The following is a 53,087-nucleotide window of genomic DNA, read 5'->3' as shown; positions in this document are numbered from 1 at the left end:
GCTGCTCCTCGGAGTACCCCGGACCGACCGGAGAGCTGGGCTGTGAGTGATCGGGTGGAGTTCAGCACAGGGAACCCAAAGCCGGGGCGCTGAGAGTGAGGAACAACCCCAGGCACATGCTGCGGAGCAGCTCTGTGGAGCGGGGCAGAGCGAGCGGTGTCCCCCGCCGGCAGGGACGGCTGGTGGTGCCTTGGGAGGAGCACTGCCACCAGCCCCAGGGCGGTGGTTCTTGCCCTCCACGTCTGGGTGTGCCGTGTCCAGCGCTGGACTCGCCACGACAGGAGAGACGGGGACTTACTGAAGTGTGAGGCCACCTGGACGACGAAGGGGCTGGATCGTCAGTCGGATGAGGAAGGGCTGAAAGAGCTGGGACTCCGCAGAGGAGGAAGTTCGGGTGGGTCTTAACCACGTTATAAGTACCTGGTGGGACAGGATGAAGATGAAGGAGCTAGACTGTCCTCAGTGTTGCCCAAGGACAGGGCAAGAGCTAATGGAAACAAATTAAAAAAACTTGAAATTCCACCGGATACCAAAAAAAGTTATCAAACCGCCTGTTGGTTTTTTATATGGTGTAATGGCGAAGCATGGGCAGGTTGTCCAGAGAGGTTGTGGCGTCTCCATCGTTGGACACGTTCGTTACTTGACTGAAGAGAGCCCTGAGCATCAGCTGTGGCGGAGCTGAGGGGGGACACTGGACGAGACAGTCCCCAGTGGTCGCTTCCAGCTGAAGTCACTCTGTGTATGTATAATCATACTGTTGTGAATCAGCGTTACAGAACCTATCTGCTGAGAATTATTACTTGAAATAGGAATGGTGTCAGAGGTGGTATCTAATAGGCAGGACTTTAAAGGAAAGACGGGAAATCCTTAGGTTGGTAAAGACAATATTCCATTATTTTCTCTGTAGGTAGGTCTCATAATTTCTGCTGTAAAAACCTCAAGAAATTTCCTTTTTTAAAAGAATCCTCTTTAAGGTATCTAACAGTGATGCTTAAATACTTAATAAATTTGCCTGCACTATTTGTCATTTCCTTCCAAGATATGTTTTTATTGGAATTATTATGTACAAATTAGTGTGTAAAAACCAATGGTGCTAAATTAACTTGAATCTTAGAGTCATATTTCAGGAGCTGAGTGTTGAGGTCTTTAGGACACTGTGTACCAGTGAGTGTAAGTCAGTGGTCTGATTCTTGTGATGACCAGCCCCTAATTTTTGTCTTCACATTTTGTTGTTTTCAGCTGCTTTTCAGGCCAACTTCATACCGAATCAATTCTTTTTGCAATGGGTTTCCTTTTTTGTTAAGCTGAAATAGTAATAATTGTTCACCCTCAAGTGCTAATTGTTTTCTTTTAATACCTACACAGTTTCGTTAGAGTTAGAATATATAGAATTGTAGACCATAAAGCAACACAGTCTGGGAGGGACTTTGAAAGATCATCTGGCTTGGCCTTTTGTGGGAAAGGGAGTGCAGCTGAGATTATCTAGCACCCTGTCCAGTCACATCTTGAAAACTTCTGGGGAAGTTTTCCTCCCTCCCTGGGGAGGTTGTTCCAGAGAATGATTATTCTCACTGGAGGAAAAAAAAACAATCACTGCTGGAGTACTGTGACACGGCTAAGACAGCATCTGTAGGTGTTGGCTCAGAATTAATTTGTGTGTTTAAAGTGAAAAGTCATAGTGAAAAATTTTTAAAAGTTTCATTCTGCAAATTCAGTTCTGTGGGATGACTTGCTTTGGGGAGGAGAAAGATTTTGTCACTGCTCTATTGTGACATCTCAGGGATTAAATGCAGGACTACAGTCCGTTCATACGGTAACTAAAGACTTGAGTTGTCAGAGGTAAAAGTGTTGCTTACAAAAAAAAGAAACATAATTATTTAGGAATTTCTGGATAGAGTTTGAAGAAGAAATCCTGGAAGTGCTTACTGTCCAGGTGACTTATGCCAGGCAAACTCCTCAGTCTTTCCTCACAGAGCACCTTCTCCAGCCCTTTGACCATCTCGTGGCCGTCCTTCGAATTCTGTCCAGGTTGTCTGCATCTTGCTGCAGTTAGGAGGACCAGGACTGGACCCCGTACCTCAGGTGCAGCCTGATAACTGGGCAGGGTGGGAGACAGGTCTTTATCTGCCAGCAGTGCCCCGTGGCTGCAGCCTGGGGTCGGAAGGCCAGCGGCACGCTGCTGGCGCGTGTTCCGCTCTAGTTCCCCAGCACCCCCGGGTCCCTCTCGGCATGGCTGCTCCCAGCCCTTGGTTGCTTGACTCAGGTGCAGGACCCGGCTCGTCTCTGTTAAAATTCACGCTGTTCTCACTAGCCCTTCTCCCACCCTGCCCAGGTCTCTCTGCACCGTGGGTCTCCCTCGCTCACTCACCGGTTTGGTGTCGTCAGGCTTGGTGAGGTGCCTCAGTCCCATCGTCCGGATAACTGGTGGAGATGCGGAGCAGTGTGGGGCTCAGCGTCGGTCCCCGTGCCCGGTGCTGTTTTCTGGCCCTGACCCATGGGCCAAACTCCTGCCCGTGGTGCAGACTGCCCGCCCCAGCTGTGTCCTGCCGGTGTGTGGGGCTGGTGTTAGTGCTCAGACTGTAGCTTTATGGAATTGCATTTAAAGACGTTGAGTATGTAACTACATGGGAGTCACCAAAGCGTTACAGTTTTCTGCTCAGGATTGCTGTCACTGGCTCAGCAGGAGCGGATGTGTGATTATCTTTAATGTTTTTTTGTAATGATTGGCTACTGACAGATATTCAAAGATTTCTCTGTAGGCTTCCACTTAGAGAGCCACACCACTTTCTTTTCTGGAATAGTTTCCAAAACCTATCTAGGTTTAACCAGCCTCTGTTAATCAGCTCAGGAATCATATGGTAATTCTGTGTAGATTTGTGTAGGAAATTCTTTAAAGTTTTGGTGTCTTTTTATTTTGAAGTCCACATCTTGCTTCTCTTAAGTTATGTGTAAGTATGTAAATGTTTACCTGTATGTAGGATATGCACAAGAGGATATTCTTGTCTGTGGTTTACTCACTGGGTTTTGTGTGGCTGTTCTATAGATAAATTGCATCAGTTTTTCTATATATAAAATCTAAGAGTAAACAAATTGATTAATTCTTTTTTTACATTGCCTTTTCTTAGTAGAGTAACATTGGACAAAATAAGCTTGGATACTGGCTTAATTTGAAAGACTGAGGAATTGCTGGGATTATTTCGTTCAAAACTAAACCTGTCCACCTGATGTTTTTTCTTGCATAGATTTTTGAACACTCTTAAGAGTCCGTGGAGAGACTTTATTTGGTTCTTTCCACTCACTGGCAATAAAAAGGATGCTATAGAAATGTCTTTATTCCTCCAAGAGCGGAATGTTACCAAGCCTCTGTAGTAATCACCTCGTTCTATATTCAGGTCTAGAACCAGTGAGGTTTTTCTTAGTCGTACACATGTGTCTTGCATCACACTGCTGGGTTTTTGGGGTGTGGGTTGTACTCTTTAGCCTGCGTTTCCCCGCTGGCGTCCTAGTGCGTGTGGGAAGTGTCGGATGCCTTTCAGTTCAGGTATTGTACCTGCCTTGGATTTCTAGTGTGTAGCTGTCAGGGTTTTCTTGTTATAGAAGCAGTTACCTACCCACGAGCTCGATGCACCTCCCTGCAGAGGCTCCCCGGCTTGCAGGAGGAGGTAAGAGTGGAGCACAAAACAAAAACCTCTGGTTAGAGCGAGGTGGGAGGAGGAGGAAAGGGAAGGAGTCTCTGGTATGTTGAGTGAAGTTAATGGCAGACAAGATGAAGAGCATCTTAGAAATTCTTTAATTTCTGCCAAAGAGTATCTGCTGATTTATGTAGCGGTATTAACGTCTGTTTCTGCAGTAGTTGGTCTTTGTTCAAACAGAAGAAGGTGCCTTTTTAACCTGAGGGCACAAGTAAGGAAGCATGTAAAAATTGGACATTTCTTCCTAAAAACTTCAGTGAGTTCCAGAACTCACTTTCTAAACTTAATCTCTCAGTCAGAAAATGCAGGACGTTTCAGGAGCTGTTTTCTCAGCCCATTTGGCTGTGTGTCACCTGCTGATGGGTGGCTTGTGCAAGAACGAGATGGGCAGTCTGTCTGCAGTAGGTACACATCAGGTGGGATTGGAAGAAATCTTGTGGCTGTGTTGGATATTACACTGTTGTCGCCCCTCTGTCTTTTAAAGCCTGTAGCCTTGTTTGTTAACACCATTTCAAACTTTTAGAACCTTTCCTTCCCTACTAAGGTTATTTAGGTGTATTCCTTCTTGACTGTAAGCTTGTAAGGCGTGCTGAGTTTTTTCGTTGATTTTTTCTGGCCCCGAGTTGATGTAAACTCTGCTGAAAGAGTTTTCACAGGTTCTTTGGAGGTTTTCTGAGTGCCCTTAGGCTGGACTTGACGATCTCCGAGGTCTTTTCCAGCCTCAAAAATTCTATGATTCCATGACTTTACATGTTCCTTGTCTGGTTCCTACTCTCAAGCTGCAGCATGGTTCAGTTTTCCACGTGCTGTTTCCCGTGTGTTTTGGAACAGTCAAATGAGAAAAGCAGAATTACTCCTCATTGGACTTACATTCGTGGTGCTGGCCTTCTGGAAAAATGCGTGGGGATGGATCTGAAAGGCACAAAACGCCCTCCCTCCCGTTCCTAGAAGAGTGTGTGACACTCAGTTCCACGCACTGGACATACTTGGCTCCAGGTTAGTTTCAGCTCTTGTTTCGTTATCTTAAAAATGCATCCAGTGTAGTAGTTAACTACTTGCAGAGATCTTTCTGGCGGAAAATTCCTTGTCGTGTGAAGAACTGAAAAGACTCAGTCACAAATTGGTAACTACTGGATAGTGACTGAGAAGGGCATGAATTTAGTAAGGTCCAAGTGAAACTTACTTTAATTTAATCTCTACAGGTAATGTGCTTAAAGGAAATAATGCAGCCTTCCGAATCCGATGGGTGGGGGATGAAGTGTTAAAAAGCAGAATCTGGATAAAAATGGTAAAACTAAGAACGCATTTTAGACTGGGAGAAACTAAGACTGAAATCAGATGTGAACAGTGGAGCGTTAAGTCTTCAGATAGAGAGCTTGAGGGGACTAAGTTCACAGTATAAGAAGAAAATAATAATAATACAGTGTATTTTGTTGTGTTTGGGGTTTTTTTGTCTTTTTATCCTCAGTCTTCATGAAACTGTACTGGGGGTTTCTTTGTGCCATTTGAAGTTGAGGATTTTTGCACTTCATGGTAATCATCTTTGCCGTCTTGTGCTTCTAACGGGAGCAGAGCTCATGCCGTCTCAGGAGGTAGTTAGGAGAATCTGCCACGTGTGACAGGCCCTTGGGCAGTGACGAAGCGATAGCAGGGGAGCGCTGGCCATGACTCCTCGAGGTTCCCCACGGCCAGGGCTGTTGCTGGAACAGCAAGGTATGGCTGAGGAGAGCTTTGAGTGAAGTGGATGCGGCGTTTGATGACAGTTTTTCCTGTGCACCGTAGCTTTTTCTGGATGGAAGGAGGGAGGTCTGCAGCTGTTACCAACATCTACGTTTGTACTAAGTTGCTGAAGAACGCTTTTACTCCCCTTGAGCACTTTCTCCTGCACCCCCTCCTCCTTAACCCGCTGCGATCCTGGGTCAAAACTGAAGCGTACCATAGCAGCAGAATCCTCGAGCGGAACAGCAAAGCTGCCTAATACGTGCTTTTCCCACACGTAGAAAAGGAGATATGTAAATGAAAGGACCTGGCTGAACAATGTGACATGTTTCCACGCACGATAGCAGCCACCTATTTCCAGATGGAAAATTCACCATCTGCTGCCTCTTTGTGAGTAGCTTGTGCCTTGCATGGACCTTGTCATGTGTCCTTGTCAGGGCCCAAAGCTCCCGTTCCTGTACTCTGAGCTTACTGCAGGGATGTTTCCTGCTCAGAGCAGGCAGAGCTGGGCCTGGTGGGGCTGGTGTGACACCATCTTCCGTGGAGGAGAGGAAGATCGAGGAGCTCCTGTTTGCAGTCCAGAGGGGACAGCTTGAAGGGCAGTGCTGCTCCTTTCCACAAGGTTCGTGACTTGGTTTACGGATGTCAGCTGTTGGTGATGTCGTCGTGTCTGTGTTCTGTTTGCTGTGATGAAGGCTGTGATACCTAGGGTTGGAGTTTTGAACGCACTGCTTTTGATTTGAGCTGGTGGATGGGAATATTTCCTTGAGCAGCTCCTGACTGGTGGAACCTGCAAGCCTGTTATTCTTGTAGCAGGTAAAAAAAGGTTGCAATTTAGGTAACAGTTTGTTACAGGTTTGTAAGAGCAGGTAAACGGGTGGTCACAGAAACAATCACTTAAAATTGTGTAGTTGGTAAGACGTCTTACAGTTGAATCCCTCTTGTAGCACAGAATGGCCCAGGCTGGAAGGGACCTCAGAGATCATTTTAATCCAGGCTCCCTGTCACCAGGGACGCCACCTCTCAACTAGATCAGGCAACACACGGGGCGTTCTGTTGCAAGGCTGCTTGCATTCTCTCTTTTAATATATCTCATAATAGCTGCTGTAGTGCCAGGGCACCAGCTGTGATTCAGAGTGTCATTCGGTTTTGTGTGCTCGGAACGCTGTGAGGATAGTGGATTGTCAGCGTTTACACATTGGCAGGGCTCATGCTGGGAATACAGAAGCGTTCAGACGCAGGGCACGCAGGTGGAGGTGGCTGCCTGAATGGATGGCGCCTTGTCTGTGGCAGGAAGCGACAGTTGGAGCGCACGTGTGTGGTCAGTCGCAGCCGTGGGGCAGCTCTGTCCTCACGAACAGCTGGGCAGGTGTTCTCTTTCATACCCTCCCATCCAAACCCTTGTTTTTCTCATGAGACTTGCGGTGCGCTGGAGCTGGGACTCCGTCGTACCTCTGTGCAGAAGCTGTAGTTGGTGTAAATCCAGAGATCTGGTTCAATGTTGCTTCTGGCTACGAGTACGTTAAACTTGAAGATGTTACAGCGGCAAAGGCTGAAGCTGGTGATGCTGACCTGCAGAATCTGAAATGGTGCAGAGCCTCTGAAGAGGGAAGGGTAGATTCTTGTGATGGATTTGTTCAGAAATGCTGAACTCGAGCCTCAGTGAGATACTTGATTGAGGGTCCAGGCCAGAGGGTCTGGGACTTTATTCTGAATTTTGTGATACCTTGGTCCTGTTCTTCAGAGCGTTCTGCACCCTTTATTCTCCAATGGGATTGCCATGTGTGGGGCAGGTTCTGTAGTTCAGTCACTTCTGTTGCACTTTTTTGGGTAGCCCTGAACGTTGGATGGATCTTCCTTTATAACTGATAGCACATCCCAAGCGATCGTAACATTTTTCACTAGTATAAATTTGTGCTCAGTACGTCAGCCAGTATTCACACAAAAATTGATCTATGGATGCTTTTCAAAGCAAAAAAACCCAGTCTCATAACCTTAAGAAAAAAACGAAAAGGTGATGCCACTCCTTAATTGAGCGCTTAGTACCCTTACAGGAGATTGAGTAGCGCAATTTTGGAAAATAGTCTTCACTATTTGTTATCAGACTGCTTGAAGGTAATTACACAAAGTTGCGGAGTGCACCCTCGTGAAATACTGACAACGGGTGACAGCTGAATGAAATTCAAGATGCGTACTTCTAAAAATGAAGTAGTTCAACAGTCTTGTGGTTCATATTGCTTGAATGAAGTGGTTCTGCCAGGAGGTGAAAGCCAACTCTCTGAAAAAGTGCTGTTATTTCTTGAAAATAATTTTGCATATTGTATTGCGATCTTAAAAGCTTGCACTTAAGTGTGTATTCTATTTTTAAAGATGTGTGCCATCTGGAGAGGCTTCCTGAGTATACCACTTGAGCTGTTTTCTGCTCAATGTTTATTGTTTTACTGCTATTTGTGTCTTCTTACCAGCTGGTAATTAAAATCTGTGCTAATAGTTATTTCTGTCGCTAATGGTATAGAGTAATTTGTATGTTGCACGAATGCATAATGAGCTGTAAAATACAGCATATATTATATCGGCTGTTAACACTTCAAATATCTCCTCAGTGACACGGAATTTAATTGCACCTAGAAGTAAGTATTTTTATTTCAGAAAACAAACCTTTTCTGAAATGAAGGGGCAAATAATGTTTAACCTTGCCTCTACTTTACCAGGTAATAAGTGTCTTCTGATAGGCATGATGTAAAACTGTTGAACAACAGAGAGTATATGTAGACTGTTAGGCCTGGGAGAAAGTAATCCCCAGTTTGTGATACCAAGAAATCACAGCGCCTTATGAAAGTTGCAGGTTTTGTTTGTCAGTAGTTCTGGCTTTTTGATTTGCTTGTGTATTTATTTTATTTTTTTTAGTACTTTACGTTAACACTTTCACCTTCCCCTGTTTGAAAGCGTGCCTGTCGCCCGTATTGTAACACTCAGTAGAGTTAAGATTGTTTTTCAAGCGGGTGATAAATAGGAACAAATAAAAGCTTACTGAACCTATTGTTAGTTTAAAATATCCTTCATGGAATGCTGATTTCAAAGTACTTCTGGATTGTCAAGGTGTCCTGGTTCTCTGGGGAGTTCGGTGCTTGGTGGCAGTGTCAGTCTGTTTCTGATTTAACTTGTGATCGGGGTGAGGAGGAAAAGCAAAGGAGAGCTCCGCTGGCAGGCACACGGGTTGGCCAAGGTGAGCAGCAGCGTGTGTGTGCAGGTACACAGTCCTTTAGGTTTTCTTTCTTACAGGAGTTCTCAAAACTGGTCAGATTCTATCAACAGTCCAGCTATTAAGTATCTTTTTTTCCGGAACTGTAATCTCTGCAGTTCTTTGTACTCATGTATATATTAATTCAGAAAGGTCATTTTCAGATCGCTTCCAAAACACATTTCCATAACTCTTGCAAGACGTATATGAACTCTTAGAACGAAAAGGCGACTGGTCTGAAGTGGTAAAAGGTTTAAAATGTCTGAAACAGGGGCTGTGTGGGAGCTGGTGTTTCCCTGATTGTGGAAATTAAAGGTTGAACTAACTACAGTCAGTTGATGGATGTAGAGCTAATAAATTATTGCAGTGTGTCGCCCCAGAACATGTCGTAGCTTTGTGAGCATGATGAGAACAATGCTGCGCTTTATGTTTGGATGGTGCTTTCCACAGCTTTTTGTTTTCTTTTTCTTTAAGCCTAATACTTGATCATTCTGAGTAGAACAAGTGTTCTCACAAAAGCTGTGTGAGTAAACTGAGGTAAGGCAAATGAAGGTGACGGTCTAACCTTTGCTTGAGGCTGCAACGTTCCTCGGTCACGATCTGCCGTCTGTGGTTTGTCACGCCTCTGCGCTTGCTTTGCGTGGTGGGTACACACTGCGCTGAGATTTGGCTGTTTAGGGGCTGGACAGTGATCTGGTTGTGCTGTCACTCCAGTTCAGTGCAGACTTTTCGTACATCGGTGTCTGTGTCAGCTGAGAAACAGGTTACAGTTCTCAGTTTGTGGTTTTTTGGAAAATCCAGCCTGAACTGAAGCCCGAAAAGGCTTAAAATAGATCAGTCTTCCAAGTCAGATCAGTCACCTGGGTCTGTTTGTTTAATATAAGCAAGTCGGGGAGGAGAGAAAAGCTGATGAAGTGTAGAGGCCCTCTGCCCCTTGGGGTGACTTGCTGGAAGAAGCAGGTTGCCTGAAAAGCTGTGCTGTTCTAAAAATAATTGTTTTCTGGAAATAAGTAAACTGGGAGGTTGAACAGGTAGAGATGAGATAACTTTGAAACAGGGGTTTGGGGTTACGTCATTTTGACTGAGAGCTTTTGTTTGTTTCATAGGTCTCTTCTGTGTGGATAAAAAAAGACCATAAATTCTAAGGACACCTATTGTTACTCTTTTTCAGGTGGTATCATGGAAAACTCGATAGAACGATCGCAGAAGAACGTCTTCGACAAGCAGGAAAACCTGGGAGTTACCTTATTCGAGAGAGTGATCGGAGACCAGGTTCATTTGTGCTTTCATTCCTTAGTAAAACAAATGTCAATCATTTTAGGTGAGGATTAAATGTTTTATTTTTAAATACTGTAATCTGTTTGCTTTTGGGTTTGGAACAAAGTAGAAAATGAACGGTTGACAATCATGGTATTATAATTTAGTATTTTTGATACTTTATTCTTGCACGGTACAGCTTTTTATTTGTGTTAATTTAAAACCTGCTACTTAAAAATTGCTTTATGGGCTAAAGAACAGAAATGTGAGGAAACCAGCAACGTGTCGGTGGAGGAGCCTGTCTAAAAGAGTTTTCCGTAGACTGAAAGCAACGTGAGGTTTCATTGATCAGTCAGGCAGATTGTTGCGAGTCTGCTCTGTGGCAGTGACTGTAGCTCACAGGACCTACTTGGAGTGGTAGCACATCTGGTTATTTCCTTAATTTTGAGGGAGCCTCCCCCCAAAAAACCAAGAATAGACAAAAGAGGTGATGTATTAATAATCTGAGGGTTTGCTGGAAACAGCTCTCAGTGTGTGTTAGAAGTACTTGTTCTCAGTACAAGTAGCTCTTTAGTAGAAGTTGTGACTGGGATTATTTTACCATCGGCAAACTGCACGTCAGTACGTTCATGTATTCTGCAGCGTAAATGAGATGTATTCTGAGAAGAACATGGAGGTTACTCAGCAAGCAGAGTGCTGCAGGGCGATGTTCATCTGTACGGAAGAGAAAAGCAAATGTTCCCTGAGCAGTAAAAAAATCTGTGTCAGGTGTCTTGACAGCAACAAACAAAAGTAAAGCAAAGCCTTCAGCCTCCGGAGTGGGAATCACCTGGAGTATCGACCCGTGAGCCACTGTGCGCGTGGTTTGCCGTGTGATGGAGTGTGGCTCAGGGGTTTTGGTCTGCCACTGGTGCTGGGGTTAATTCTCTTGCGTGCAGACAGCACAGCACACAAAGGGTATCTCGGGCTCGCCCCTTGCCGTCAGAGCCGTCAGTTTTGGTTTCTCAGCTGCACTGGTGGTGGTTTGGGAACTGGTCGCTGTGCAGCAGTAGCAGGGAAATAAACTGTGCTACGGCTTGCTCTCTAGTGCTGTGGGAGTGCTGGGTTATTCCCCATTGACTTCTTTGAGAGCCAGTGTCAGGCACGTGACAGTCTGTTCGTGCTGGCCATGAAAGCTTTTCCCGCGTCGTGGGTAGAAAACAGTCCAGTGACTCCTGCTTCCCCCGGGAAAGGGCCCGGACCGTATTTTCAGGCCTTAAAGACTCTTTCCTTCTGAGATCCCTCGAACACTCGGAGGTAAATATACAAAGGGAGTCAACTTGTGAATTAAAAGCGTTCCTCAGAGGCTGGAGGTGTTTCCAGTTTCATTCTTTGGCTGCCGAGTGTGCGTTTTGCTTGTTACCAGACAGGCGAGCACTGCCAGCCCAGGGAATGCCGGCCTTGGCGTCACCTCGAGCAGGTAGGGGAAGGGATCTCCTGTGTCCCTCACAGCAAAGTGCTCTTTGCGCCAAGGCTTGGTCTTCGCCGATTGCTGCCCTGCCAGGAATGGGTGGAATTTCCATTGCTAACAAATGTCCCTCGTATTTCATTCCCTAAAAGTGCTATTTTTGACATTAGACGCTTCTTAGGTTGCTGTGCAACTGAAATGCCAACATATTAGAGGAAGGTTTCTTAAACTCTTCAGTTGATGCCTCTTGAAAGTTGTGTACAGGCATATGTGTTCGTGCGCACGTGATGGGTTTGCAGCGTATGAATCTGGCAGCATTTTTCACTGAACTGTTACCTTTTTTTTTTGTGAGAGTGATCCAAAATATCTTGGAAGAAAATATTTATCTTTTAATCTTGTCCTTCAGAATTTTTTTTGACTGCAGAAGTCTTTCTGTGTGTGCTGGCTCAGTGTTCTGAAGAAAGGATTCATTTAAGCCTGATGAAATAATAATCTGAAATACTACATTTCATTTAGAACCTAATCTCTGTATCATTTACCAAGGAATCTTAAAGAAAATATGACAAAGTGTCTGTAGCCTGTGTCCTTAAAGTTGTGTTGTGTAGATTTCACCTCTGAAGATTCATCTCTGTGAGCATGTTGTGTCACTGTTGGGGAGAAATAATTTACTTCAAAGCAGAAGATTTTGGGCAGGCGTGTGTTAAAATACTGATCTGTTAAAGAAGGAGAGTGAAAATGGAAGAAGCCCAAGTGAGCAGTGCACTCCTTTGGGCTGAAGGATAAGCTTCTTGGCAACCGAGTCTTTGGGGTTGTTAATCTCCTTTTGGCTTTTGTTCGCAAGCTTTGTGAAGGCATCAAAAATGAAGTAGGAACACCAGGAAGATTCAAACGTGTTTATTCTTGCTGCTGTAATTTGTTTTGAAATTTCTGAAAGATAATTTGTATCTCTTCTGAAAACTGGAGGGACAATTAACACAAGCTTTTAGATTTTTTAATTACTTTTTTTTAGCAGCAAAATTTGCTTAGCTGGGTAATAATTTGTTTCTCAATTTCTTAAATTTTTGTAAGAATGCGAGTGAGCTGCTACTGAAGATTCCTGCCTGATCTCTGCTGCTGAAGAAAGTCCAGTCTTCTTGCAGCCACCGATTCACTTCATGTGATAATTTCTGTGGCTTGTCTGGTCAAAAACATTTAAGTTTTTTCACAGCTCCCTGCTGTCGGAAAAACACAGCCCTCAAAGGGTAAAGGTGTGGGAGTTTTTAAGAATTGTGTTACACTTCTGCAATGGTTTTGTAAGCATTTTTCCCCCTGTGAGTTAGCAAATGTTTAAATTGATTATAGGGATATACTTCGATTGTTCTGACGTCATTTCTTAACTTTTAATATGGATGTTGAACCAGCATTAAGTATCTAGTTTTTGAAGGTGCTTGTTTTCTCTATTGTGTAATCAAGTGCAGTTATTTGTTGTTAAATGCTTTTTTTTAAATTTATATAAGCCTGTCATAAAATCTATATAGCCTGGATGATACAAATAATAGTGCTTTTGTTTTTACCAGTGTATTATTTCAGATTTCAAGGACAGTCAGAATTATATTTTTCTATTTAATTTGATTCCAACAAATGTTTTTTGTTAATCAGCACTTCCTTTAGAGTCTTAAAATAGTGATGCATCGTGCGATGTGTATCTGCTGTTTTTGATGAAATATTCAGTAGCTACGACTTACTTACATGTTTATAGGAGGCTTTTGATAGTGCATTTCACTGGGTGTAGGGATTGCTTTAAAAATTAAGCATTATCCTTGTTTCCTTTTTCCTAAAAAGATTGGTAGCAAAAAATTTTCTTGCATCAACCTTTCTTTTTTGCTGGCAGGATTATTGCCATGTGTGGAGACTATTACATCGGTGGACGTCGTTTCGCTTCACTCTCCGACCTCATTGGGTATTACAGCCATGTGTCCTGTTTGCTGAAAGGGGAAAAGCTCTTGTTTCCAGTAGCACCTCCAGAGGCAAGTGGTAAAATTCTTCTAGTAAAATTTTAGCTGCTGTTTAGTTAAATGTGAGTAACTTTAATCACCATCCATAGTTTTCTTTGGGGAAAAAAAGTATTGTGCAAAGTTTCTGGTGGTTCTGCAGAGGCTCAGTACATGTTGATGTATCAGGAAGATAAAAATGAGTTCTTACTGGTTAAAAGTAACAATTTAAAAAAACCAAAATTGTTACTTAATGGAAGTGTGTGATGAGAAACCTAGATGTCAGATGTTGCAGTTATTTCCAAGCGGATTCATAGAATTTTAAGTAAATAAACAAGGAAATGCGCAGTTCTGGGCTACTGCAGTACAACCTCTGCTGGTTTGTGTGTGAGGTTTTGAGTGTCCAACAAGGGTTTCAAAATATGCATCCTGGAAATAACCAAGGCTTGGGAAAATGGATCTTCTCTCATATGCCCATCCTTAAAACAATGTAAGCAAATAAAATGAGACAAAATGCCGCATAATGCCCTTCCCTCTCCCCTCCGAAAAAAACAACCCCAAAAGGTTAAACGAAGATATTTCCGAATGTCAAACTTATGGAAATTTCCATCCTAAGTGGAAGAAAGTTTATAAGTATACTTTCATGGAAATTAGCTTACTGGTAGTTTGTTTTGAAGATGATAAACGTATGTTACCTGTCACGCTGGATGACAAACAAGGTGAGAGCTGTGGAAGCTAACTATAGATTGTGCTTTTCAGGCTCTCGGTGGTCTTGAGCTTTTGAAAATTTAGAACTGGTGAAGGGAACATAAGTGGCTGCTACAAGTCCTTTCCCTCAGAATACCTTAACACTGGGGAGAAAGATTCTACATGAAAAAGAGTGAAAAATACTATCTTTGCTCTTGTTTCTTAAATTTTAGCCTGTGGAGGACAGAAGGAGAGTTCGAGCAATTCTGCCTTACACCAAAGTGCCAGAAACTGATGAAATAAGGTATGCTTTAACACCAGTGAAATTCTCAAGAGTATTTATAAATAGTAATTATTCAGGTATGTGTACGTATGCAAATACTGTCCAGTTGCATGTTAAGCTTTATGCACTTAGATTAAAAGATGATGCCTCTCTGTTTGTTTGTTTTTTGTTGGAACTAGTCCAGCAGGAAAGGATGCTGGGCTGAGCATGAGCCAGCAGGGTGCCCAGGTGGCCAAGAAGGCCAGTGGCATCCTGGCCCAGATCAAAACCAGGGTGTCCAGCAGGAGTGGGGAAGGGACTGTCCCCTTGTACGTGGCCCCAGTGAGGGCACAGCTTGAGCCCTGTGTGCAGTTTGGGGCCCTTTGTGACAAGAAAGACGTGGAGGTGCTGGAGCAGGCCCAGAGAAGGGCAGCGGGGCTGGTGAGGGGTCTGCAGGACACATCTGATGGGGAGCAGGTGAGGGGGCTGGGGCTGTGCAGCTGGAGAAAGGGAGACACGGGGGGACCTCATCGCTCTGCACCTGCCAGACGGGAGGCTGTAGTGAGGTGGGAGTCGGTCCCTTCTCCCGTGTAACAAGCAGTAGCACAAAAAGAAATGACCTCAAGCTGCACCAATGAGGGTTGAGATTGGATATTAGGAAAAATTTCTTTGTGGAAAAGGCTGTCAGGCATTGGAACAGGTTGCTCAGGGCAGTGGTGGAGCCACCATCCCTGGAGGTGCTCAAAAAAACCACGTAGACGCAGCACCTGGGGGCATGGTTTGGTGGCCGTGGTGGTGCTGCGTTGACATTTGGACTTGGTGGGCTTTCTGCAAGAGGATAAATTTGTGTATGAAGGAATTCTATGGAGAAAGGCCTCTTGTCTAGGATTTCTTCCCAAACTGCCACAGAACTAATTAAATAGCAGATAAATAGTTTAAGCCAAACCAGTTCTGGCCACTAGAAGGAGAATGTGAACATTGACTACTCATACATGGCAATGAAGTATTTCATGCCTTCTTTGAAATAAGAAAGAAGGAGCAATATTAAAAAAGCTTTGCCTTCAGTGTTCTAGTATTCCTTTTCTTGCCTGTTGACGTGGTGACTGTTTTTTCAAAGTTTTCTTTACTTCTCTCTCCATAAGATAGAGCAAGAATGGTTTTCCCTTCCCTTCTCATCCATCCCTCCTTCTGGAAAGAGTCTATTTAAAATGTGCAGTCTCCCATTTTGTAAAAAAAATAAAATACTGAATCGCAGGCCTGTATCTCATGTTCTCCTACTTTTCCGTTAACACGTGTATGCTTCTCTTCTAACACGGGTACCTCAGTAACTTCTTTAGGGATTGTCTGTACTTCTCCACCTTTCTTGCATTTGCATGAGATGCGGTGTGGAAAGGAAACAAACCCACCAGTCCCGGGTCCAGCAGAAGAGTCGACGCTGTTTGCCTGGGGGTGATATGGCTTCCTTGAGATGCCAGAGCCATTTCTTTTCTTTTTCACATGGAAAAGTAGGAGGATTTCTAAGAGATCTGCAGTGCTTTCTAATCTCTCTAATGAGACAGTCTTGGTTTCGTAAGATGATTTAACACAACCGATTGAGTTGGGAATTGTCTTGGTTTCAGGAATATTTGCCCTGTATCTGAAGCAGGTTGGTTGGGAGCTTTATATCCTTCATCCCAAGGTTCACAGTCCAGTCCTATCCGACCTCTTTAAAGAATTCCGTGGTGTTATTTGTCTTTACAATTAATTAGTGGATGACAAGAGTGTGGTAAGACAGGGAAGGGACTCTAATCGCCTATTGCAGGTAAAGCTTTCTAGTACATGTGAGAATGAAAAGATAGACCGAGTCCATGAAGTGCCCTATTGCACTTATCAATGAGGAAAAACTATTTTATTACTTTGCTGTAACTCAAACTATAGAAAATTGTAGCCTTTTGCCCTCTTTTAGGTTACAGCAAAAATTTAAAGTTCTGTGCTTGAATTTTGAGACTCACGTGTCTAAGATAATTCTATTTTTGGCATAGCTGGGACCAAAGTTCTTGCTTTGTTCTATGTCAAATGACTATGCTTTTGTAGTTTTTACGCGTTTCAGAGAACCTTCCCTTGAAACTTTAATGTCATAGTTAAGATTCAGAAAGTTTGAAGTATTACAGCGTTAATTTCAGCCAGTCTTTTGGGCAGTTAATGTATAGTTCTTTGTAACAGGGTTGATGGAGGGTGCTCTTGCTCTCTGTCGCTCATTCCTAGGTTTCAGGTTCAGTGGCAGCCAAATTTATCCTGTGTTTTCAGTAGTCACTTGTTGGGTTTTGTTCTTCAGTTCTTACTGTTCACTTTGTTCTCGAGTTAATGCCTTTGCTGTTGGCCTACTTCACATGAGAGAAATGCCATGGAAATTTGGTGTGTGGTTTTGCACTGAAATAGCAGCTCATGAGCTTCAGTGCTGTTACCATTTCCCGATGCATCGTCAGTCTTGGCTGAGGAGTCTCACTGTGCTACAGCGAAAGGTTTTTGTATGACCTGATTTTGAGATAACACCTGAGAAATCACTTATGTTAACTCTGTTACACATATTAATGCTTCTTATTTATGCTTGTGGTTAATAGCATGGCTTCTCTGGCTGCTGTTCTGCACTCTCTTTGTAGCCCTTGTCTTCATATAAAACACAAAGAACAGATAATCCACAGGCTTTTCTTATACAAGACTAGTTTTTGATGAAAGAGTAATATTTTCTTAAAGACTATTAAGGGTGTGTCTGGTTATTTTACTTGTGTTTAGTATTTGATCCCTCTCGATAAAAGAAAACTATTACTGTCTTTTAATAATGTTGTGGTGTTATTCATGTTTTATACATCCTGAGCGCATTCCAGAGTCGGCAGAACTGGGGTTATGTATGAGATACTAAAGTATAAATAGTAATACAGAGCAGCCACTTAACTGTGGGAAACAATACACGGTGTGATTGAGCTATCAAGTCATGCATGTTTCACAAACAGCTTTTCTCAGATATTTTGTGAAGATTATACTCAGGATTTCGTTGTTTTCGTTGAGCTTTATATTATGATTACATGTCTGATTCAAATCTTTCTGTAACCGTCTTCAGTTTCCTTAAAGGAGACATGTTTATTGTCCACAACGAGCTGGAGGATGGGTGGATGTGGGTTACAAACCTACGGACAGATGAGCAAGGTCTTATTGTAGAAGACCTTGTGGAAGAAGTGGTGAGTGATTTTTATGTTCAGATTTCTTCAATGTTTTAAAATTTTTTTTTGTAAAATAATGTTGGAATAAACGAGAACTAGTGGCATTAGTTGCCTGTTTTCTAGTTATATACTTTTCCAATCCTTGCTTTAAAATAGTATAACAAACCACTAAGCCTAGTTCACTATCAGAAAAATGCTTGTTCACGTGTTGTCCAGAGGAGCACAGATGAACATTGCGGTAAATTCACCCGGCAGTTTCCTAAGCTCAGCTCTCCTGGTGGTCTGCTACTCGTCTAATTACATTTCTCTTTTATGTTTGCCATGAAACAGTCACAAACCGTACAGAATATAATTTTGCATTGTGTTAGGTCTTTCTCTTTTTCAAGGATAAAGTGTGGGTTGAAAATGTGTTAGTGAGTTAACTGTGCCTGCAAGGGCTTGCGTGGGCTCAGGAAGTGTAAATACAACCTGCAGATAACTCAGTCGCTGTAGGGGAACAGAGGGTTCAGTATGCTTCAGAAGGGAACAAACAAACAGAACAAGGTTTTTGGGGTTTTTTTTGCAAGCTCAGCATTGCTTTGGAGTCAAATATTATCAAATATTTTTGATAATATTTCCCTGCCCAGTCCCTGTGTTTTGCTGCTAGCCCTGTCTGCAGATGCTTCTCACAAATACGTGTCGGGATGCAAGTGGCTGGAGCGGCAGGACCAGGGTATCGAGCTATGGACTGATAGATCAGCGGTTCGGTCAGCCCTAGGAGAGCTGTTTGGAAAGTTGCAGCCTGTAAAGAGCTTGAAACACTACAGAAGCAGTCCTCTGGAGTCACATATTTTGGCTGAATTTCCACTTAGTAAATGAAGAGGAAACTTCTTTTCATAGAACTGCAATAACCACTTTAGCTGAAAAATGTCTCAGACTTCGTAATGTTTTTTTCCTACAGAAGGTCATAACCTGTGAAGTTTATTTTTTCTGAACAGAGCTGTACTGTTGTCATGCACTTAATATATTAATTTTCTCATTAGGGAAGAGAAGAAGATCCCCATGAAGGCAAAATGTAAGGATTTTTGTTTTGTTATTAAAAGCAATTGTAACTGTTTGTAAACTGTAGCTATGAGATTTCCCAGCTTTTGGGAAGTTTAAAGAGACTGTTTTTTTCATCTCAAGACTTTTTTCTGTGTGAGCTGCTGAGGGTGTGTGGATAATTAACATGAAAGAGTCCTGAGATAGCTATGCCTATTGCTGATGGGTTTTGCAACGTTGAGATCCTAGATGAGTCCCTGTTTGATCACTTTCAGCCAAAATATGCACAGTAGAATATTTATGAATGTGATGTTTTTTCAGAACTGAACAACTCAAAATGCTGGAGAGAGAGCAGAGTACTATGAGAGAAATTGTAGTGTGATAGTTAGAGCTGCATGTAATAACACCTAAATGTTAAAGAGAAAGCTTGAGAGCTATAGGAGTTCTCTTTGCTTAAATAATTTAATTTCTTAAAGACGGAATCAACAGGTTTATTAATCAACAATGTATTAATATGCCAAGCTGTCAGTAGGTTATTTTCAGAAGCAAAGATGAGTGGCCAGAGAGTTCTGAAATTATTTCTGGCGGCTTATTTCATCTGTCCTCCCATTTGCTCGTCATGTTTGCATCTGCTGCTTTTTTCCTGCTCCCCAGCTCGCAGTCTCCATGATGCTGGAGGAGACCTTTCTCAGTGTCTTGACAGGAGAAAGAAAGTCACTGGAATATTTGTGTTTGTTTACTGTTTGCTGGAGTTCCAGCAGCCAGTCTGATGGTAGGAAAGCTGTCAAGTGTAGGACGTATTTGTTGACTTTGCAGAGCAGCTGGTAGCAGGTGCCTGAGCTTTGGTGCTCTCTGTCTGCTGGGTTTTGTGCCCCCCGCGGGGGTCCTGGCGAGGCAGCGGCCAGAATTTTCCTCTACAGGTGGTGTGGAGAGGAGATTGGGACTGGAGCTCCTGTTGGCTGTGTCTCTGGCTCCCCTTTAAGGGCAGAACAGGCTGCTGAGTCGCAGTGTGTCCGCTGAGCAGACAGAGAGCAGCTGGTGAACCGTTCTCAGGACACAGCTTGGGGAAGGCGCGAGGTGTGAGACCCAGGGGTGGTGTTCAGCGCTCTGAGAAAGCTGGGTTTTACTTCCCCAGCTTCTCAGCTGGAGTTTTTCTGTACCGCGTCTAACTCCTTGTTTGAGCTCCGGGTTTCGTTACTCAAGTACATTGCTGTGTGGTGCTGACCTGGGGCAGTGCCCGTCAAACCGCCCAGCGCCGAGGCAACGTGTTTTCCTCTCGGCACAGCTGGATTTCAGTGTCGGCTCCAAGTGCTGGACGTTTATACTGAAACGAGTTTGTTTATGTGCCCATCAAGGTTAGTTTTTTCATGCCGTTGGTAGAACAGAGCCATGAAGTACCTTAATCACTGATTATGTCATCTATATGTGTCAGGTGCTTTTTAAATAAAGGTCAGTTCGTAGATGCCAGAGCCTTGGATGTCACCACGGCCAAAAAAGAGAGCTGGTAGTCTTGCTTTCTAATTTTTCTCTTCATCTTTGTTAAGATGGTTCCATGGGAAGATCTCCAAACAAGAGGCTTACAATTTGCTGATGACAGGTACTTGTATTTCTGATTGAAACATGGTGGCGGTGAAGTGGCACAAAGCGATGCTACTTGTGTTAAATCATGGCAAAACCTCATTTGGTATCTGTACGTATGTGGGTGCCTTCGTCTGACCAGCCCCTGAGGTTTTTACCCCAATAGAACACTACATGGGAAGAAAACTGTTGTGGCTTTGAGTATTGAGTATATTCTTAAGCACAATTAATTTACTGATTTATTTTTAAAAAAAATTTATATAAACGTAGCAAATTATTTTATTAATTGTTGTCTTCCTCAAAAAGCTGCGAAAAATATACTTTTGTATACCCAAAGGAAAATAAATCACAAACTTTTTTAGCACTTTCATAGAGCAAATATTTGTTTAAATGAAAACATCATGATTTTTGACCTGTATTGTTAAGTAGCATATTTAACTAATAGAAGAGAAATTTTTAATTGTTGAAAATGAGTGGTCAAACTGGTTTTTGTATATCCTTGTAAAGAGGTGGCAAAGACGTGTCTAGGCTGCTAGCTATACCTAAAACATTTTGCGTTAATTTTGGCAGTTTAGTACTAGTTCACCTAGTTAGAGATCACTGTTGTGATTTACCTTAGAGACTTGGTATTTCCTCAAGTGTGTGATTCTTGCTCGTTTATGTGGAAATAGATTTGACAAGGGCTCATAAATAACGCTAAGAAAAGTAATACTATTACGATATCTTTTCAGTTGGCCAGGTGTGCGGTTTTCTTGTGAGGCCTTCAGATAATACACCTGGTGATTATTCACTTTATTTTCGGACCAGTGAAAATATCCAGCGGTTTAAAATATGTCCAACATCAAACAATCAGTTCATGATGGGAGGCAGATACTATAACAGGTAAGTTTTAGTGGAGAAAGTAACTGCGCGTGTTTTATGTTTGTGTAGAGAATTTGTATAACTTGCTCCTGGTGATTATTTACTGCTGTGACTCTAAGACTCTATAGTTTTCTTAACAGCACACTGACCATTGTGCCTAACTTGGTTAGTAGTTTCTTTGAGCAAGTTCTTAAAGCTTGCAGAAGCCCAAGCGTGGCTTGTTTCTTCTGAAGTCTCGTCCTTCCACAGACCAGCCTCTCCACATGGTGAACGGTGGGTTGTGTGGGTCGTACGTCGATTCGTAATTGAGAGAATGGTGTGTTGTCTTGGAGGCTGCAGTTTTTATCCTTGTTTATTTGAAAAGGGAAAATAAAAATAGCAGTTCCGTCTCTCAGACGTTCCACAGGGGCTGTTAAATAATGGCAGTGAGCATTTATGGGAGCAGGGTAGAACTACCTTCTCGGCTGGAAAATGTCATTAAAGTGCACTGTGATGTGTGTGACACTCGGGTCAGCAGTACGGATCACCTCACATGGAGTGAGCAAACTTTGAGTACTTTTGTTTTTGCCATTGGCACAAAAAAAATAGTAATTTATCACAAGATATGTTTCCCCTTTTGTAGGAGAAGGCAGCAATACAGCTCCATCCTTGATAATCCTGTTTTTAGAGTTGTGGTACATACAAGACTCCTCAGTGACAACTCGTGTCCCTCTTTCGTGAAGGCAGTTGCCTGCCTCACAAAACCAGCGCTTTTCCAGACTTGCTCACGCAGAATCAGGGCTTTCTTCATCCCAACAGAGAAATTTCTCTCTCTTCCCACATGGCTTCTGGGTAGGTAGAGATAGAATCACAGAACAATTCAAGTTGGAAAAGACCCTTGGGATCATCGAGTCCAACCATTAACCCTACACTACAAGTTCACCCCTAAACCATATCACCCAACACCACATCTAAACGACACTTGAACACATCCAGGGATGGCGACTCAACCCCCTCCCTAGGCAGTCTGTTCCAGGGTCCACTCTTTCTGTGAAGAATTTCTTCCTAATGTCCAGCCTGAACTTGCCCTGTTGCAAGTTGCAACCATTCCCCCTGGTTCTGTCCCTAATTCCCTGTGAGAAGAGACCAGTATCAACCTCTCTACAATGTCCCAGCAGCTGGTGTGCCGTGAGAAGATGCCCAGGTCTCCCAACTGAGATTTCAGTGAACTTTTTCATAGGACTCCGAAGGGACGCTGGCGTGAGGCTGGACAGCAGGACCCTTACGAGCCCCTGCATATCCCACCCCCAAGTTGCCTGAGTACCTTCTGCATTGACCAGTCTGGCCTCCAGACATCCTTACTGGAAGCCCAGCTGGCTGCAGTGTCAGCCTTTCATGCAGGTGAACGCTGTTTTGCCCGTTCCCTAGCCACGTGGCTCATGAGGAGGATGGTAGATGAGGTAGGACCTCGCTGTAGGGCAGGGCAGAGCAGAAGGCGAGGAGAACTTCCCTAGACCTGCATTAAGAAAAGTGTGTCCAGCAGGGCTGGGGAGGTTCTGCTCCCCCTCTGGTGAGACCACCACTGGAGTGCTGTGTCCAGTTTGGGCTCCCCAGTTCCAGAGAGACAGGGACCTGCTGGAGTGAGTCCAAGGGAGAGCTACGAGAGGGATCAAGGGACTGAACATCTCTGCTGGGAAGAGAGACTGAGAGAGCTGGGGCTGTTCAGCCTGGAAAGGAGACGACTGAGAGGGGATTTATTAATGTAGAGAAGTATCTGAGGGGTGGGGGTCAAGAGGAAGGGGACAATCTCTGCTCAGTGGTGCCCAGTAATAGGACAAGGAATGATGGGTTTAAGTTAGAACATGGGAAGTTCCACCTCAACATGAGGAGAAACTTGTTGGCTGTGCGGGTGCCGGAGCCCTGGCCCAGGCTGCCCAGAGAGGGTGTGGAGTCTCCTGCTCTGGAGACTTCCCAACCCGTCTCGACGCGTTCCTGTGGGGCTGCCCTGGGTGACCTTGCTCTGGCAGGGGGTGGCACTGGATGATCTCTAGAGGTCCTTCCAACCCCAACAGTCTGTGATTCTGTGATTCTCTGATTGATTCTGTGATGAGGTGATGTCAAACTAAGCAGCGAATTAGCGCTACTCTTAGTAGTCCCAGATGGTTTTGCATCATTCAAGAGCATACCTTCAGAAAGTTACCCCCTTACATAGGTTACTACTTCAGAACACAGTGCTGAATTCTCTTGAATTCACTTCTGAAGGAGATTCTTTCTGTGCTGTTAAACAGAAAACAAGATTGTAAGGTTAAGTGGCGTTAAGTTACGATAAAATGGTTTCAGAATTTCTCTTTTAAATATTTTGGTGTGTAGTTTGCAGAGATCTTCCCTTCTCTGAAATAGAATCTGCGTAGCTTGAAAAGCTTTTTTTTTGTTGCAACTTTTGCAGAATTACCACTGTGCTCCTAGGCTCACATTCAGTCAACTTAGTGTGTGCTGCAGGTTGGTGAACTTCCAAACACGTAGTGAAGTATGCACTGCAAGTTAATAGAACTGCAAGATGAAGGTGCCAACTGCCCAAATTCTGTAATGTAAGATCTGGAGAAGGCAGTAAGTAAGGAGCAGGAAAGGGAATAGATTTTCAGGCTTTTTAATTCTTGTATTTATTCTTTTAATGGGGATACAGTAAGAAAGAAATCTTTAAGTATGTGAAATCTTTAGTTAATGTGGTTTTGTTATGAGAAGTATTTGGAAGTGGCTGAAAAGTGACGAACACAGCACTGAATCCAGAACAAAGATAAACAAAGCGTGAATTTATGCAAGATAATGAAACTATTGAAGTATATCTTGGTACAGAGGTCTGTCTTCATGGCTTATTGCAGTGTTTTTCAGATACAAGAAGTGCTAATTCTTGTTTAAATGCATCTGTCTGACAGTTTCCATTAACTATAAGCTTTTCTATATTAAACTTTTTCCCTAAATAGCCTCAATTTATGTCCTTTGAAATCTGTTACAAGCGTTGGACTAGATCTTTACAAAATTGCACTTTGTAGTAGAGTATTTTTAATACTCTCACCGTTTTTGTGATGGGAATTGAGGTAATAGATAGATTGAAAGCAATCTGCTCCTTGTTTGCAGAGTACTGAGTACAGTTATAGTCTCAATAAATAGTAGACTGGGATTTTCCCCTGCAAAAGTAAGAATCTGAAGAATAGTAAGGAAACACGTTTATCAGGTTCCGGTTTTGAGATGTTTTCAGTACCCGTACATGGGGCTGGAATCTCGATAACCTGCATAAGCAGGAGCGTATCTGCTTGTATTCCAGAAGTTGTTGCAGGTGACCGTGGGGAAAGAGGTCCTGGGTACATCCTGAGAACTCTGTGTCCTCTGCTCTGTAGGAAGACTCGTTTTTCCACCAACCTCTTCCCTGTAAATCGCTTAATTGCTGTTGATGAGTATGACTGACAGGCTGTGCCTGCGGTCTGTTGTACGGAAGCCTGTTTTCATGACTGTGCTCTGCAGAGCAGCCTGCCTGTGGTCTTTCCACTGTCCCCCTGCGGGTCTGGGTCTAGAACACCCGTGTTGTGTTCATCTGGGGACAGTTCTGACTGTGATGAAGGAGCATTTTCCTGTGGACTTCCCTGAAGCATTTAACTCTTGGGACCTTTCGGTTTATTCCATGGATAGCAAAATTACTACATGATTTATCTTTCTACATTTCCACGGAAAAACTGGCCAACCCTTTCCTCGGTGGTAGCACCGACTCTGGCTGGGGTGGCGTTAACCCTCCTCGCAATAGCCGGTCAGGTGCCCTGATCCAGATCTGCTGCTCTGACATGTGGGTGTCACACCCGTGTTTGGCTCTTGCTGATCCATGCCCGTGCCGTGCTGAGGCTTTCTCTGTTTTCGAGAGAACCAAACGGGCCCAAGAGCTGTGCTCAGCAGTAAAAAAAGGGGATGTTTCATCTTCCCGGATGAGTGCTGCCCAGACCGTGAGCGTCAGTCCGGGTGTGAGCGAGTGCTTCTGCATCACTGCTGTCCTGCCCCCACCTGCACCTACTAAACTGTCCGTCTTCACCCACGAGTTCTGCCACACTGCTTTTCCTGTTTTCTTCCCAGCACTGAGGGCTGCAGGTGAGCAAGCACTGTGGGATGTTCCTCTGATGGCTGGAGGTCTCTCCCCGACAGGGCCTTTCGCATCCCTCTCTTCCTCCACCTCTCGTGGAGTTTCGTGGCTGTGTGTGACATTGTGGCAGGGAATGTCCCGTGTCTGCTCCTCATTCCTTGCCCACCCCTGTCCCATTTGCAGGGTGGGCACCAGGGAACAGTGTGGGGAGAAAGAAAGCCTCAACACTGCGACAGTGCCTCAGCAGCAGACAAAACAGCGCCGCGTTATCAGCACAGTGTTTCGGTCACACATCTGAAACGCAGCGCTGCACGGGCTGCCAGCAACAAAACCAGCTCCCTCCCAGGCAGACCCTGTGCAGTCGTTTCAGTGACTGCTTCGTGAGATCTGAGTCTGCAGATGTGCAGCCGCTACAGATGTGCAATCGCTGGTGTGTGCCTGTTGCTGTGAGGGTGATCAAACACTGGAACAAGTCACCGAGAAAGGTTTGTGGAGCCTCCGTCCTTGGAGGAGCTCGGGACACGAGTGGGCAGGAGACAGAGCAGCTGCCACAGCTGACTCTGCTCTGAGCCGAGGGGTTGTGCTAGGTGCTCTCCAGAAGCGATTTCTGTGCCCAGCTGCCCTGTCAGTAACTTCCCTCTGTGTTTTTACAGTGTTCTTGTGCAAGACAGCACTCACAGATGTTTGAATTCTGGTGTGAGAACACGTGGTAGCAAAAGCACACCAGGCCATTTCTCTGTCCTTTTTTTCCCTCTGTTTCCCTTCTTTCCAAAGTTAACAGCATTCAAAAGTCCTCTAAAATTAGGAGTGGTTCTTTATTTCTGGTGATTCCATGTCAAAGGAGAAGATAAGAAACATTGTCCCAGTAAATAGGTGAGCAAGCTTGAATTTGAGACAGCACAATTTGGTGGATGATTGGAAGATGGTAGATAAACCTGTAATGTGGTGAGCTGAACGATGTGGGTTTACAGTAAATTCTTCATCTTTATAGTGTAACAGTGTATAGAATGGTGTTGTTTAGTTCTGCTTTCTGGATTCTTTAATTCACCCGTCAGCAGCTCGAATAGCTCCCAATTCACACTCAGTGTTGAGGAAATGATATTGCTCATGATGGTGAGGTACTTCGATAGTCGTCTGAGTAGCACAGACCTGGGGAGCCCAACAATCTCTGTGCTGAGCATTTTAAAATTTCCCAAGTAGCTGTGATGTAGTATCAAGATCCATCTTTTTTTTTTTTTTTTTATATCAAACCAAGTTTAATGTGTGGGTTTTCTAAATGTATGTTTATTCTTGTGTTCCTTCATATGTTTTGCGTAAGTAGGATTGTTGTTGCTGCCTGACATTGAAGACTGTGATTCATTCTTTTGTCCCCTAGATAAGTTTTGTGGTCAGTCTGATTCCATGCTTGACGTTTTACATGGGAGATAACCCATCACTTGCAGATCCGTGTTCCGTAACGTACTTGTCTGGAGATACCTGGTATCTTCGTGTTTGCAGTCGCCAGGCGTCGGAGCTGTGCTAGTGGCAGGGAAGTGTAAGTGACCCTCCGAGCCGAGCTCACTTGCGGGAGGATGGGGCTGCAGAGCTGAGCCTGAGTCTCTCTGTCGAGAGACAGAGTCCTGGTCTATGTGGTGCCTGAACTACAGAACGAGTTTTCAGATCCAGCTGTGTTTATTCTTCGGCGTGTCTTATGAAGCTGGAGTAAAATAGGTGCCTGGTGCTTGCAGTGAGGAACTCCTGTCCGCATTTTTAACCAAGAAAGGGGAAGAGGCGTTGACATTCAAGGTATTCTTGATTTGAGAATTAGGAGAAATCATATGTAATGCTTTTTTACTTATTATAGGGTGTTGGAAGTGGCTCTTCAAGAAGCAAAATATGACTGAATCTTTGTTTTCAGTAGCATGGCAATGCAGAAAATGGCTTATGCAGATTGGACCTTGGTAAAAACTGAAATAAAGTATTTGATTTTTAGTAATACTGAAAGAGAATTTTGTATCTTTCTCTACATACCTTGAAAACAAAAAATATTTGTGGGAACATTATTTTATCAAGTGGGCACTAGTTTGTAGCTTTAGAGTAAGAGACAGAAAAGTGAACAAAGTTGTCTTGTTTATATCTTTATTTAAAAGTTTTTGAGTTTATTTTTGAAATACCAGATATTGTTCCTTTGGGGCACAATTGTATCCAAGTGTAACATATCAGGGTTTCATGGCTGCCTGCTTTTGTGGTTACAGCTGGGTGTGCTAGAAGTGAGAAGACACACAGCGTATTTTTGTTTTCTGTTTAATTTAGCAAATTTTTTTAGGTTGATGTTTTGCGTACAAATTACTAATTTCTATTGATGTTCATGTTGCTGCTCTTTATTAAAAAGTAAACTTCAACAGCTGCAAAAAATAAGTTGGACCAACTCAGATGTCTTGAATTTCAGCTCGTATCTGCTGCTCCTTCTCTCCTAAGACTCCCAAACGTAGCTGCGACCTGAGCCTGGTGGCAGGAGCAGCGCTTCCCTGTGGAGGAGTGCTGCTGGTTGAGTATTTGATTCAACAGGGTAGCTGGGTGATTTACAAGTATGATCTGTACAAGCTCTGCTACAAACCTCCTCTATGTTCTGTTCTGCCCTCCTAAAAGGAAATTGCGCTGTCTCCCATTCGCCTTTGCTAGTTACTCTGGGACTTGAAAATTATTGCCAGTGAAATAGCAATTTTCAGCCTGGTTGGAGAGCTGGTAATGTGCGTGTGCTGTGTGAATGTGGAAGGAAAGCAGTGTCCTCATTTGGCATTTTAAGCAACTATTTAAAATATTTTACAGAGTTTAGAATTAATGCATTCTGAATACAGTTTTGTGAGCTTTCTTGACTTTAGTGTATTAGGAAATCCTCATTGCTTCAAATGAGATTATGATGTTTAACACTTGATTTTATTAAAACTTCGTGGGAAAGTTTTCTGTGGTTGTATGGAAGAGAAAATTCTGAAACAGAAGGAAAACTAACCTGTTTAACACTCCAATCCTCTTTTTCTTGTTGGAACAGCATCGCTGACATCATTGAACACTATAGAAAAGAGCAGATTGTCGAAGGGTATTACCTTAAAGATCCTGTTCCAATGCAGGTAAGATTTCATCTGCGAGCACTTGTGACCGAAGACACAAACCTCATCATCATCAGATCAGTTTGCGGCAGAGATGCCAGCGGCAGCTACACGGTGTCACCTCCAGTGGTGAGGCTTTCAGCCAGTGTGTTTCTGCTGTTCTGTGCTCTCGTGCACTCACTGACCGAGGTGAGGGCTGCAGCCCGCAGGGGCTGTGGTCAGCTCTGTCTGCCTCCCGAGGTGTCCCTCCTCTGCCCCGGGCCCTGGCCCGGCCGAGCTGTGTGCCTTCGTCCCGTGTCAGGGGAACCAGGATGCCTTCCTTTCTTCTGGGGTTTTTCTTCTGCCAGAGAAAACCTGTGAGCACAGGAAAGCTTCGGGGGTGATGGCAGGGCTTGTTCCCGAGTGCTCTTGCCCCAGAGCAGGTGATCATCTTAAAGGACGAGTCTTGAGCACACACACCCCGTCATCTACCTTCTCATAAGGTTATGATTATAAAGTATACATAGATGTGTTGTTCCCCCTCCTTTTACTGTTCCAGTCCTTACAAATCTGCCTTTCATTTCCTCCCTAAGTAGAGTTACACTCAATTTACACCCCTTTGTGGGGTCTGTCGTATTAATGCAAGATTTCTTGTATTCTCTCATAGTCAGCCCACTAATCTAAGCACCCCAAAGCTGGTCCTGTCTGTTTGTAGCGCTGCCCTGCTGCCCCCCATTTTGGTGTGAGCTCACCTTTAAGTGTGGTGTCCCAGAGCAGTTTAAAGTACCACGTCATGGGTAATTCTCTTTCTCTCTGGAAAATCCCTAACAGAGGTATCCTAGAATAGGTGTGGTTTTCTGTGAGTTGACTCTGGTGAGCAGCTCAGCACCCACACCTTTGGTTGCCCACTCCCCTCTCCTGAGGGGTGTGGGGAGAAAGCCAAAAAAATCCTGGGTTGGCATAAAAGCAGTTTAACAAGCAGAAGCAGGAGGGTGAGGGTGATGCAAAGGCTGAAAACCCCCCACGAGCAGCCTGATGTGCAGCCACTCTGCTCGTAGCCGCTCCTGTGCTGCGTGGCGTGGAGCGTCCCTTCGGCCCATTGGCATCAGCTGCCCTGGCGGTGCCCGCCCCGAGCATCTTGCCCTCCTCAGCCCCCTGTCCTGGGAGCAGGACAGGGCAAGAATCACACCACATTAGGGGTTGGAAGAACGGAGAAACTCTTGAGTCTGTGCAGTCCCTGATCTGCCAGGGCCAGAACAGCGTGTGAGCCAAATGCTGGTGTGTAACCCGCGCTGTTAGTGGGACGGGAGTTGGCTCTGTTGCTGCCAGACCCTCTGCACTGAAGGAGCCACATGGGTCACAGCTCAGTCCCCCTGCAAGGGACGTGTCTGCTCGGGCATCTGGTTTTGTGTGATCTAGAGGTGTCAACGGGTGTAACTTTCCTGTTGCACTAGTAGAGTTACACTGTGTCAGCTCTCATCTTCTCTGTACTGCTGGCTGGCTGGGCTGTGTGGTCAGTGCACCCCAGCTGTTTGTTGCTGGTAGCTCACGCTCGGTGAGTTGGGACAAAGAGCGAATGTGAACCCTGAGACGGCTCCTTGAAGGGCTTCTCCGGGAGCTCTGCTCGTGCTCGGTCACTGCTATCCAATCATGGCAGCAGGTGCCTTCGTTTCAGTCCTTTGCACTTCGAGTTCCTGTGTTAGTGATCTTGTCTGCATTGACTAGTTTTCTTTGTGAGGTGACATTTTTTAACCTATTTGGGTATATTTATTTGTGCCTTTCTTTGTTTAAAAATTTACTGCTCAGTTGTGCAACCTGCGTCCAGCTTTGTGTGATGTTCCTTCCATGCTCTGTGTTCTCGAGGGGGAAAAAAGTTCAAAAGCCTTCCATGCTTTTACAGTCAATCTGATTGGTTTCCTGTGTATACACATGAAATTTACCTAAAAATATTTGTCACTGGCTCTGTCATTTTGTGCGCTGTTCCACATGCAGTTGTGTTATGGAGATAGTCTTGAGCTCATAAATGTCTGAATGTTGCTTCTGTTGTCAGTCCTGTCATTCCTGTTAGTACCAGCAAAGTGTTTGTCATCCTGCTTTTGTGATGCTGTTCAAATCCATAATTCTTGCACACATATGGGCAGGAAGAAGAGTAGAGTATTTAGTGTGAGTGTCCCTGTGTCACTTGTCATCTCCGTGCTGCTATCCCTGCTTGACAGTCTGTCTTTTCACATTTTCTTCTGGCTAAACAACTTTTACTGATCAGCTTCTTCCGTAAGGTCAGACCTGGCTTTTGGCCATTCTCATTCGTTACCTGCATTTTGAGATCATCCAGTTTCTGCTTTCTTCTCTTGTGCTGAGTTCTGCTCGTTGTAACATGTGTGTTCTGACGGGATTAGTGAGGGCCTGGGCAGCTCGGAGTCAGTTTTAACTGCAATCTGCACAATCCTTGTTGCTTCAGAGTTTATCCAGGATTACTCAGTCCCAAAAGCTTTGGTAGGAGACAGTTGGAAGTAAGATAAATCTTTAAATGCATGCCTAAATTTAACAGAAACCATGGTGAAAGATGCTGCTTTTTATTTAGTATGAAAAAACCACAATGTTACTTTGTAAAGAGTTGATCTATATTGAAAGCTTTTTTTCTTTTGTAATAAATCTGGAAATATGGAAATAATTGTATTATTCTCATAGTAAGGGCATTGTATGAAAAGTTATATAGCTTTATTAAAATGCATGAGAGAACAATGGTAGTGAGTTGGTAGCATGCACTAAGATGATCTTGGTTGTGGTTTCATAGTATGCAACTTCTTGATGGCCATTTCTGAGCTTAAAACACATTTTTCTTACATATTTAACAGCATCAAGAGCAAGTGCTTAATGATACACTGGATGGAAGAGAAATATACAATACAATTCGTCGGAAAACAAAGGATGCTTTTTATAAAAATATTGTCAAAAAAGGTTATCTTCTGAAAAAAAGTGAGTTATGTTTACTTCTGTGGTTTTTCTTCCTTAAAAAAAATTTATATCTAGGTCATAGAATATTAGAATTCGTCAGGTTGAAAGGGACCCTTGAGGATCGGTATGTCAAACTCCCTGCGTCTCACAAGACCACCTAAAAACAGAATATGTTGCCTCGATGCTCCTTGAGCTGTGCCAGGCTGGGTGCTGTGACCACCTCCCTGGGGAGCGTGGTCTGGTGACTGAGCGCCCTCCCGGTGCAGAACCTGCTCCTGGTGCAGCCTCATTCCGTGTCCCCGTGTCTGGGTGCTGACCACCAGAACAGCGGCGTCAGGACCTTGCCCTCTGCTCTGCCCCGAGAGGACGCTGCACCCTGCAGCAGGGTCATGCCTCAGCCAGCCCCGCGCTGAGCAGGCACACTGAATGAACTCAGCACAGTTGTGGTGTGGGAAGGAAAAAACTGAGTTGGGAAAAAGATTCTGAAGAGTCTGAAGGATCGCTTTCCAGAAGTAGCACGTAAACACGGTGACGGGGTATAGAAACGACGCACAGTGTGAGGATGCTGACTGGCAGTGATCCTCAAAAAAATCAGCACAGCACAGCTGGTTAGAGTAGGTTAGACAGAGCTACAACAGTACAAATCTGTATGTTTGTTGGACAGCACAGCTGCTTTAATTTTGTTATTCCAAGTTAGATAATATGCCTTAAATCTTAAATTTAAAACGTATACTCTGCTGTACAAGACACACAGCAACTCTTTTAGGGCTCTAACCCAGGTGTGGTGGACATAACATAGAAAAAATATATTAAAAGCTGACTGCTCGACTCATCTCAGTGTAACCCTGAAGAACAGCTGTGGAACAAGTCTGCAAAGTTCTTAGGAAGCCAGTCCCCTACCAATTTCTACATTCTGTAAAGCCTTTCAAGGAAGCAGGAAAACTACCAGTAATAAAATTTCTGCAGATGGCAGAGACTGTAACTAGAAGGGTGAGTTACGGATGGTAATCTGAGTAGTGACCAAAAGTGGGAAAGGAGATACGATTTTACATACAGCCAAATAGGAGAGATCCTGAAAACCCAAACCACCCGAAGCTGTAGACCCTCTGGACAGAACAAGGAAAGCGTCTTTCTGCGGATAAGGCTGATTCTGAGAGGAGGTGTAGAGGATGTCACAGAGAGAAATCCGATAAGAACGAATGGAAAATGTTTAGTTAAAAAAGGCAATGACATATGCTGGACAAACTAGAGTCCTGAATAGTTGTAGAGAGATGTCCTTAGCTGTGTATATACAGAACAAATTCCATAAAAGCACTTTTCCACCTTGGAGACGGGATGTAATAATGACTTGTTAGATTCCTCTTTTCAAAATGGTGCTAGTTGTGGAGGCTTGTGGTGGTTTTATGATGGTCAAAGTACAGAATTAAGTCTGGAAGATGTTGCTAAATGGCACTGTGACTTGGGCAGGGATTATCTGCAGAAGTTACTCACCTGCTGTGGTTCAGAAAAGGTTCTCTCTCAAACAAGTGGGACCCAGCGAGGTCTCGGTGTGGTTGTGTTGGGTTCGATTTCAGTTTGCCCACAACGTGTTCCTGTTTCTGCAGTGGAACCTGGTAGACGTTGGTCAGAGTTCAGGAGTAACTTTTCCTGTCAGCAGCCTGTTCTTAATCAAAGCTGTAATAAAAGGGATCCACAGCATCGCTATTCTCAAACCGTGTGGATGCGGTCGTAAGGCTGATGGGAGCTCACTGTCCAGGTGGCTCGTATGCACCTGATCCTACTGAAATTGGTGAAAATGTTCAGAGAACATTTTGCAGCTTTACTTGCGTCTGTGAAGGGGATCTAATTTTAACCACACGTTAAATAGAATCGAATACGTGTACCACTGCTGTAACTGAGGTGTGATGGACTGGATGTCCTGCTGCTGTTGCACTTTGACAAAAGCTTTACCGCCCTCTTCAGTTCTCTTCATTTACAAAACCCACGCTTTCTTCTAAACAGTTTCATAACTTTTTGCTTGATGCTTTTACAGGTAAAGGAAAGAGGTGGAAAAACTTGTACTTTATATTAGAGGGAAACGATGCCCAGCTTATTTATTTTGAAAGTGAGAAACGAGCCACGAAACCCAAAGGACTCATAGACCTGAGCGTGTGCTCTGTCTATGGGGTACACGACAGTTTGTTTGGCAGGTAAGACGCTGGTTTTTCTTGTTGTGTGTGCAGCTGGAGAGGTGACCGCTGGTTTGAGGCACATTCAAGACGTGGGCAACAAGTCCTTGGTGACCAGTAGCCCTGGCTTGTGTTGTGGCTCGTGGTTCATGCGGGGAGCCTGCAGTCGCAGGCAGGTGTAGCTGATGAGTAATAACTTGTTTAACTATGGCGACTTGATTGCTAGCAACCATTCCTAAAAAACTCCTGGCTAGAAATTTTAGAATTCAGTATTAACATTAAATTGTAGAATTTAGTGCTAACGATTTCTTGTGAAGTAAGATGTGCTGATGATTCAAGCTTTTTTGCAATGTCATTTTTGAATATTGAGCATGTTAATTGTTCCATGTTCCATTTTACAGACCTTAGAGGTTATGAACTGGGGAGTTTAATCCTTTTGCACTGAGAATTGACAAGATAAATGATTTTATCAATTCCAAAAGTTCCACGTTATTTGGATAGGTATTTGAAAGCTGACTTGGATAGGTGAAGTGCTTTTCTATTTAAGGACATTGTTAGATCAGACTAACTTAATAGTAAACTAGTTCATATAACTCAACATCATCAGAAATTGCTTTTGCACAATTACTATATTCAGAAATAATTTTCTCTTCAAATCTTATTTCCTGTAATATTTAGATACTCAAACTACCACAACTGCAAGGGATGTGATTAGCAAAGAAGCAGAGAATCAAAAGCCTTTGAGATATCGTTGGTAATTAACAAGAGCAGGTTTATATATTTGATAATTGTGAGTTAGAAAAAACCTCCACTGACCAGTCTTACAGTGTCATATAGAAGAAATGAGTGCACTTTTTCCTATTAGATAGACATTGTGGTTGTCTTGTGGCTCTTAATATATAATTAAAATGAAACCTAGCCAATTTCTGTTTATTTTTGTGAAAGGACTTAAAGACCAATGCTTAAAGTTAGTGGCATTTCTTAGGCTGCAGAGACTGCTTTTGTGTGATCTGTGTGGTCATTTTTAGCGTTTTTAATAATTTTGACAAAATCAGTTAAGCTAATGGAGTGGGGAGCGTAGTTACAGGTAAAGGTACCAGAACAGTCATTAAACAAATTACTGACGCGTTCCTTACGTCAGCTGGCAGTTGTGCAGGGAGCTCTGAGCTATAGTGCAAACGTGGAACGTCCTGGTTTGCAGCAAGTGTGTCCTGAGCAGCTTTCAGCAGGCGCTGTGCTGGGGCTTAACATCTGGTTGGACGGTGACTGCGCCAGATGTGGGCAGCAGGAGACCTGCGGCCGCAGGAGCTTGGCAGGCTGCAAGTGAGTAACTGTGACCGAGACAAAGTTCCTCCTGCATTTTCAGCAGTCGGTAAAAACTGCTTTTGCCCCTCACTCAGACGTGCAGAGGAGTCTGTGGCTTTGCGTGGCTCGGTGGCCGCAGTGCTTTAACGGCGTGGCACTTCTGCAGGTGGTGGGACAGGCAGGGAGGGGGGGGGAACGGCAGGGCAGCCGCAGCAGGTGGAGTCCCTCCGGCGACGCTGCTCTGGGGAGAGCTCAGTGCCCTCGAGCATGGGCTGGAAGGTCACGAGCGAAGTGTGCAGTCTGAGTATCTCTTGATTTAACAAAACAATACAGTTCTTTACCTGAGTTTTTGACAGAAGAGGGCACGGACACTGTGACCGGGTGTCAGCTGGCAGAGGTTTGTGTCAGAGGTGCTCAGGGGTTGGTGTGTGACCGAGTGCACGTTGTTTCTGGTGGTGAGAACCACTGGGCCCACTCAGAGAGGAGACTCCTTGTGTTAGTGTTGCTTCTGAGCTGTCACAGGATCGCAGAGTGATTTGGGTTGGAAGGGACCTTAAAGCTCATCCAGTTCCAACCCCCTGCCATGGGCAGGGACATCCCCCATGAGATCAGGCTGCCCAGCCTGGCCTAAAAAATTCCCAGGGACAGAGCATCCAGAGTCTCCCTGGGAACTAATGCTGAACCTTGGCTGCTTTTCGAGTCTCTGGAAACAGTCCCTGTTGACAAGTCTTTTCCATGTCAGATGCTGTTTTTTCCTTCAGCTGTAAGCACACTTACCTCTTCAGTAGAGACGGTTCCAAAATTTTCCGGGTATTCTGAGAACACCAGCTGCACTGATGTGTGGTTTCCTTAAAATGACATAATACATTCAAACTAAAATACTGTTTTTAAGGACCTGAGAAATTTTCTAGTTGGAGTTCTCCTCTTTCCATGTGTGATGATGCTACATGTGTACAAACAGAAACTGATGCAATGTTAAATGCTCCTTACCGATGAATAGCAGAAATGTATTAGCTCAGTGTAAAATTTGTTTTACCACAGATCAGCAAGTGATGGTGTCCATTAATATTACGAAGATTAATAAAACTTACATTTTTTGTTTTGTTTATTTTTAAGGCCAAACTGTTTTCAGATAGTAGTTCAGCACTTTAGTGAAGAGCATTACATCTTTTACTTTGCAGGCGAAACTCCAGAACAAGCACAGGTGAGAGCTTTTGTTGGTAAATATAATTTAAGAAGTAATTTCTTGTCATGTGGTATTTAATGACATTGCCCTTCTGAAACAGGAAGCTGGTGTATCACAGTCAGTGGCCATGTGGCCGTGTGTCAGCAGGTGTGTTAATGGAGTCATACCAGATGTGTAAAGGGAACATCTGGCTGGTGCGCAGCATCTGGCACCTGCAGCACCTACACTTGGATTCATACTCTGGACAAGTCCCATGGACTGAGCTTCCGTTCTTTACCATTGTATGTGCCTGGGGAACTTTTTTTTTGACATTGTTGTTTCCTACATTGTTCGAATCAGAAGAATAATTTACTCTTCAGGATTTTTCCATGCTATAAACCAGAGCATGGTAAGTGGGAGTTTCCCTTCAAAGGCATATTCCTGATAGGAAGTAAAATCCTAGTTCATGTGCCTGTGCCCAGGGATCAAAGTACATTGAGCAGCTGCCTTTTGCAGGCATGTAGCCTGTCCATAAAGTGGTGGTTGTTCATGGTCTGGGGCCCTGATTTTGCGTAAAAAAATCAGGTTTTCTGGTTCTAGATGGTATCACCAGCTCTGTAGTGGTTGTGTTTGCTGATGAAGAAATGCAGGATAGGAGCATAATACTCTGAAATTCCCTCACTAGCGCAACGGCTAGAGGAGACAACATCCTTATTTAAGTTTACAGTTCTGCAGGTCCACAGCTCTGCCATATACTTGTTGCCATTACAAGTTAAACTTTGCATTTGATTTTTTTTTTTTTGAATGAAACTAAAGCTCTTTAAAGTACTCATAATATATTGCTACTCACCAGAGCACGAAGGCTGTACAAATTCAGGAGTATTCTTGCGCTGTATATGAAGGAAATCCTATTAAGACAAATTGATGAAAGTCACTGAGATGATACCAGAATGATGTGGTGCCGTTTGTTACACCATCCTTAATGTACTGTCTTTGGGAAGCGGTGTGCTGCCTAGTAATTGAGAGTACATACATTAATGTCCACGCTGATTACTGTACATTTGTTTGTCACATATGCAATGTCTCTCTGAGTTCTTGAAATTCGAAGAATTAAGAATGTGTAGAAGACAGAATATCCTGCCTTGTTCCCTGAACACTTGGTATAATCTGCTTTTGGTTTTTGATCTTCTTAGCAGGCTGTTCACTGCTTTAGTACAGAATACAGAGTGGCGTGGGTTTGAGGTTTTTTCCTTTTTTTTTGTTTTTTTTTTTTAACAATATGGCTTTGGCCCAGGAAAGTTTATATATAATTCTTTAGAGAAAGCTCGGCTTTCTTGCTCTGTCACATCTCATAGAGGAACAGTTTTATTTGTGCATCGAGGCTGTGTTATGACAGGTAAATAAGTACCAGAGCAGTGCCATCCCACGGACTGTGTGTTGACGCTGTGGTTTATGCAAAACAAAAGTAAGTGCAAAGTGTGGAGGTGGGTGCTGGTGCCAGTGGGGTCACTGGCACACCGCTCGTTCTCACCGCTCAGAGCTCTGGCCGCTGGGCGGGAAGGTTCCTGCGGTGAGTAAGCTCAGAGGTGCTCTGTGCGCCTGGGGAGTGTTTCTGTTAAAGAGTATTTGGGAGGCATTTGTTCCTCGATCACTCCTCCTTCTCAGAACAAGCAAACCACTGGAACTTGGTGAGGTGTGGGTGAAAGCTCTTCCTTCTGTGGAGGGATCTGAGAGCTGAAACCCAGCTCGCCCGAGAGCAGCTGCAGCACAGCGTCCTGTGTTTTTACAATGCGGAAGATGCTGCGAAGGGCGGGATCGAAACAGCATTGTGGCGTTTTTAATGACATTTTTGAGTGGTAGTTCCAGAACAGATGGTGGATCTTTGCGATACAGACTTCATAAGACTCTTGGCCTGAAACCTAAATTTTGTGCTTTGCCAGAGCCGGACAGAGTGTGGCTGGGGGACAAAACCAGAGAATGAGGCTCTTCCACCTCCCCCTGCGAGCCTCCTCTGTCAGCAGCTTTCTCACGCTGCAGCGACTTCTGCAGAGTGCCCAGCAAGTCGGCGGTGCCTCTTAGCAGCTTACTTGGTTTTTTAGAAAATACACACAGAGGTTCTACTGTCAGTTTGGAGTTAGACACTGTGTTGATTTCCCTGATCAAAACGGAATCCACTCACGCGCTCTGCCGTGTGCGTTTGTGGACAGAGTGGGGAATGTTGGACACCCGCTTCGAGTTTCTCCATGAGATTTGGTATATTTTTTTATTTGAAGTATACACAGTACTATGACTGCTATTCAGAAGTACTGTGGGGAATAATCCAGGCGGTTTGGCTTGTTAACAGTAATTTTCTCAGAAGCAAAGGAGTTTTGCTTCATTTTATGTTCCATTTGTAACCTAATGCAGTATTGCTAGTCTGGAAGGTTGGTAATGGTCATGCTGTATATCCATTAGTAAAGCTTGACATTTCTTAAAGAGAAAGTGGTTCACATTGGCGAGTTCCTTATTAGATTCCGCTCAGTAAAGATTTTTCCTTTAATGTGCAAACTTTCGTACTTTGGAATTACGGAAGACTTGGGGTTTGCCAAGCTCTAGGGAAAACTTCAGGTAGTTCTGTCTGTTCCGCTGCGAGAAGCTCTGTCTCACTTTTGTCACGCTGTTCTGCATCCTTCTCTCTTAGGACTGGATGAAAGCTCTGCAGATGTTTTGCAGTTTAAGGAAAACCAGCCCAGGAACATCAAATAAACGTCTGCGTCAGGTGAAGCTGATGTCATGGGGTTGGCTGTGCATGTGGAGCACTGTTTTGCTTCCTCATTGCAAAGCAATGCTGATGAATCTCAGATTTTTCCTTCCAGCTGTAGTAAATCCTGCACTTGCTTACTTTTTGTGAGTTTGATGCGATACCCTCGTGGAGCCAGCCAGGGTGACCTACACTTGGCTAAAATACCCACACGCACAGAGCCCAGCCTGGCTTCAGGCAACCTGCTCCGGCTTTGCCCGGCGTTATTTCCTGACTCATCGGACTCAGAGCGTGAGGAGTCACTGTTGGTATCGTCCTCACTTGCAGAATTTACTACATCAGAGAGACGTTAAAAACTCAACAGACGCATGTGATGTGTAAACAAAATATTCGCTTAACTAATATCATTGATTTTAAGAAACAAACTCGTGCCGAGCCAGGCTTGTGGCTTAATTTGTCTTTGGCCTCTTGAAAGTGCTGGTTTTGCCAGAATTTCCCCCGGGGCAGAGGACAGACAGACAGTCGTAAATGGCTGAGTCTGTCGCGATTGGGGAGTAGCAGGAAAGTCCTTCAAGAATCCCTGACGTTCTGGGGAGTTAGCAACATCGAATGCAGCTGTTTAGAAAAGCAGAGAAAGGAGCAAAATAAAACGTTTTTCAGGTCACACAACTATTCTGAGATTCACGTTAAAGGTGCTCGGATGCTTCCTAATAAATTACTAAATTAGGTGAGTTCACAGATGAAGTGGCAGGTGGAGCCGAGGGTTTCAAGTTGCAAAGGCAAAGCAAAAAGACAATCTGAAACAATTCTTTACTCAAAAAAAGCAAAGAAAACACTCATCTACATAAATTAGCATGTGATGTGTTGGGGGAATTTTATGTAATCTGTTAGGAAAGCACCAAATAAGCATTGTGGTTTTTTGGAATCTTCCAAGGTGCCAGTCTTTGATGTTGGTAAAATGTTCTGTGCGTAGAAAAGTTAATATTTGCAGATCCCCGTTTTTAAAAAGACGAAAACTAGACACACTAAAAACATGAGGCTGGGGTTTTGTTTTCAGTAATTATTTGAGTTACTCTTATTTTGTCACTGGTGCCTCTTAAAAGGTTGTTCTTTTACTTCTGTTCCTTACCCTTATTATTGGAAAATTTTGGTATGTAGTCAGTATTCATATATTAACATTAAGCCTCTGCACAGAGGATAGAAGAAATCATTCATTCATGTGTTTTGTATTTCCATTTTAGCAACAAGAGTAAATTTTTATTTATTTATTTTTTAGGTCAGCAGCCTAATTTTGCATGTAGAAGAAGCTCATACGCTCCCAGTAAAGCATTTTACTAATCCATATTGTAACATCTACCTGAACAGTGTCCAGGTAGCAAAAACACACATCAGGGAGGGGCAGAACCCTGTGTGGTCAGAGGAATTTGTCTTTGAGTAAGTGTTCATCTTGTTGAATTGCTGAGTTTCACTTTCAGATTGCTTTGCATTTAGCGTCCTTAACACTGTGGGCTCTTTTCCACGGGCTTTTCAGAAATACTGCGTATGTGTTGGTGCAGCAACAGGCCCTCAGCCACATTCAGGCCTGGGCAGAATTTTCTGCAGGCACCTCAGTATCTCTGTTCATGGAACTGTTGGGGGCTGGTAACAGAAACTCGGGATGGAAATGAGTTTATTCTAAACCTGAGAGCTAGCCAAGCATACCGTTAACTGAGGCTTTCTGTCTTCTCTCCTAGTGATCTTTCGTCTGATATTAATAGATTTGAGATAAGTCTTAGTAACAAAACGAAGAAGAGTAAAGACCCAGATATACGTAAGTATTTTTCTGTGAGTATAGTGCTGCCGTGGATACGTGGTGTGGTTTTCACTACTCTTGTCACAAGGGAATTAAGGATGTTTTTATGCCCCCTGTACCCCTGTGTGTGTGTGTTTCTGATGCCTGGTACTGGCTTTCTGTTAACGTTTTTACAGTGAGAACCGGTGTGGGTGATAAAATGCACAGAAATCCAGTGGCTCTCCTGGTGAGCTCTGGAGCAGTCGTGTGGTGCACGACGACTGCGCTTGACAGAAGCCACGAGGAAGAAGCTTTGAGTCTGAGTTTGCTCCATAAAATGCTGAGTTCCACAGTCTTCAGACTGATTGCATGGAATTCCTTCCCAGGTTCTTTGTGGCTTTCAGTGAGAAAGAGAAAGGGAGGAAACTTTAATCATAAAAAGAAAAAAATTGAAGTAACAGAGCCTTGGCAGTCCAAAGAAAATTTGCCTTCTTTTCTTTCCATTTTGCTTCATGTCTGCTTTCCTTGTGTCACTTTCTGGGCTTAAAGCTGAAGTTGCCTCAGAATCACTTTGAATGGGAAAAGATTCTTGGGCGTTTTACAGAAGTCACCAAGAATTTACTCTCCTTGTGTTACCAGACAGCTGCTGCTCAAGGTGTGGTTTTGTTTCTCCACCAGCAAATTAACAGCGAGCTGGTGAGGTCTGTTAGCTTCCTAGAAAAGGAGTTTGAAGAATGTGGATTCTCAGCTCTTAGATAGGGGAAAAAAACACAATGTTTTTTTTAAGTTTAGCTTTCTTCCCACAATGTGTTTTTAGTTGAAGGTTTTTTTGTTTGGTTTTTTTTTTCCTTATTCAAGGTATCTTGTTTCCCACCTACCTGTTCTGGAGCAGCTTCAGCTCTCTGCCTCTCTTTGCTGCCTGCAGGGCAGAATGCCCTCCCTGCCCACTTCCAGTTTGTTCCAAGATTTTTTCTTTGCCGTTGTGTTCAGAGCTGTCTGTTCCAAAGCCTGTCAGTGTTTATAATCTATGCCAGTTGTTTCCAGTTCGCATATATTGTGTTACTGGCCTGTTACATAGGCCTTGGTGCTAACTTATTGCATTTCTTAGGGGGGTTTTTTAAGACTTGTAGGGAACCCTCGACCAAAGTGGAAGAATTACAAGACACTTTGAATGCTCTTGCAGAACCTAATTCAATTTCAAACTACTTCTTGCTTCCTCTGACTAGAGAATTTTGTGTGTAGCGGGAGGAAGAGGGACACGTGCCCTCTGACAGACAAAAGGGCTCTGACTGCAGTTACGACTGTTCTTGCTCTGCTCTTGTATTTATTTGAGCTGCCAAACTCGTTATCCATCTGCACCACAGCTGTGCTTAGTTAAAGGACCTTGACAAGGGTAATTCTTGGAGTGCCATACTCGAGTGACTTTAGTGTTTCTGTAAGTTTGCTCCTCTCTGTCCAGATGAAGAAGGTCGTGTTGGCTTTGGACGTGTCCCACTGATGGGACGTGGTAGGAGGTTTCCTCACCTGGCGCAGGAGCAGGATTGGCTGAGTCTCCTGGTGGCAGCGTGAGCCAACAGCCCTTTCCTCCTGGGATAGGAGTTGCACTAAGCCAGCCTGCATGAAAAAGCGTTTCAGGCAGTCAGGGCTGGTACTGAACACTTCAGTACCAATTCTGTTTATTGTTTTCCGTTTCTCTAACTGTAAATTGCATAAGGATTTATTCAAATAAATATATGTATTATGGCTTGAAAACAACAGCACCTGCAGTGTGTTAGTAGAGTTCACCTCCTGCTGCTGCAAACTGGGGCCTTAAGTGTGATGAGACAGGTAAGTGGGAAATTGTTCAGGGCAGTGGTGTTAACTGGAGGGAAGTTCCAGTTTGGTTTTGCACCACGACAGCTTAATTTCGGGTTAGGTCATGCTGGAAAATAAACGTTTTTATAACGGAGGTGGTCGTCCCACGCAGGCGGGTCCGTAGAGCAGAGCATTGGCCAGTGTTACTTGCTGGCTCTTGTCTGTACCAGGGCCAAAGTTGTTTTTCGGAGTGGGAGGGTGGGCTGTGCAGGTGTGACTGGTGGCTGGGAGAGACAGGGTTTAGTTCACCATGCACTGAGCAGTTTTTTCTTTCTCAAGATTTCAGGTGGCTCTTACTCCGAATCAGTCATTAGATTTTATTTTTCCAAGAGTTTTTGGATGTCTCTGTTCCGTTCGGCCGGGGTAGACGAAGGCTTTGTTGGAAACTCAGATTCATTTCCAGCCTGCAGGCTGGAACAGACCTGACTCTGAGCTACTTCTCACATTGTTTCCCAGGTTATAATTGCTGAAAAAACAATCTTTTTGCTAAATATGATGCCCAAAGTTTCATTAGGAAATAAGCTATTAAGAAACAAGTTTTTTGTACTACTGTGCATCATCTCAAATATTGTCATTCTCTTTGGATCAAGGTCATTGTCAAGAGAATTCTTAACCTGTGTCTGGAGAGATCAATTATTGTTTGGATGTTCATGGGTTTTTTAATACATTTGTTTCTGTTTTAAAATGTGATAGGTTCCAAAGTATAAATATCCTAAATTTTTCAAGCAATAGCAGTCTCTTGCTGGAGGTGGCCGCCTAATTCAGTCTGAGCTGCTAACTAGGAGCAAGTCTTTCTCCTTACGATAGCAACTGTTCTGCAGATACTCTGCAGATATTTCTCTTCTGACCTTTTTTTTTTCCCTGCAAATCCAGCAACATGGTAGTATTTATGTTATAGCTATAAATGGCTACTGTAACCACAGGGAGAAATTAAATCATTGATTTATTCCAGATCCTATATTTTATTCACCGTTCTGCTCACAGGGAGGAATGTGCCAGCAGAGTGAGGTGAAAACCGCATTGCTCGGTCGCGGGTACAGGAGTTTGATGCTGGCGAGAAACATCCCAGGGAATCGGTTGATTTTCTGGTTTAAAGACATAGTCCGGGCCGCACTGGTGATAAGTGACCGGCTGCAGTGAATTGTTTTTCACACTGTTGGACTGACTTGGGTGCATCAGTCATGTGTGAATGCCCGTGCGGCATCTTTGCACGCGTGTGTGTGCGTTCCTGACAGAGAGTTTGGTGTTTCCTCGTCAGCTGCTGGGAGTCTGCTGAGCTGCTGCAGAGAGAGTCTGTTGATATGTTGGCGGCAAAAATCTCCATTGCTCCTATTAAAATTCTTCTGTGGTGTGCTGAAAATAAACTCTGTTTTTATTCAGTACTAGCCCTGTTTTGCTGGAGACACCTCACCTGAGCGATGCTTTTCTCCCGTCAGTGTTCATGCGCTGCCAGCTGAGCCGGTTGCAGAAGGGACACGCGACAGACGAGTGGTTCCAGCTCAGCTCCCACGTTCCACTCAAGGGCATCGAGCCGGGGTCTCTGCGTGTGCGAGCACGATACTCCATGGAGAGGATCATGCCAGAAGAGGAGTACAGTGAGTTTAAAGAGGTATGAAATTGTTAAACTTTCCGTGGCTTACCTCTCAAAATTCATTTTGTTGGTTTGTTGTGACAGATTTTAGTAACTTTGGTTGACATCATTAAATAATATTTATAGGGACACGTGTAAATCACTACAGATCCATAAAACCAGATTTTCGAAGGGTGTTGTGTCCTAATAGAAGCTTCTGAATATTTTAAAATTCCGTTTTTCTTTCAGCTCATACTCCAGAAAGAACTCCATGTAGTCTATGCGTTATCACATGTTTGTGGACAGGATAGAACACTGTTGGCTGGCATTTTATTGAAGATTTTTCTTCATGAGAAGCTTGAGTCCTTGTTGTTACGAACACTAAATGACAGGGAGATAAGCATGGAAGGTACTACGCTACATTGCACTGAAGTTTGCTGGAACCCTGGGCTGGCAAGGAGGGAGGGGCTCTGGCACGTTCTTTTTTTATTTATTTTTTTTCCTTGTCAAAGTGTAAACACAGCATCTTTTTCCTCTGCTTTTTGTTGTCTTTTCTCACCTTTCCACTTTGCTGTTTGGGTTTTTTTTTCAGATGAAGCTACCACCTTGTTCCGCGCCACCACTTTGGCAAGCACACTCATGGAGCAGTACATGAAAGCCACAGCAACAAGTTTTGTTCACCATGCGCTGAAAGACTCGATACTCAAGATAATGGAGAGCAAGCAGTCCTGTGAGGTGATACTCTGAATGATGTTCTTAAACATTTTGGTTTGTTGACACAGTTCTCTACTAGTTTTTATGTTCTATCTTTGAGGTAAATGTTGGCTTCAGAAACAGTTATTAACCTCTCAAAAGTAAAAATCTATTTACATGTGAAGGAACTGAATTAATTGAGGTGGTTTTTTGTCCTAGATTTTGCTTTTGGATAATATTCATAGTAGAACCTTTTTTTTTTTTATTAAAATATCTTTAAATTATTTCTTCTTTGGCAGTTGTAGGCTGTTCTGTAGCAGATACTGAGTATTCTAACCTCAGTAACTTGTAGTGAACTGAAGGCATTGTAGAAATCGATGTCTGAACTTTAGTTATTTAAAATGTCTTGATATTAAAAAATTGCTGAAACCGTTTTTAGAATGGCCTCCTAACTCCTGTGTGTAACTTAATTGAGGAAAGGATGGGAGTCCTCAGAAATTGGGATTGAGAGAGGCGAAAAGTCACACAGATGCGTCATGGTAGTATCGGAGCTGTTTAAAAAAAAAAAAAAAAAAGCAGCAGCCTGGTGTGTTAGAACTTAAAACTTTTGCTTCTTCACGTTTCCTGACCAGCCGTTGAGACAGACTTGAGTTCCCCCAGAGACTTGTACAGCTGCAGAATATTCAGTTTTCTCTGAAGTGGTGTTCAGTGCACACGAAATTACACGTCCTTCTGATGAGGAGAAGAAACATACTATTTTGCTCTCTTTGTTCTAGTTGAATCCCTCGAAGTTAGAAAAAAATGAAGATGTAAACACTAATTTGGCACATCTACTCAGCATTCTTTCGGAGCTGGTGGAGAAAATATTCATGGCTGCAGAGATACTGCCTCCGTAAGTTCCCAGTTCTCTGCTCAGATTTGTATTTGAAATTTCCTGTTTGTGTGAATTACGTTGCACCTGAGGAAGATGTTCTTGCTGTGCATCTTCTGCTGATCGGTTCCAAGAGTAGTGCCTCGGGATTGCTGTGCGCACGCAGAAGGAATGTGGAAGGCCAGAAAAATAACTCTGGAATTAAAAGGTTTTTTTGCAAAAGCCTTTGTCTGGCATGTGTGATTTCCTTTGAAGGAGAAACTGCTGGACCCGAGAGATCAGGAAAAGAAGAATCACAAAATTAATCAGTCTCTCATTTCCACAAAAAAGGAGAAGACAGTAGTGGCTAGCAAACAACTATATATATTTAAGATGATTACAAATTCTTTCCAGTCCTCCTCCTCTGAGATGGATTAGCAGAATATTAAAAATATTAAAATATGAGCAGATAGTAAAGAATGGTACCTTGCTATGGTTGTTTTTGTCTGCTAAGGAAAGACGGAAGTTATTTTTTTTAACTTTTTTTAATTTGCTACAATAACTTGTTGTCATAATTCAGATTTGAGCCATCTCGTAAGCAGTGGCTAGTACCAACAGTTTTCTTGCACTGTGTCCCCAGCTTCTAAAGCACACAAAATCCTCAATTTTGAGGTGGCAGAGTGGCACAGAAGTTTCTTTTCTCTTCTCTGGTGTCAGTGCTGGCAAGGTTGGCGTTCAAAGTTGCACTCATTTTGAAGTATATGGGGCAGTTCTCAACATTTTCTGAAGTGCGCCACGATTTTCCCGCTTTTTAGTGGGAGAGGACTGCTGCTGTGTTTGCAAGGTGTTTAAACACCTAGCCTAGACTAGTTAACCATCAAATTCTTTTTTAAAGGGAAATACTCCTTAAGAAACAGGAAACAGTTGTGAAACATTTAATGCAATATTTGCTGAATTGTGTGTAGAATTGTGTATGAATGGAGGCTTTTCCTTACCATTTATCAATATAGTTCTTAATATAAATTTGCAAATTTAGACATCGACTTAGTAAGTTTATTAACTTCTAAATTAACTCTGAGCTAAAGTTAATTTAAAGCTTATGTGTAAATTACAAATGTAGAATTGGCAATGGTTCTGTGTCGAGAAGGAGGTTGGTCTAGGTCCTGGCTGGCTGGCTCTGTGCAACCCTCTGAGCGTAACGGGATGAGTAATTGGCCATTATTTTTGCAGGACGTTGAGGTATATTTATGGATGCCTACAGAAGTCTGTCCAAAACAAGTGGCCAGCTAATACCACCATGAGAACCAGAGTTGTGAGGTAGGTTACTTGGCATTTTATTCTGAAAATAATCTTTTCGGCTCCTGCAAAGGACATACCTGGGTGTGCTGTTCTGTTCCCTTCAGAGGCAGCGCTGTGCGGTGCCCGCGCGGCTCACAGCAGCCTGAAGGTGTTTGCGGTGCTGAGCCTTGATCTCCCAGCTGAGCGTTACGAGCTCCTGATCGTGTTCCCAAAGCCCTGCCTGACAATGGCACTGCGGGTGTCGCGGTTTTAACATGTTGTTGGCTGGGGTTTTGTCGGGTTGTACAGACTAATCTAAACCAGCAGATTCTTCTTTTGTGCTGGGAATGGAGGAATTCTCTCAAAGGAGTAGCTCACTTTTTTGGTACCTGTAGAGAGAGAGCAGTGACCCCTGAGGATCGTGGTCCTGTCCTGTCGGGGGGCACTGGGGCTCAGTGTGTAGCCTGTGTTAATTGCTGGAGAAATCCCACGTGGTTAAGATCCATACCCTTTAAAATGCAGCCCCAGCGTGGTGGGAGTCTTTTAACACCTTCTCATAAAGACGACCGTGCTGCTGTTGGATCTCAGAGGGTACCGAATGCCCTGGGACATGTGCCCTTCTGCATCAGAGGAGGCTCCTGATGGGGCTGCTCGTTCTGGGCACCGCGAGCCAGCGCTCTGCTGGCTTCTGACAACACCCAATTCTTGCTGTCCCAGTCCTGGTTCATCTCTCTGCTCCAGCTGAGCCATGCTGGAACATTCCAAAGCTCCTCACAAGCAGCTGCAGGAGGTTGCCGAACCCGGCTGCTCCGAGCCAGCCACAGGAGCTCCCGCACACACTCATAAACCTCTTCCTCTAGCGCCGTCCATCGCCAGCGCAGCCTGGACAGAAACCTTTGGTAAAGGTGTGCTCTTGGTGCTGCTTTTCCAAACACCTCTGCTGCGGGTTTTAGGGGTATCAGAGCCACATCTTCCCCTTTTTTTGCGGTGTCCAGCACTCACACATGTTCTGCTGAGGTCAGTCAGTCTCTGGTGGAGGGAGTCTTCAGAGAATTTGTCTTGGACACCAGGAGCCTCCTGGTGTCCCAGGGCCCCGTGCAGGGACATTGCCCTCAAGTCAGGGCTGCTCTTGCTGTGGGAACCCCCTCGTGCCTTGAGGGGCAAACCTGCTGGAAGGCTCTGGAGCTCGGCAGCGAATACCACGTCTCTTTCTGTTCCTCACCATCTCTGGAGAGAACCACAGGGCTTTCCTCAGAGGACACAGCTCACACTTGGGGTTTTCCGTAGGTCTCCGCTGGATGCTGCAGATAACGGGTCCCTGCTCGTGTGACGTTAGCCTTCACAAGGGGACACCAGTGATTTCTTCCTAGAGTAGAGAGTTTCACAGCCTTCAGTGATGATGGTTGTCTTTTGTTGCACTAATTTCAGTCCAGGACTGATTAAACATTCAGAGTGGGGCAGACGGTTGTAGATGTCTGGGTATCTTCTGTGCCGTATCAGTCAGAAGGTGCTGCCGTTTCATGTAGATATTCTAAATTTCGGCAGTCTGACCAGTGTTGGAAGCACCAGATGTTCTGTACCAGCAAGGTGTGTGCGAGTTCATAGCTTGTTTCCCTTCAGCTTTGGGCACTTTAAAAGAGGGGTTTGTCTATGTGCCATGACTTCAAAATTAGTTACTTCCTCGTAGCTTTAAATTCACACCCTAGAAGATACTTTGGCTTCACATGTGGCCAAGAACTGTTGTCTTACCAGCCCATAATGCACAGGTTTTGGAGAAGTGATAAACATCTGTAACAGTGTATATCACGTCTTGGACATATGCAGGGTGCATTCACCTCACTTGTCATTTTCAAGTCATCAGGACTCAGCCGTCACTGCGGTAACCAACAGACGGCGCAGCGCAGGGTCCCTTTCCTCCTTCTACAAATGGTCAGGCTTTGGTATTGCTGTGGTCGAACACCAGGCTGCTGGTTGTGTCCAGGCAATCTGAACAAAATTAAGGGTGAGTCGATAGCTGAAGTTGGTCCGTGTGTCACGTCGTAGTATGGCAATTAGCCAGAATTGAGGATCACCCGAGGTGGACGTGTCTTACTTCTGCCAACAGCTAGGTTTCCTTACACTGCTGAAGGCTGTTCAGGGTGTCTGTGGAATGAATTCCTAGCTCCACAACCAAAGCAGAACACTTTTTTTTTCCCCCCCCCTAGCTTTCTGGGTGGCAGCAGTTACTTTGTGGAGGCAAGTGGCAGATCCTTTGTCACTCTCCACTGCAGCACTGCCACCAGGAGACCAACCAGCTTGGGCTGACCTCAGGCTGCGCTGCTGCCGGGAGAGAGCTTCCCTCTGCCCTGTGCCCCTGCTCGCCGTGCCCTGGCACGGGGTGGCTGCAGGAGGGAGGGATGCCTCGACCAGGCAGACGATCAGAAGCCTTTAGGAGGCTGGAGACCAGGGGCTCCTTGTTTTGGAACCCGTGTGGTCTGAGATGATCTTCAGTATCGCTTTGCAGTTGAGCTCCTCTGACCTGGTAATTGGGAAATCAATATGCCTGTTCTTCCAGCCTTTACTATAGTTGAAGTCATAGCTTGATATTCTTAATTTTTTAACGTGTTTACAGAAACCGGGCTCGTTGGTTAGTGTCTGTCTCAAAAAGGTACTGTGCTAACTGAAGTTTTTACTGACTGCACAATTCTATATTAATTCTCCAAAACACACTTTTCTTCCCTTTTCAGTGGCTTTGTTTTCCTTCGACTGATTTGCCCTGCTATCCTGAACCCAAGGATGTTTAATATCATCTCAGGTGACTATACTGAATTCATACTTTGTACAGTAGTAGGCATGAAATCACTGCGGTGTCGAATGTAGCAAAATACAAAGTTTGTTTGAACACAAAGTCGCGTTGCCCGTGGTCGCTTCACTGACTTCTCCTGCAGAAAGCACCCAGCGTCTGCTTTCCACTGTGACAGGTCAGAGTGCAGTGACCCCCAATATCATTTCAAAGTCCAGAAAAACATACATTATTTTATGTAAAGGTACAATTTTGAATTAAAGTCTAACAACATGGAATATATTCTAGCATTCTGAAAAATCTGTTTGATCTTCAGATGTCGCTTTGAATATGATGCAGTGCCAAGGCTAATGGCTGAAACTCAGTGAATGAGACTTAGAAAATTAAAAATCTGTCTGCAGAGCTTGGAATACATCGGTGTGCCTTGGAAACTGTGCTTGAATGACGTGTCTGAGCATTGTGCTTGGGTAGCTTCCAGCCACTGGAGGAGTCTGTACCTGGACGCCGTAAACACAGCCCATCTCAAACAGGAATCGAGAGAGGGGGCGAGCGTTTGGCCGAGGCGGGTTGTGCGGCTGGGAACGGGAGCCTGGGCTGACTTCGAGGTGTTTGCCGCGGTGAATCCTCTCCGGCGGTTGCCGTGGGGCTCCCCTGCTGTGAAGCTGTAGCTTTGAGGGCATGGATCGTCCCACAACACCTGCTATAAGCATCCAGAAAAATTTTGGGGGCGTTTTTTAACTTAACGTGGGAGGGAAAAAAAAGGAAAGGCATAAACTACTGAAACCTCTTTTACTGAAGTTAAAATATTCAGACGTATGAGTTGCTCAGCTTTGAAAGGTTTTGCATATGTAACCCTTCGTCTTTTTGCTCCTTTTTTTTGGTTTTTTGTGGCAAAGATCACCCCAAGTTAGAGGGCATTTAGTTTGCACTAGGCATTGCTCTTCCCTCTCTAGCATTTTCTTTTTACCAGTAAAATACTGGTTTGGAAAGAGGAGGAAGTCAGAATTCTGAGTCAGAAACACTTTTTCTTTATTCATAGACAGTTTTCAAGAAAATTGCATTTTCTATCACCTCTCTTTAAGCTACACTACATTAGAAATGCTGTGCTGAACAGCAAGTTCCTTTCACTCAGAAATCAGTTCCATACGTGCTTTGGAGAAAGAATTTGAGAACCGTGTCATGGTACACAATGATCCTTTTCCCCAGGATTTCATTATCTTCTGGTAATTTGCAAGTTGGGTACCTCTGTGTCTGCCTATGTGAAAACCTACTTACAAATCTGAGCAATCTCTTTTAAGCTTGTCTGTTAAAGTCCTGCTCACGAACATCCAGATGATGTTCTTGACTGCTGCCAAGGTAAACTTCCAGACTCTGTGCAGGGCTTTTAGAGCCATTAAAAAAAAAAAAAAGCTGTGAGGCATCTTCCTTTTGGAGCAAAGCTTCCAGCATAACTTCTTCCCATAACTGGGGAAAAAAATATTCTGAGTGTACAGGTACAGCTCAGTGTGAGCAGCAATCCCCATCACCTGGACAACTGATTGAAGAGAAAAAAAAAAATCATCTTTGTTTCAGAATTAAAACACAAAAGATGCAGGTAGACAACGAAGAACCTGTAGCACTCTTAAGAATTATAAAATTTAGAGCTTATATAATGAACATCTCAATTTTGGAACACTTCAAACCTGGCTTTCAACCAGGACATTTACTGTCACTGGAGGGAAAAATAATTTTGTGAGATAGTACTGGGTGATACATGTTGAAAAAGGCAATTTGAAGTGAGTAAGTGGTTAATGTGAAGTGTTAAGTGTAACGTTAAGAAGAGCAGGTGACCATAATTTTATGGAAATACAAGCCATGACTGCATGAAATGTTCACCCTGTGCTTCCTGATGGCAGTAAATCAAAGTGCAATTTGTATAACTTGAAATTTTACTTCATGAAGTGACATCTGCCACATGCACTTAGTTCTGTTATACTATTAAAAATACTTTATTCTCTGAAGAAATACGAGTTGGAAAAGAGCTTTACTTTCATGTGACTGCTGTTAGTTTTAAATGGAACAGTCATTAATGCTTTATTTGTGTTCTTGCCAGATTCTCCTTCCCCCACTGCTGCAAGAACACTGACGCTGGTCGCCAAGTCTGTGCAGAATTTAGCAAACCTGGTCGAATTTGGAGCCAAGGTGAATATAATTTTACACACACAGAACAGCCTAGAACTATGTTTTCAGTACATTTTGGTGGCTTCCGTGTGATACCTGCAAAAATCCATTGTCATTTCGTGCCCAGTGCCCAGCACGTGACCTTGTCACGGAGGAGGTCTCGTCGCTGCAGTTTGTTCTGTCCCGTCCTTCAGAGCTGAGCAGGGTGTGGGTTGGAGCTGGAGCAGCAGCCTAAAGTCTGGTCAGAGTGGGAAGGGGAGCCATAATCGTCTGAGAGAAAGCGATCTAGAAACTGGCATCAGTGGCTTGGTACCTGCCCTGAGGATTTTGGATCTGGCAGTAGGAGCACCAGCCCGTTAAAACAATTACTGAACAAATGCTGGTACCAGCAATAGCTATTGCAGAGAGTGATGCAACTGTGTGGAGGCTGTGAGAGCAGAGATAAATCCCAGAGGCTGCAGAGACAACAGCAGAGTGTGTGCAGTGTTCTTCCTTCCATTGGCAACAGCAGGGGCAGCAGCCCTGCTCCAGTATTTCCTGAGTATGAGGGGAGAAGTGGGGGAGTCAGAGCTCAGCAAAAGTGTCCACCATGGTACAACAGGGCACAACAGGCTCCTTCTGGAGTGTTGGCATCAAAAAAGACAACTCAGAATTGCTGGAGTGGGAATCTGTGATGTGAAGGAATCAGAAGAACACGTGCTCTGCCTGAAATGAGAGAGGCTGTTTCTGCTCTGCCATTCATTGTTTGATGCCAGAGGGGAGGCCTCGTTCACTGATAATGGTGTGAGACACCCCACACACACCTGTTGTACCTCTGTACAGTAATTAACTTTCAGACTGAGACTAACCAGGCCAAAATGCCCAGCTTGGTATCGATCTATCCAAGAATTGCCGGCGTCTGACTTAGCCCCCTCCCCACTTTCGCCATCTGTTCGCGCACTCCCTGGGACAGTGTTCTCCGTGGCAGAGCACCTCACAGCACCCCTGCTGTTGGTACTCACAGTCCCGCTGCCAGGCGCGATTCACGTTGTAAATCAAGGGCATGTTCTGCACTGCAGAGCCCCAGCTTTCCGTGAAGGTTCTACTGTGACACTAGGAGAATGCCAGCAACAACTGTCTCAGTTTCCAGGTTGCAACCTGGTTGAAAAATCAGTGTGTTGACTTAGGCATAGTGGCCGTGACCTCAGGGCTGGCATTGGGAAGTTTTTCTCTAGGAAGGCAAGCTTTAGTCAAAGAACAGGAAAGATGGTGCTGATTCCTGACCACACCTTTGAAAGTAGAGCACCTGTTCACTGCAGCCAGGTGCTGGGACACGTTCATCTTAATGCAAATACACGTCTTTAGGCTTGTTTAAGCAAACTTCTGAATCTGAGAAATATAAGAAAATGGAGGCTTCTGTAGCTTTTTGGGTGGCTGCACGCCAGTTACTAGAAATGCACGTGCAGAAGTAAAATCACTCCAGATGACATTCTTGTTTTGCAGAGTCATTTGTCTGACTGAACTGTGTTCACTTCAGGTATGGCAATTATCTTGGCATTGAATTTATTATAATGACTACTTTTAAAAATTACTAGGAGCCATATATGGAAGGGGTCAATCCATTCATCAAGAGCAACAAACATCGCATGATCATGTTCTTGGACGAGCTTGGGGTAAGTAGAATCGTGGAATCATAGAACATTTTCAGCTGGAAGAGAC

The 53,087-nt window shown here is 44.0% G+C and overlaps 1 protein-coding gene across 1 annotated transcript; it reads left to right on the top strand.

The window, feature by feature from the left end:
• Positions 1–8,079: 8,079 nt before the first annotated feature.
• On the top strand, positions 8,080–53,041 carry RASA1 (RAS p21 protein activator (GTPase activating protein) 1; the record flags this gene model as incomplete). The annotated part of the gene is made up of 23 exons (XM_009865854.1): positions 8,080–8,087; positions 9,824–9,973; positions 13,227–13,362; positions 14,247–14,317; positions 17,373–17,490; positions 18,495–18,526; positions 20,037–20,089; positions 20,802–20,952; positions 28,062–28,140; positions 30,954–31,074; positions 33,086–33,242; positions 35,643–35,730; positions 38,372–38,449; positions 39,708–39,865; positions 40,165–40,241; positions 43,493–43,665; positions 43,876–44,035; positions 44,219–44,361; positions 45,096–45,211; positions 46,400–46,486; positions 49,174–49,241; positions 51,322–51,410; positions 52,964–53,041. Coding segments are annotated over exons 1-23 (2,391 nt in total), but the record flags the coding sequence as incomplete, so codon positions are not given.
• Between the last annotated feature and the right edge of the window lie 46 nt (positions 53,042–53,087).

This window comes from Apaloderma vittatum, unplaced genomic scaffold, assembly GCF_000703405.1.
Source record: "Apaloderma vittatum isolate BGI_N311 unplaced genomic scaffold, ASM70340v1 scaffold15793, whole genome shotgun sequence".
Taxonomy (NCBI): Eukaryota; Metazoa; Chordata; class Aves; order Trogoniformes; family Trogonidae; genus Apaloderma; species Apaloderma vittatum.
Note: the sequence above shows the minus strand (reverse complement) of the source record. Positions and strands in the feature narration are given on the sequence as shown.